Raw genomic sequence first — 71,683 nt, forward strand, 5'->3', positions numbered from 1 at the left:
CTAACCGTAAAACTCTGAATGTAATATCAACAATCCAAACCATTCATTTTCCTGCATCCTCTAATAGATCATGTTTTCAAAAAAGAAAATCTGAAAAAACAAAATTTGATGAGAACAATAAAGCGTAAATGTAAACAACAATCAACGGTTAAATTTTGATCTATGATTTATATGATTATAGTGGCGAATTTCGAAGTTAAATTCTTCATGAAAGTTGTAAGGCTTGTCATTATGAGTGTTTATATATTTTTTACACTTCTACATTAATTAAAAAACTACTAAAGATTTTACTTAAATAACAGTCGTAAGATAAATGAAAGTAAATCTGTACCGTTGGATTCTATTTCACTTATATTATTAGAACTTTTTTGGACAAAAAAAAAACCCTTCTCTATTCCAATATTTTCCAATTTTACCATTTGATCAATTTAGGTAAGTGAAAATATACTTAAAAGAAAAATGTGTTTTTATGTTTTGGATGTGACAATATGGTATGTATATATTTATTTAATATTATGTTTTTCATTTGATTATTTATTGTTTTAAAATATATTTTCCTTAACGGGTAACGGGTCAGGTCATATTACTTGTTAATATTGTCGGGTCGATTTCGGATTGGGTCATTTTACCCCTTTATTTTAAAGGGTATTACACGACACGACCAGTTAAGATATCGGGTATGACACGAAAACGACATGAACACAGAAAACACGACACGAATGCCAGGTCTACCAAGCATGCACAATATTACTTGTTTCATGGTAATTTTGTCATCTATACTATTAACTTTGTCATCCACACACCTTTTTAAATTTTTCACACATCCCTCTGAATTTCTGTTCATTAGACTGAATGATTTGAAGAAGATTAATGTAAAAAAATTAACGAAGGTGTGTGGGAGGTAAAAATAAGTGTGTAAATAGTACTACCCTTAAATTTAATAGTGCAAATCAATAAAAAATTCTAAACACTAACACAGTAACACTTAAATAAGAGGTAAGATAGAGGATAAACAATAAAAAGTTACAGACAATAAGATAGATTTTACAAATCTTATTGTTATTGAATTAGTTTGAGTTTGGTATGACCATATATATATATATATATATGAAATTTCAGAAAATGAGAAGAAGAATAATTTTGTAGATTTGGAATCCCGCTTCTAGGTTGCACCGTGAAAGAGAAAAATTAAAGTAGATTTTTTTTTTTATTTAGAAGTGGAGGTTTAGTGTTAAGGTTTTTTTTTTTTTTTTTAAGATCAAATGCTAAAGATTATTAATTCTATGTGATATATATATATATATATATATATATATATATAAAATAAAGTATTAGAGTTAGTGGTGGGATGTAATCAGACTTGGAAGTTGAAATTTGGAATGGGAAGAAAAGATTTGAATTGTTGTACCATTGACCAATAAGAGGAGGATTCTGAGTGAAAGAAGTACAATGCCAATTAGAGGAGGGTTGCAAAAAAAATCTCAGGATGAGCCTAGGGCCAATCCTTGTCTCAAGGTCCCTCCGCCACTTGTTCACGTGGTCCCCCACAACCCAGGTCCTGTCTGCAGAGTAATTAGGCTCTCAGAAGTCCAAAGTTTACAGCAAGCATGGTCTCTCTAAAAAAAAAAAAAAAAAAAAAAAAAAAGAGGGAGAGTCCAAATAATTTTAGAATGCGTTTGTTAAACCAGACTATCTCAGACTGGATTAGTTTCAGGGACTAAATTAGATTGACTTAAACTAGATTAAGCTGGACTAATTTAGTGAAGTGTTTGGTGCAACGTTGGACTAAGAAGCAGAATTATAATATAATATTATATTATATTAATTTAATATATATCAATTAATATTTTATTATTACTTTTTCTTTTTATTTCTAGAATCCTCTTCTTCATTTTGGAAAGATCTCGTCCATAAACCCACTTAAGCAAACTGACATTCCACTTTGAGAAAACAAAGCAGAAGTCCATCTCGCAAATCCTTCTCTCTCGCGGATAACTCCCAATTGTTCATCAATCTTTGATCTTCAATTCACAATCTCTCCTTATCAATTTTATTTTAGATTTTGTGCTTAACCTTCATGGGTTTTAATGGGTATTTCAAAATTTTGTTTTTTGTCCCTTTCCCTTTTTCCCCATTTTTCTCCCTCCGCCTCTCCCTCCCATGAGATCTGTTTTTGTCGTCGTTCAGGTCGACCCAGATGGAAAAAGACACCAAATCACCAACCCAGATGCCAAAAGGGCGCTGGGTTTACAAGATGATGGAGGCTTGATGCTGCTCATGCGGGTTTGAGCGACACTGCTTGCAGAAGAGGGAGACGGGACTAGCAATCCCGTGGTTTTTGGCGGGTCTCGCTAAGACCTTTTAGGCCATCTCCAACTGAGGGTTAGGCCAGAGGGCCAGAGGGCAGAAAATAGCCCGAAAACCTTCTCCAACTGAGGGTTAGGCCAGAGGGCTGTGGAAATTGAGAGGGCCCCACGGAATCGGAGAGGGCTAGAAGGCTGGAGGGCTGGCTACTAGCCTAGGGCTGGCCAAAAAATATAGTTTTCCTGTCGATTATAACCGACATGATTGCTTAAAAAAAAAAATTTGAATACAACGGCTAGTCAACTAGTTGTTGTATTCAAATTATTATTATTATTATTATTGTTTTGGTTTTTTGGGCCAATTTTTTTTTTAATTCTTAAAAATTCTAATTTTTTTTTTCCTTATAAATACCTAAACCATTCATTAAATTTAAATTCTAATTTTTTTGGTTTTTTGGGCCAATTTTTTTTTTAATTCTTAAAAATTCTAATTTTTTTTTCCTTATAAATACCTAAACCATTCATTAAATTTAAATTCTAATTTTTTTGGTTTTTTGGGCCAGTTATCATTGTAGTTTTTAAATTTAAGTTGTTGGATTTGAATTTAAATTGTCGTAGTTTTTAAATTTAAATAATAAATTATGTTTGGCCCAATGGCCTTCGGTTGGAGATGGTTTTTTGTGGCAGGGCTAAAATGAGCCCTCTGACCCTCTGGCCTCGGTTGGAGACGGAGGCAAATATGGCCCTGTACTGTTCATTAAAATATTAATATCTTGAAGAATCTTGGAGGGCCAGAAGGCTAAAACAAGCCATCTGGCCAGCCCTCAGTTGAAGATGGCCTTAGTGAAGCCTTTAGTGTAGGCGAGTCCAGGCTTGTCTCATTAAGACTAGTCCCGCATGATAACAAATTAGTCCAGTCCAGTCCAAGGACAGTTAGTGAGGGCAAACAAACACCCCCTTAGGGCTTTATGAGGGGTTTATTTGAAATCAAAATCTTTAGTTCTTCTGATACTTAGTACTATGGTATGGTAGTATTCATTTTCACTTTGAAGTGAGAAATCTTAGGTTCGAATCTCGTGGATGACGAATTCGATACCAAATTATTCTGCGTATTGTGTGGTCTATCCAAACTCCCTCTTTTCTTAGTGTAAAAACTATCTATGTACTCAGGAAAAGAAAAAAAATCTTTGGTTCCTCTTGGATGCCGTGGCAAGTATGCAAGGAAACAAAATTGCTTGTGGCAAAATAAAAGCATAGCAAGTAGGATTCAAAATGATCAAATAATACCTTTGCCGCATCTTCAAATTTATATCTATTAAAGCTCAGCAGAAAAGTACTATTCATCATGGCAGAGAAAGCACTGTTCACCAACAGTGAAAAGGCGGAAATAACCTTCAATTTTGTTATCTTAAATTTTTAGTTTTTGTTAAATTTCTTCGCAAGCTGTAGTTTTTCTTTGTTGCATTTGTCAGCCGCCCTCGACAATGAAGGACCTGCTAACGGTGATGTATTTGATTTCCCTTCATTTTGTTTGGGCATGTTTGCAGGTTTTGCTGCTTTGTTTATGTTGATCCGGCTGAGTTTGATGTTATTGGATCTGTTTTTTAATGAGTTTTTTCTGAGTTTTTTGTTTATGGGGTTTTGGTTTTCTTATGTGTGACATAGATTGGGCCTTGGATTATGTGAGAGAGATGGGAACCATGGGATGATTATTATCATTCAAAGCGTTCAGCTTTTCAATGCGTCAAATGTATTTGGTGTGTGTCCCGACTCTTATCATTCAAATTTTTAAAATTTTTTTACATTATGTTTGATATAGATTGGGGTCTTGGGTTATGTGAGAGAGGTGGGAACTGTGTGATGAATCTTTTGGTGTGGCTCCACAAATTTGAACCTTGGATGATATGAAGGAGGTTGGATGGTGGGATTTAAAAAAACATTAAATACTAATTTTATTGAAAATATCTTATTTTCATTCTTAAAAATTAAATTGTTTTGTTTTGGGCTCCACGGGTTGGAACTTGGAACCTTGGATGATGTGAAGGAGGTTGGGTGGAGGGATCTAAAAAAATATTAAATACTAATTTTATTCAAATATCTGATTTTATTATTATAGCATGAAAATCAATGGACAAAACCACCAGGAAAAAGATGAGGGAAAATGATGAAGGCCACGGCCGAAAGCAAATGGAAAAACATCAACAACCCTCAAACCCTCAAGCTTGGGAAAAAAAAAAAATGAAAGCTAATGATGACCAAACAACATCCCTGAAATTACCGAAAAAGTATGCACACTGGCAACATGACTGAGTGAAGCAGATTCTCTGCCCTCCGATTTTCCGTGCTCTTCTATTTGTGTGGTCACGGTTAAGTCACGTTAACGTTTTATATTATCATTTCTTTTTGTCTTATTATCTCTATAAAAAAACAATGTAAAATATTAACGTGGCTTAACCGTGACCACACAAAACAGAATGACACATGAGTAGGGTCGGCCCTGAGTGTGCAAGTGGTGCCACCGTACAGGGCCCCCAAAATGGAAGGGCCCTGATTTTTCAATTTTACAAGAATATACATATATATACCAATATGTGTAAAAAAAAAAAATTATAAAATCAACTGTTAGCACAAGTGGTACTTATGTTTCTTTGTATCCGTTTGGGAATGGGTTCGAGTCTTTTGCCAACATCATTTTTTTACTTTATTATTAGCAAATGCATAAACTTCCATGAAAATAATATAAAGATTCCACAAAACTAAATAAAAATTCTAACCCTGGACCTTTAAGTTTTTTTTTTTTTTTTTTTTTGAACCAATGATCTTATTTAGGCTAAGGAGAAGGGGTGGGGCTTAGCATCACAATAGGCTAGCAATGATGTGGTTCAAACTTATCTTTGGTGAGAATCGAACCTAAGACCTCTCACTTATAAGTAAAGAGGAATACCACTATATTGTAATACTAAGTGGCTGGACCTTTAAGTAATTAAGAAAAATAATAATTCACCTTTTTGTCAGTTGATTTGTTATATTTGTTTGTGCTATTAGAATTTATAGAAAGCAAAGCTGAAAATTAAAAATAAAAAAAATTAAATTCGCAATTTGGGGGCCTCTAATTCGCTTTCACACAAGGCTCCTAAAATCTCAGGACCGGCTTTGCACGTGAGGGCACAGGAAGTGGGAGGGCAGAGAATTTGCCTCCCTTTCATCATTCTGCCTTTTTTTCTTTTTCTTTTTCTTTTTCTTTTTCTATTTTATGCATAAAGTCCTTCTATATATCGGTAATAGTCAATTCTTATGCAGAAAAAAAGATGAAAATGATGACTATTTTTCCAAATGATAGAGGTAGCAAATTATATCTCGGTATTATACAGACTCCAAACCAGGAGTATTTGATCCATCTTTATACACCATTTTATTTCATTTTTACAATAGAAATGCGATGAAACTAACTGCTAATTGATGATGTTATCATTTAGATGATTTCAACTATTGCTCATATTGAAACTATTTAACTGATTTCTACTATGTAGACCAAAACATGTCAACAATGATATGAAACTTTGAGAAGGAATACCTAATCACGTTCCTGTGCTTTTTATTTTTTGATATCTAAGTGGTTGACATGGTTTTTGACCATTAGATCATGTGACTTTATGTTTACGATTATATTGTTTCTGATTATTTACTAAATGTAATTGGACAAATTGTTTCTTTAATCTACTCATACTGTGGGATTTCAAAGTTGAATCCGCTTGCTTTCGGCCTTTCAGAAGAAATTCTCTTTAGAAAGTAACAAAACAAAAATATTTCTTGATGAAATAAAGTTGTTTACTTTATTGAGATGATCGATTGGTCATGCCCTATTGGTTCTAAACATAAATATACAAAATGGGTTTTCAATTTTCCATTTTACATATTTATTGGTTCAAATTTAAATGTCATTCTAAACTTTAGATATCTGTTCATTACACTAAATTCGAGTTTACAGTTTTTTCAAACATATTTATTTATATAATTTCTAATCTCGCAGCAATGCGTGGGTGGAATTTCTAGTAAATAACTAAAAGATATTTATCTTGTCTGCCATGTGAAGTCAAGTCCACGTTCACAGAGAGGAAAAAAAAGCTTGCTGACAACTTCCCAAATTAATTGGGAAAGACACTCATGTGGCAACCTTAAAAAAAATGGTGTTTTAAAGAAACACTTCCGGTACTATTTATTTTTAACAAAAAAATCATGTTTTTATATTTTTCTGATACTATTTACTACATTTTTATTTATCATTTTTTATTAAAACTAAATTTTTTTTAAACTTTTCGTTAGCTTTTTCTTTTAAAAAAAAAGGCCATAGCCCTCCAATTTGAAATCATGTGGTTTCTTTTATAACTTTGGCCTACTCATGCCTAGAGGCTGTAAATTCCACAAGAAGAAAGAAGTCTGCAATAAAGTTCCCAATTTTACGGGAATGCTGCTCACGTGGGATATTGCCTCACGGAAAGAAATCCTCTCCAAATCTCTTCCATTAAGAGCATCAAATTAAGTGATACAGACCTTTAAAATTTCGTCAAATGGCCAAAAATTATTATAACTTTTAAATAATCAAAACAGGTGGGCCGTTAAGGAAAAAAACCTAAATAATGGGAGAACTTATGGAGAATAGATAGGATGGGAATTTGAAAAAAAATGATGAAACAACACCAACAAAAAACAAATTATCTTACCCGAATGAGAAGAGATGACGTTGAATTCGACTTTCTAGAAGCAAAAAGAAAGAACTGAGAGATGACGAAAAAATTAGGGATAGGGAAGTGGGAGATTTGAGAGAGGGAACAAGAACCATAAACCCTTACCTGTTTCAATTGCGGCTCAACATCAATGGTTATGGCGAGAGTGGCAGATAAGGTTTTAAGCTTTTGAAGATAGGGAGATAGGCGCAGAGCGAGGAGGAGAAAGGTGGAGAGCTAGAGGGAGACTCGAGCGTCTAATTGAGTCTCATTTTAATTCTTTTTTCTTTTTCTCTTTTAGCGCAGAACAAAGCGCCAAAGTTTAGCGCGCAGAAAATTTTAATGAAATTTAATATGAGAAATTTTATTTTGACCCAGCTATCCTATTTCTAAATCCAATTAAAAAATTTTCTCTACTAAACTTTTAAGTTTGCCCTTAAATAAATAAGAATAAGAAAATAAAATAAAATAAACATTGGTGTTTTTATCTCTGCACTCAATAACTAAAAAAATAATGGCACACATGTGACATCCCACATCGCCCAAGGGTGTGATCCTTAAATGTATTTTCCCATCCCTACCTAGCACGAGGCCTTTTGGGAGCTCACTGGCTTCGGGTTCCGTTGGAACTCCGAAGTTAAGCGAGAAGGGGGCTAGAGCAATCCCATGATGGGTGACCCACTGGGAAGTTACTTGTGAGTTCCCAAAAACAAAACCGTGAGGGCGTGGTCGGGGCCCAAAACGGACAATATCGTGCTACGGTGGTGGAGCGGGCTCGGGAAGTGGTCCCGCCCGGGTCGGGATGTGACAATTTGGTATTAGAGCCTAACCCTAGCCGTGGTGTGCTGACGAGGACGTCGGGCCCCTAAAGGGGGTGGATTGTGACATCCCACATCGCCCAAGGGTGTGATCCTTAAATGTATATTCCCATCCCTACCTAGCACGAGGCCTTTTGGGAGCTCACTGGCTTCGGGTTCCGTTGGAACTCCGAAGTTAAGCGAGAAGGGGGCTAGAGCAATCCAATGATGGGTGACCCACTGGGAAGTTGCTCGTGAGTTCCCAAAAACAAAACCGTGAGGGCGTGGTCGGGGCCCAAAACGGACAATATCGTGCTACGGTGGTGGAGCGGGCCCGGGAAGTGGTCCCGCCCGGGTCAGGATGTGACAACACATCTGCACTCCTCCCTTATTTCCCTCGAAACACACCCAAATGACAAATGACAACAAAATATTCTCCTGAGTTCATCAACAAGTAAGCTTGCTAGAAACCATTGTTGCATGAAACCTTTAGCGGCCCTCATTTATAATTTCAACGGAGAAAATTTCTTACCAATTCGTTGGACATGAAACAAATTCCTGCAATATGAGAAAAAAGCTTCCATGTCAGTGTCTATTATTAAAAGAGATAGCAACAAGGGTTTCTAGCAAGCTCACTTGTTAGTTTTAATAATTTATGCAAGTACCCAACTCCAAATAATGGTTCAAACAAGCAAACATATCAGCCAAAAACCTACATTGAAATTATAAATGAGGGCTAATAAGGGTTTCTAGCAAGTTGACTCGTTGATGAACTAGAGAGAATATTTTGCTGTTATTTGGGTGGGTTTTACCGGAAATAATGGAGGAGTTCACTGGTGTGCCAGTTTTGGAGTTATGTAGTGTAAAGATAAAAACACCAATGTTTATTTTCTTTTCTTTTCTATTTTTTATTTATTTAAGGGTAAACTTAGAAGTTTGGTAAATAAAACTTGTTAGTTGGGTGTAGAGATAAGATAACTAGGTTCAAAAAAAATTTCTCATTTAATATTTATTGTGAGGGCCGCTTTACGTATTGCACAAAAGATGTCGCAAATGCCATGTTTTCTTGTAGTGTTAAGGTCCTGTACAGACTTGGTAAGGCTTCCGGTCTCGATTGAGAAGCTCATTAAGTTGTGCAATCTTGACATGTATAATTGTTTCGCCATCAAGGAGTTGCCCGAAGGCATTGGTAATATGAGCGGTTAATAAAAATCAATATGGGACGATGCTCAAGATTGGAAAAGTTGCCTCTCTCTGTGTGGATCTTGACGAGCAGTTGGAGGAAGTGATTTGTGATGAAGGGAAGAAACATTTGTGGAAACCTTTCGTAGTCAAAGACGAATTTAAATTACATTATTGTTAATCTATTATAAAGTTAAACTTATCATTTTCTTTTTAATGTTAATAATATCGTTTGTTAGAAAAAAAAAAAAAAAAAAAAAAAAAAAAAAAAAAAAGAAGAGAAAATAAGGTGGAATTGGCTCGAAAAGCCTTCAGCTGTGAGACCTGTCTTTCCTCAATAAATGTTGAAGCAACGTCTTTCTGATTTGTGTTACATTGTTTCTTTAATTTTCATCTTCTTGTTTGATTTTGTACAATTTATAATTTTCATCACATCCATTTGTGGTGCTGTTTATATCAAACTCTTTTGAGTCTTAAGAAATTATTCGTTTTTATTTTCCTCTGTATGTTTTAAACAAAATAAATAATGTGTATTATATTTTTTTGTATTGCAGTTTTGTGGAGTGCAAAATGATACTTTTGAAGTGCCAATACCAATTTTGTATAATTAATATATATTATATTTTCTTTGAATATAAAAAAAATGTGTTTTTACTGAACCTAATATGTAAATTATGCATTATACCATTAAGTTTCTTTTGTCGCAGACTATTATAGGTGATAGATATTGAAATATTCTAAGTTACGGTTGAATGTATTTGTTGACCCTAAAAATTACAAAACCTACGTGGCGCGCAGGCCGAGTAACTAATAAGCTAACTACGTCCTTCGGTCGAATGCGGGGCGTGCCAACTCGTCGGCCGAGCCTGGCCGAGGAGTAAAATTTGTTGATGTAGCTTTGAGCGCGTTGCTGACTTCTTTAATTTGCGATTGCGACCGAGGAAGGAACACTCTCGGTCTCTGGGTTCTACAGCCTGAAGACAAGGCTGCTAATTCTGCGGAGTTCACAAATCGTCCGAGCCCGATTCGGTCACTGTGATTATATTCGTGAGAGTATAAGCACGTCGAATCGAGACCAAGGTGTATGGGCACAGGTACTCGAACGTGATGTATGTCTTGATGGTAAACGTAGTTCGGCCGTCGGAATGCCGAACCCTGAAACTCACTTGTGAGTATCCAATCATAAAACCACTCGGCGACCAGTACGCCGAGCAATGTAATTCGTAACACCTAACTATGCCGAGAAGGCTAGCAAGGTGACCTCTGCCAACAAAGGTTTGAAAACCTTTCTCGACCGAGACTTGGATAGATAATCGGTCGACCTCGACGCAGTGCTGTTTATCCAAACTGAAGATGCTTCTTGGGCGGCTGATTCTGCGGCAGCAGTGCTGTTTATCCAAACTGAAGGTGCTCGCCGGTTGCTTCCACAGTGCTGTTTATCCAAACTGAAGGTGTGTCGGCAGGAAAAGGAAAAGGAAAAAATCTCAAGGTGATTGAGAGGTTTTGCGCAGGGCAATTGTATGCTGAGTTGAAGGTCCTTTTCTGTTGCATGATTTCTTGTATTTATAGTGCCCCATTCCCTGAAACCGACTCCGATTTGGATTGGGAGTCCTTGTCCCAATTCGCCTCTTCCTCGAACAAACCTACTCCTACTGGGATTCTGAATTTTCCTTTTTTCGGGACTTCATTCCTTGCTGGTCGAGAATCCTAGTTGCACCAGGACTTCCTCGACCTTTCTATTTATCTGGACTACTTCTGATAGGATTTGGCCGACCCTGCCAGCTGGCCCGGGCCTTATTATTCGGCCCATATTACTTGTCATCACCTTGGGCCGAACGCATCCTGCTACTCGGCCCAGCAATAATAATTTGGGTCCAAACATTGCCCCCTCGCTTCTGAGGTCGCCGACCGTTAATTCTTGGTCGGGCCTCGACCTTGAAGAAGCGAAAACGTTTTTTCTCTTTTGGACTCTACTTCCTTAATGACCGTTATTCCTGCGCATTTATTAGACATGATTGCACTTTCCTCGTTGCCCCCAACGCGTGGCCACGTGTCGATTCTTCGCCGTTCTTAAAACTTTCAATCGTGGGCTTCGAGATCGTGTAATAACTGGAACATCTCATCCTCATTAATGCCTTAAAACTGGCGTCGCACGCAATCGTGCGTCCTGGATTTTCGACTCCTCGATCCCCTCTTCGCAGGTTCCCAACATATCCGAAATGATTGAACCCTTCCCGGTTAAATTTCCCCCCAATTTGAACCAGTGCTTTTTGAATCCCAGACGTTTGATATTCATCCTGAAAAGCCTATAAATACCCATATTTCTGCCATTCGCCTTTTACGCTTTCAGAAATCCTAAAATTTCAATTTCCTCATTCTTGTTCGTCCCAATCAAACTTCCCAGTTCTTCCTTCTGCGATTTCTTCCCAGTTTTCCTTTCTGCAATTTCTTCTTCTTCCAATGGCCTCCTTTATCTCAAAACTTTCCGACGAAATCAACAAGTGCAAAGACTTCATCGATCGGAGCGCAATCAAAACCCTACGCTTCGAAAATGACATGGCCACGACTCATCAGATTCTGGGCCCCCTTTTCAGAGATGCCGTGCCGATGTCCATCACCACCCTTCTCAAGGAGCAGTGCCTAGCACCCCTGCTTCAAGGGGTCGACTGGTCTAAATGGTGCTTGGCTCGGCCTCAAGGAGATTGGCCCTCGACCACCACAGCCTGGGCCGCCTGGGTGGATCGAATGAGATCATTCTTCGGCGAGGAGTGGAAAGCCCTTGGCATCTATGATGCCATCCTGCTCTCGACCATGGAGATTGCCATGGACAAAGAGCTACTTATGGCGGCCTTGACCCTATGGTGTTCGGCCACCAACACCATGGTCCTTCCATTTGGACCCCTCGGCCCTACGATCCTTGACATCTCGGCCATTCTTGGGACTCCACCATCCGACCTCCCAATCGATGCCGCTCTTTCTGGAAGCCCCTCCCTCCTCGACCTGAAGGCGCTTTTCGACGAGCGGGCTGTCGAAACGCTCAGCCGAGGCGGTCGGGAGCCTTCAAGAGAAGAAGTTCAGAAGCTTCACAAGAACTTCTTCAACTACAATACTCTGATTCTCCATTTCGCCGGCCGAGGCGAGGAGAGTCTCAGGAAGGGAGAACATGAAGCCTTCTTCTTCTATTGGTACAACAAATTTATTTGTTGTACCAGGTCGAACAAGTGCTTGGTCGAGAACATGCCAGTGGCCCAGGCCCTGGCTAGTGGTCACTCTCTGGCGCTTAGCCCGGCTATTCTCGCCAACCTTTTTCGTTGCTTGGTCGAGACGACCGTCAACAAGATTGACCCGCACCAGAATGGGCCCCTCTGGGTTTTCCAACTCTGGCTGCAGGTCTATTTTTCCACTCTTCGGCCTGAGGTCCCCGCCTTCCAGCGCTCGGCCGCCCTCGGCCCCCAACTTGCCTCTCGACCGGCTCCTCCTCACCGGGCTGACGAGGTCCTCAAGCACTTTTTCAGTCTCGAAGTTCTTTCGGACGACGAGTTTTTGGTGTGCCGGCGCCAGGAGTACCCTGCGTCAATCGGGCTTCCGATGGCAACTTGGGCCTCGGCCGAGGACGCGGGCCTTCGTCAGTCTTGGGGGTCAATCGTACTGGCTCGCGACCTTCCCCTTGGTTGCGACGCTCGCCGAGCCGGTTGGGAGGTCTACCAGCCCCACTTTGTCGCCCGACAGCTCGGCTACCTCCAAGGTTGCCCTGTGCCCCTGATCGTCTCTCGTTCCCTCCTGAGCCGGGGACGTCTTTCTGGTTCTTCCGAGAGGGAGTGCCGGACGATGGAGCAGGAGTTTCAGGAGCGGTGCAAGAAGTTCCGTCTTCGGCCAACCGTTCCGGAATCCTTGGGCACCGATACGTTTGGGGACTGGTGGGACGAGTACGCTGGCGACTTCTTCGGTGCTTCGGCCGAAGACGTGGTAAGCAAAGCGTTTGGTGACCGGCCCAGATCAGTGCCCTCGACTCAACCTAAGGAGTCGGTCCAAGGTATATTGTTGACTAATTGCTTTGCCAGTTCAGAAAAACTCACTTGTCTTTGTTTACTAATTGCTTTGCTATTTCAGGGGGTCGCGGGTCGAAAACTGTCGAGGTGGTCACCGCGGTGGCAAGGACGAAGAAGCTGGTGCCCAAGAAGGGGACCCTTGTCACCAAACGGTCGGTCCCTGCCAAACGCCCCCACCAAGAGACTGAGCCGGCAGAAAAGACTCCTCGCCCTTCTAAACGCGTCAAGAAGTTGGCGAAGAAGGGCGACCGGGAAATTCATGTCGTCCCCAGTGACACTACTGGGACGCCTGCTCCTGCCGGCTCTCCAACTGTGCCGGCTACCCCGGCATCTCCAACCCCGAATCCTACAGCCGTCTCCCCGGCCGATCCAATCGTCGCACCTACTCCAGCTTCGGAGCCGGTCGTGGTACCTGAGGTGGGGAAGTCGACTGCGCCTGTCGAAGCACCCTTGTCTCCAACGGTCGTTTTGGAGGTATAATTCTGCTTCCACTTGCTTCTTTAGGTTTCTAGTCGTAACGCTAAATATTCTCTTTTTGTTCAGGATGTCGAGAGTGAGAGCGACGAGGTCCCGCTGCAGCGCCGTCGTCGACCAGTTAGCTCTCCTCCCGTCCATCCTCCTCCGGTTGTCGAGGTGACTGTTCGACCGCGTTCTCCTGCGGCGGATCGTGGCAAGAGACCGATGGCCGATCCTGAGGCTACGGCCGAATCGCCGATCCATCCGCAGGATGAAGATCCCCCCATTCCTCCACAGGAAGTCTCTTCGGCCTTCGTGAGTCTCGCTTTTTATTGTGCTGATTTTTTTTTGTGTGGCACATGTTTTTAAAAGATTATTAAATGTCAGGTGCCCGAACATTCGTATCACCGGCAATTTTATGCGCCGAGGGGCGTTATCTATATTTCATGGCCGCCATCGTGGCCATCTAATGTAGATGACCTCCATCGGCCGCGTGAATTACGTAGCGGTCTAAGGCACTGGGCTCGGCCATTAAGTTCCCTGGGTTCGAGCAATGACCCAAAGGACATGGCCGAAGTCTCCTTTCGGCAGGTCTAAAACACTTTCCCTTTTTTTATGCATTATGTCACGACGTCTTCTTTCTTTCTCAAAGTTTTCTTTTACGTGCAGCCGTCGTGGGAAGTGGAGCTTGACGCTCTACTCCAGAGCACGACCGGTGAGGCCGGCTCCTCTGCTGCTCCGGCCGAATCGGTGGGAGCCACGCCCGCCGAAGTCTTCGTGAAGCTGCACGAAGTCTTGTCTCTGACTGCTTCTCAAGCTCTCCGGTGCAAGAGGCTTGACTCTGTTGGAGAATGTCTTAATGACCTCGCCAGCGGTGGTCACCTGAGCTCGGAGGGCATCTCTTTCCTAACCGACCTCCTGGAGCGGACTCGGCAACACTTTCTTATCTTCGAGCGTGCCCTACAGGCCGAGGACGATTTGAAGGTGGCCAAGGTCGCGCATGAGGCTGGCCAAGTAGAGATGGAGGCTTTCAAGGCAAAGAAAGCAAAGCTGACCGAGTTTGATCGCCAGATCTCTGACCTCCAGCGTCAGATTTCTGACCTTCGACGCCAAAGGTCGGCTGCTGCTTCCGAGCTTGAGAAGGATTTTGAGGCTAACAAGGCTCGGCTGACGGCCTTCGCTGCCGGCGCACGGCGTATCCAGCAACTGCAGTGCAACAAGAAGACGCGGCAGGCTGAGATAATTTTGAGCGAGGCGAAGTGGCTGGAGCTGAAAGCTGCCCTTGAGACTTTCCTCCCCTCGACCCCCTAGGAGTTTAAATCATTGTATTTGTTCTCTTGTAATGATTCTTTTTGTTATCAATACAATGGTTATTTTGCCATCAATACAATGGTCGTTTTGCTGTCAGTATAATGGTCTTACTCTTGCATTTCCCATGTAATTGGGTAGTACTTCTTTAAAAACTTTCCATTAATCGGCAATTTGTGAACTGAACCCGTCCGATCTCGTAAATGATATGCCTCCTTGCCGAGGACTTTGTGAACGATGAATGGCCCTTCCCAATTTGGCGACCACTTACCAAACCTGGGGTCTTTGATTCCAACAGGCAACACAGTTTGCCAAACCAATTCTCCTTCGCCGAACGTTTTTTGTCTTACACGCTGGTTATATGCTCGTTCGGCAATTTTCTTTTGCGCAATCAACAAGTTACCTGCGTCGATTCGACTTTCTTCTAAGTCTTCCAACTCTTGTCGCATCGCTTGACTGTATTCAATACTGCACAAATCATTCTGCTCGATTACTCGCAACGAGCTTATACTCAACTCGACCGGTAACATAGCATCGTGTCCATAAGTTAACGCATAAGGAGTGGTTCCAGTGGCCGTCCGGGGTGAAGTTCGGTATGCCCATAATGCTTCATATAACTTTAAATGCCACAAACCAGGTTTCTCTTTTACCATTTTTTCAAGGATGCCGATCAACACTTTGTTGCTTGCCTCGGCCTGTCCGTTTGCCAGTGGGTAGTACGGCGTAGATTGCTCGAGTCGGATATTCAAACTTGCCGCGTATTCCCTAAACCTATCGGCCGTGAATATAGTGCCATTATCAGTTATGATTGTTTCTGGCACGCCGAATCTGGTCACAATATTCTCCTCTACGAAGTTGCATACCTCTTTAGCAGTTAATTCGGCGTATGACCTTGCCTCGACCCACTTAGTGAAATAGTCGGTTGCTACAATTATCCATGCGTGCTTCGCTGCCCCTGATGACGGCGTGATTTTGCCAATTACATCCATTGCCCAACCCCTGAACGGCCATGGTTTAGTAACCGAGTGTAGCAATACGGCCGGGGCTCTTTGCACGGGTCCATGAATTTGGCATGATACGCATCTCCGTGCATATTCGATGCAATCCTTTAATATATTGGGCCAAAAATAACCGTGTCGTCGGAGCAACCAGCGCATCTTTTGTCCAGATTGGTGTGCTCCGCAAATTCCTTCATGTACCTCGGCCATTACTTGGGCAGCCTCGTGTGGGCCGAGGCACAATAGTAGTAAACCATCCTCGCCCTTGCGATATAATTCATTTTGATACGACACATAATTCGTGGCGAGCACCTTCGTTCTTCGGTCGTGTTTCCCATTGGGGTTATCGAGGTACCGTAACATCGTCTTTCTCCAATCATCTGGTTCTACTTCGACGGCACATACTTCTATGGGATCTCCTCGTTCTAGTAGGGATGGGAGCGACATTACCCTTGTACGTATTACGTGTGCGCGTTGGAGAGTTTGCTGATTGATCAAGGCGGGGTACGATCGTTGACCCATGGTCGCAATTCCCACAATTCGACCTAGTTTGCCCCCCATGAGTTGTGCTCCGGAGGCGATCTGGGCGAGTTCGTCGGCGTCAGTATTGTGAATACGTGAAATGTGTTCAAATGTGATTCGTTCGAATGACTCGGCCAGGTAGGTGGCGACCATGTGATAGGGAGCTAAAGTACAACTCATGCAGCGAAACACGCCGTTCAGCTGGTTAATCACAAGTTCAGAATCACCAAGGACGAGAATGCGGGGGGCCCGCTGATCGTGTAAAACATGGAGGCCGATAATGAGGGCTTCATACTCGGCCTGATTATTGGTGCAGCTGAAATCTAACTTGAGAGAAAAATACCATCGGCAGTGGTCCGGCGACTGAATTGCGATACCGACCCCGGCCGAGGTCGAAGTACTGGAACCATCAAAATGCATAGTCCAATGGTTATCGCGTGTGGTGACGAAACCGATGTCGACGTCGCCCCCCTCAAAACCATAAGGGGATGGGTGTTGTGCCAGGAAGTCGGCGAGGGCTTGTCCCTTGACGGCCTTTTGTGGTACATACTGAAGGCTGAACTCGGATAAGGCGAGTGTCCATTTCCCGATTCGGCCTTTGACCATAGGCCGAGTCAGCATGTAACGAATTACGTCGGTTTGGGCGATGACCTGCGTAACTGTGGGGAGCACGTAATGCCGAAGTTTGGATGTGGCAAAAAACAGCGCTAAGCAAAGTTTTTCGACAGGTGCATAATTAATCTCTGGGGAATTCAGGTTTCGGCTAAGGTAAAAGATAGCTTGTTCACGCCCGACATTATTATCTTGCGCGAGGAGGCAACCAATGGATTCATCGGTTGCCGAAATGTATAACTTAAGGGGTTTGTTGCGACAAGGTGGAACGAGCACTGGTGAAGTGGAAAGGGCCACCTTGATCTGCGTAAACGCAGTTTGATGCTCTTCGCGCCATTCAAATCGGTCGGTCTCCTTCAGTTTAAGGAGCGTAGAGAATGCCTTCATTTTACCGGCCGAATTGGCGATGAAACGCCGGAGGAAATTTATCTGCCCGAGTAACGACTGGAGCTGTTTCTTTGTCGTCGGAGGTGGGGCGCTGATGATGGCGCGGGCTTTATTTTCATCGACCTCGATGCCACGATGGTGTACCAAAAATCCTAGGAAATTACCGGCCGAAACACCGAAAGCACACTTGGCCGGGTTCATCTTGAGGTTGTTTTTGCGCATGCGATAGAACGCTTGCCTTAGGTCGTCCAAGTGTGTTTGACGGCGTTTGGATTTTACGACCACATCATCGATATAAACTTCGACGATTGTACCGATTAAGTCGTGGAAGATCATATTCATGGCTCGTTGGTATGTGGCGCCGGCATTCTTGAGGCCGAAAGGCATGACTACCCATTCGTAAGTACCAAGTGCCCCCGGGCAACGGAAAGCCGTCTTGTGGACGTCAGCTTCGGCGATGAAAATCTGGTTGTAACCCGCATGACCGTCCATAAAAGATAGCAGTTCATGATTAGCTGCGGCATCAATTAATAAATCTGAAATCGGCATCGTATATTCATCCTTGGGAGTAGCCAGATTTAGATTACGGAAATCGATGCAAATGCGAAGGGCACCGTTTTTCTTTAACACGGGGACGATATTGGCCAACCATTCGACATACCGAGCGGTCCTAATAAACCCGGCCTTCAGAAGCCGAACTAATTCTTCCTTAATGCCGAGTTGTACTTCGTTTGAAAATCGACGAGGAGGTTGTCGAAAAGGCTTACACCCCTCCTTGATGCGTAACTCATGTTCTACAAGGTTTCGGTCGAGGCCAGGCATTTCATGATAACTCCACGCAAAGCAATCTTTAAACTCATGGAGTAGCTTACGGAGTTCGACCTTCATGGACGGTGGGAGTAACGCACTAATAAATAATGTTCGAGGATCCTCGGCCGTGCCTACGTTAACTTCCTCTAACGGGTCCTTGACTTGAGGTCGATGGTCTTCGAGTTCGGCCTAAGCAGCCTGAACTTTATCGAACGATAGAACGGGGCCGTTATCTGCTTCGGCCAGAAATTCGATCAAATTGATGCCAGAATGTGGTTGCTTGGTAATGGCGTACCAATGGGCCAGCAGACGTTCCATTGTAGATGAAACCGCGGCCTGACGCCGTTCTTTCGTGGTGTGCTCAATCATCGGCATTGATGACCAAGTTCGCCAAGCCAAGTCTCGCCGAATCCTGTTGGACAGTCTCGGCGCCGACCTCAATCACTTTTTGTACCGAAATTCTCGTCGGCCGCCCATCCTCGTTAAGGCCTTGGAGGGTGATGTAGCCGACGTGATCATCATAATAGCGAGCCTGAATCATGTTGGTTTCAAATGGTTGGTTATCGGCTGGGTGGACTACGACCGATTTGCCATCCCAAAAGATGAGGACTTGGTATAGTGAGGAAGGAATGCAACTGGTTTGGTGGATCCAGTCGCGGCCAAGTAATGCGTTATAATCGGTCTTGGAATCAATGATAAAGAATGCCGTCATGTGTTGACGGCCGGCAATGCTAACTTCCAACGGGAGCACCCCTTTGGTCTGAGATTTGTCACCAACAAAGCTGCTCATAGTGATTCCTGATGGAATGAGTTCATTATCAGAACGACGTAAGGCCTTCATGACGGATATCGGCATAATGTTGACTGTGGCTCCACAGTCGACAAACACTTTAGAAATGGGAAATCCTTCGATGTGAGCCGTGACGTACAATGGCTTCAGGTGTTGGAGATTAACCGAGGGGGAGCGGGGAAACAGCTCGGCCAAAACGGCTTTAAGGTTGTCCCCACTCTGGTTTTCTCTATCGTCGTCGTTTACGACGAAGTCTACTTGTGTTGCTTCCTCGGCAACTACGTCCCCGTCCAAGAAACTTGACTGGTGGGTACTCGGTTGGAATTCAGCTGGTAGGACGTGGACCATACTGATCTCCATATGTTCGAGGACCGAGGGGCCCATGGGGTCATGGTCGTCGTCTTCCGGAGAACTATCCTCTGTAGCAGTCGTCGGAAAATCCTCGATCAAACTTTTGAGTTCCTCGGTAAAAGCCGGTATCCGAGACGTGGGAACTAAATCGAGTGCGGGTGAGCCATTTCCTTCGGCGATGTGTACTGCCGAAGATTTTCGTTGGTCCTTTGTTACACGGGCTCGTTCTTCATATGCAATACGGGCGTTTCTTGTGTCTAAATAGGTATCCAATCGTGCTATCCGTTTTTCCTCGTCGGCCGTGAGGCCGAAGAGCGATACAGCCGAGAAGACTTCGAAATGATATCGTAAATGCTGAAGGTCTTCGAGCGAAAAGGGTAATTCGGCGGCGTCGATATCTGTATAAGGATCGACCTCAAAACCAAGGACCCGAGCCTCCCGGATATGTTGAAACCTAGCTTTAATGGCTGGATCAGAAGTTTTCTGGATAATTTGCTCGGCATCAGGGCAAGTTAGCGCCAAGTCGAGGGCTTCCTGACATGCCTTGGGGAGTCCGTACAAGTCATTTGCGGAGTACTTCTTATGAAATTCTCGCATGTATTCCATGGATGCACCGAGGAACGGAGGGTGTAAGTTGCGCCGTATTTTGATAAGCGGCTCGCGCGGTGGTAACGGAGAAAGTTTCTTTTCGGCCTCTTTTGTAAAGTACTCTAGACGAGCTCTCGTTTCCCCAGGCCGGAGAAGGATCTTAATACGTTTCTCAGCCTCCTCAATGGTGGTTTCGATATCAGCCTCCGCTACTTTCTTCCCTTCGGCTAACTCGGTCATGATAGTCGGGGTTGGCCGTTCGCTACTATCTTCCACGGCCTGTTTTGGTTGCCATTGCTTGGCCGGGCTGGCCTGCGCTCCTCGTCGCCGAGCCATGCAATCTATCCGTTGACGACGACGTTTTTGGGATTTGGACAGTGCCGTATACAAACCAGTCGGAGAATTGTAACTGTACCAGCGTTGATCCGATGTCCTTGGTGGTTTGAAAGTTTTGCGATCGGCCGGTGAGGCCGAACTATTAGCATTGCGCGAGTAATAATCCTCATTGTAGAAAGGTGCGTCGAAATCCAGACGTCGCCTGACCGAGGTCTGGTCTTTCGGCCGTACTTGTGGGCCGAGTCGATCAAACACTTGATGTCGTGAACTTAAACCTGTCGACGATGTTGTAGGGGCCGCAGGTGGTGTTGAAGATGTCTTCCTTCCAGGCTCCACTGGTGTTTTACAATGGTCACATAACACCTTCGATCCACAAGTTCCGTCGGATTTTGACCTTGTCATCGGCTCATCGGTGGGTTGCGCCGATTGTTCCGTTGGTGGTGCATTTGAAAAGATATCAAGCTTTAGTCTTGTTTGACCATTTGGTCGACGGATATGCTGCACCGGGACATATTCGGCCTTCCCTTTGTTTTTGGGAAGGTGAGCATCCACCATACCAATCGTTGTTGAAGGGAAAGGATTAACGTCGACCGCCATCTTTTTCGGAAATTTCAACTTTCCTTTTTCAATCCAGCTTTGAATTGTGTCCCGGAACACAACACAATTATTGATTGCATGCTTATTAGAATTATGATATTTGCAGTATATCTTTCCTTTTAATTCATCGGCCTTAGGGATAGTATGCCCCGGCCGAAGCTTGATGATTTTTGCTGCCAATAATTGATCGAAAATTGCGTCAGCTTTGGTGATATCAAAAGTGTATACTTTTGATGACTTAGCCGTTTCCTCGGCGGTCAAACGTGTTTTGGCGTCTTTGGTATTTACTTGTGCCAAAGCCTTGCAAACATAGGGCTTGTCTATTATTATCTCGGCTGCATCCACACTAGCGTACTGAGGGTTTTCATTTTCGGCCGATGCATAGCTCACCGTGGGGTTCTTATACAACGTCCCCCGGGATGGTGACTTTGATATCTTCTCTTCTCGGAGCAGATACTCATATTGTTCGACGTGTTGAGCAAGTTCGTACATATCTCGAATATTTGCCCCCAGAAACTTCTTTTTGTATTCCACGTCTAATCCGTTGAGGGCGATCCTGACGAATTCTACTTCGGGGAGTGGCACTCGGCACCAATTCCTGGCCGATTTAAACCTTGTTAGGTATTCCATTGGAGATTCATCAGATGCTTGAGCCATCCTGGCCAAGGAGGATACGGACATCTCCATCCCTGGCCGATAAAATTGTTCATGGAACTTTTCGACCAACTCTTCCCAACTCTGCACGGAGTTGGGTGGAAGATTAATGTACCAGGCGAAAGCTGAGCCTGTCAGTGAAAAGTTAAACAGTCGTAGTTTGTAAAAATCACTATTGACGTCCCCACACTGCGCTGTGAACCGAGCCACATGTTCCAGTGAGGATAATGATGATTCCCCGGCGAAGAGGCTGAAATCGGGGATCTTAAATCCTCGTGGGTATTCAAACCTTTCCACATAAGCTGGGTACGGGTGAATGAATTTTGGAAACTTCGGCCCTTTTTTTAGGGCCGAATCAATCATTCTCTGGACTTCGGTCACGTTTATGGAGGCGACTTCTTCTCCCTGGCTTGGTCCCTCGGCTCTATTCCCTGGTCCTCTTCTTTCTAAGGGGACTGATTGTGGCCGAGCGGACCCTCTCTCGGCTGGTATGGGCACATTCGTCGGAAGCTGCCGCGGTTGGCCGACCTGGCCATCTTCGAAAGCTTTACTGACTAGTAGTTCAAGCATTCTGGTCTGTGTATCGCTATTACTACGTATTGCGTCTAGCAAATCATTCATCTTCTGACCAATCGACTGCTCGACCTGACGATATTGTTCATCCAGTCGTCTTCGAAGGAATGTCCTAGTTGGTGGATCGGAACCTTCTCCACCATCATCATCACAATCTTCTACAATCCCTTCCATGAACATTCCAGCTGTTTGATTCGGGACTGTGGGGTTGTAAGGTTGTCCGCCGAGACAGACTTTATTCTCCCGGCGTGTTATACTAGTGGCCTCGGGCGGCGCAATTATGATCGGATTTTTTGTAGAATGCAAATCCTGCCCAAGGCCTTGCACTGGCAAGTCAGTTGTTGACTTTCCCATGGTTGTTTTCTGCTTCGTAGACCGTGTCTCAATGGTCATGAACTCCGAAGGTTTAGCACAATAGTCCCACTGGGCGTGCCAAAATGTTGACCCTAAAAATTACAAAACCTACGTGGCGCGCAGGCCGAGTAACTAATAAGCTAACTACGTCCTTCGGTCGAATGCGGGGCGTGCCAACTCGTCGGCCGAGCCTGGCCGAGGAGTAAAATTTGTTGATGTAGCTTTGAGCGCGTTGCTGACTTCTTTAATTTGCGATTGCGACCGAGGAAGGAACACTCTCGGTCTCTGGGTTCTACAGCCTGAAGACAAGGCTGCTAATTCTGCGGAGTTCACAAATCGTCCGAGCCCGATTCGGTCACTGTGATTATATTCGTGAGAGTATAAGCACGTCGAATCGAGACCAAGGTGTATGGGCACAGGTACTCGAACGTGATGTATGTCTTGATGGTAAACGTAGTTCGGCCATCGGAATGCCGAACCCTGAAACTCACTTGTGAGTATCCAATCATAAAACCACTCGGCGACCAGTACGCCGAGCAATGTAATTCGTAACACCTAACTATGCCGAGAAGGCTAGCAAGGTGACCTCTGCCAACAAAGGTTTGAAAACCTTTCTCGACCGAGACTTGGATAGATAATCGGTCGACCTCGACGCAGTGCTGTTTATCCAAACTGAAGATGCTTCTTGGGCGGCTGATTCTGCGGCAGCAGTGCTGTTTATCCAAACTGAAGGTGCTCGCCGGTTGCTTCCACAGTGCTGTTTATCCAAACTGAAGGTGTGTCGGCAGGAAAAGGAAAAGGAAAAAATCTCAAGGTGATTGAGAGGTTTTGCGCAGGGCAATTGTATGCTGAGTTGAAGGTCCTTTTCTGTTGCATGATTTCTTGTATTTATAGTGCCCCATTCCCTGAAACCGACTCCGATTTGGATTGGGAGTCCTTGTCCCAATTCGCCTCTTCCTCGAACAAACCTACTCCTACTGGGATTCTGAATTTTCCTTTTTTCGGGACTTCATTCCTTGCTGGTCGAGAATCCTAGTTGCACCAGGACTTCCTCGACCTTTCTATTTATCTGGACTACTTCTGATAGGATTTGGCCGACCCTGCCAGCTGGCCCGGGCCTTATTATTCGGCCCATATTACTTGTCATCACCTTGGGCCGAACGCATCCTGCTACTCGGCCCAGCAATAATAATTTGGGTCCAAACAGTATTTTAGGTTAAATGAAACACGCAATCGATATGCCATTTATATGCTATTATTGTTGATATCGGCAATATTGCAAAATTAAAATTGTCAAAATGTGGTACGGAGAGCTTGATCATAAGTGCAATATAAAAAAAAAGATTTTCAGTTAAAATGGTCTTTGAAATTTGTATAACTCATCACTTTGGTCTTTGATATTTGAAATCAATAAAAGTGGTCCCTGAGTTTGTTCATCATCAATCATTTTGATCATTCCTTAAAAAATTAAGGATCAAATAATAAAAATATCCTCAATTTAATAAGCAACATGCAAAAATGATTTGACAAAATTGAGGGTGTTTTTGTTACTTTATATTTATTTAATAGAGATTTTTCAAAGAATAACTAAAATGATTTATGGTAGACAAGCTTAGGAATTACTTTTATTGATTTCAAATATCTAAAACTAAAATGAAAAGTTGTGCAAATCTCAACAATCATTTTATCTAAAAAAATGAGAAATGGTAAAGTAATCATTTAGTGCTCATTGGTTCAAACTTTGGTTTGAAGCTTTTTGATTTGAGTGCATTTTTGCTCATCGTCATTTAATGTAGTATATGCTTACCATCCAATTTATCATCATTAAATAAATTTGAACTTTTAAATTTGTACTTATTCATTACACGAATTTCAAAATTTAAATTTACCTAACAATAATGAATAAGATGGTGAGTAAAAATACTCCCTTTTCATTTAATGCATCCCATTTCATTTGGGCGAGAGGGAGGTTGTGAGTCACCTGGGCTACGGACTGCCTTTATGCTTTTCTCCTTTGGAAACTTGCCTTGACAATTTCTCCGTGAGAGATCCGTTCTCCTTGGTGAGAGTTCTTCTTCCCTTTGTGTGAAAGTTTCTCGGTTCCGTTCATCTCCTTGAGCTTCTGGTTTCCCCCCGTTCGCCACTTTCCTCCAACCCCTGTGCCCATGATTTCTCTGTCTGTAGCCCCTTCCTCCCCTTTTCCGTTTCCCCATCCTTCCACCCTCCTTACGCTTTTCTCCCCTATTTCCTTTCACCTTTTTCCCCTTTTTGTCGTTCCTTCCACCTTCCTCCACCTTCCTTCCACCCCACCCCCTTTCTGTCCCTCTCCTTCAACCTTCTTTCCACCTATTTCGCCCTTTTCCCCGTTTTCTTCCAGGTTAATTTCCAAGTGTCCCACCACAGCAATCAGCTACTGTTAAAAGTGAACGCGCTCCAACTCCGAAACTTCTTTCGAGCTTCAAGAGTAAGTGTTTCTATATTAAAACCAACCCAAACCGTATATTTGTTTATCCTATCTTGCTTGATCACCAACAACGTAAGAGAAAATCCAACTTTGTATTGCTTCTTTTCTGAATCTCTGTTATTTTGGGTTCCATATTTAAGAGTGTCAATTTCTAATTTTGGTGTTGGTTTTTGTCGTTAAGAATCAAGGAATGGATGGAGCAGACGACCTTTCCGGATCAGTATTCAATGCGCTGCATGAGGTCCTCATGGAGCTGATCGCCAAGAATGTAAAGATTAAGCCCCTCCTCAAAGACATCAATTCCAGGTTAGACTCTTTGGAACCATTGTTGAAATATATAGAAAAAGATATAGAAAAATACAAGAAATTGGATCTTCCGGTTGTGGAACTGGAAAACTTAAGAGTACATTTGGACAAAGGCATAGAGCTCGTTCAAAAGTGCGTAAAGATTCGACGGTGGAGCGCATACAAAAGCTACAAATACACCAAGAAGCTGAGTGGATGGGATAAATCTCTTCAACGACTTTTGGAAATGCTAAACGTTCAGGGAATAAGGGATATGAAGGACAGCCCGGTTTTGGTTAAGAATATAGAGAAGGCGGTCAGCAAAATTGAATCGAATCTGGGGATACCAAAACAACCCGACAGTGAAGCTTGGTGTGCAGCACCTGAACTTCCGCCGCTTGTGGTTGGCTTGGATTTTCCTCTAAAGGAATTGAAGAGGAAGCTTCTAAAGGACGAAAATGTATCAATGGTTGTGCTGACTGCTCTCGGAGGATGTGGGAAAACCACTTTGGCTACAAAGTTTTGTCGAGACAAGGATGTCAAAGGTATCATATATTTTAAGTTTGTTCTCGGAATTGTATTTTTTTTTGTGATGTCAAAGGTATCATATATTACAAATATGTCAGATTTAAATGACGCCTCAATGACAGATTTATTATGTTTTCTTTGGATAGATACATTCAAGGATAATATCTTCTTTGTCACGGTTTCAAAAAAGCCTAAATTGGAAAATATTGTTCAAGATCTATATCAACGAAAGGGTTTCCAGGTACCTACTTTCCAAAACGAAGTTAGTACAGTGACGTGGCTGCAACATTTTCTTAAGAAAGAAGGGCAGAATCCTATACTGATTGTCCTGGATGATGTTTGGTCTGGATCAGAATCCCTTGTGCAGAAGTTTGATCAATTCAAAACGGAAAATTACAAGTTTTTGGTGACATCTAGGTCTGAATTTCGGGGATATGGTTCCCCTTATTATTTGCAATCATTGGATCGTGACAATGCGATGAAACTTTTTCATCATTCAGCATCCCTTGGAGATAAGAGCTCTCATATTCCAAAAGATCTTCCAGAAAAGGTACTTTTTAGTTGCAATGCAGAGCATGTAAAGTAAAAAATTAGTTGACTTGGTTTTGGAAAATTGTCAAGAAATCATGTTCACTTTACACAAAGCATCCACAATCAAGTGAATGAACACGTCCATTTACCATATAAACTTGTGAGCAGTCATGCATCTAAGCATACTTGTGCACTAAAACTAAAATTAGAATACAGTATATAGTTATTTAGCCATTTTCACATCATCGTAACTTGAATTTTGGCTCTGCAACTTAAAAGGTAGTTGACTTTGTTTTGGAAAATTATCCTGCAGATAGTTGAACGTTGCAAGGGATTTCCGCTTGCTATTACAGTGGTGGGGAGATCGCTTTGCGGGGAGCCTATAGAGATATGGCAAAAAAGAGAACTTGAATGGTCTAAAGGTTTTTCTATTCTTGATTCAGAAACTGAATTGCTGCTCTGCCTTGAACGAAGCCTGGATGCCGTGGATAAAGAAATCATCAAGGAATGTTTCTTAGACTTGGGTTCATTTCCAGAAGACCAAAGAATCCCTGCTGCTGCCCTCATTGATATCTGGGCAGAGTTATATGATGTAGATACAGATATAGAGTGCATTGCAAACCTCTACGAGCTAACCAAACGTAGTCTAGCTAATCTTGTTGTTACAAGGTGTGCATGCTTTGTTTTTTCTTGTATGATATTTTCGCTTTATTTTCCCCTTTATACTCACGACTGGTTGATGCTGATAACTTGTTATTGCAATATGTTGGTTGAAGAAATCTCTTCTAAGAAACATAGTTTTGATCATCACCAGGAAGGACAGTATGGTGGGGGACGGGTACTACAGTGAGCACTTTGTTACCCAGCATGATGTTCTTAGGGAGCTGGCTATCTACAACACCAAAAAAGGACCGATAGAACATAGAAAAAAATTGATTATTGACATATGTGGAAACAATCTTCCAAAATGGTGGAGAGAAAAAAAGCATCAGCCAATGAAGGCCCGCTTATTATCCATAACAACTGGTTGTTCCATCGCTCCTTTTCTCTTTAGCAATTATGTAGACATGCACAAATAAATAGTTATTCTTGCTCACGCACGCTCACACATGCACATGAAGTCTTAATAGTACTTTCATTTTAGTTTCTCCTCCAGACACTCACAGTTGTTGCTTTGCAGATGAAGGGTTTTCAACAAAGTGGCACGACATGCAAATGCCAGAAGCTAAGGTTTTAGTATTGAATTTCCAGACAAAGAATTATGCCTTACCCGAATCTGTGGTGAACATGGATGAATTGAAGGCTGTGATAGTCACAAATTATGGTTTCTTACCTGCCAAATTGAGTAACTTTCAACTTTTGAGTTCGTTACCAAATCTTAAGAGAATCAGATTAGAACGCATCTCAATTCCTTCTATAACCAACAATCCCATACAATTGGCGGGTCTGAAGAAGATATCCTTGTTCATGTGTAACATCGGTCAAGCTTTCAACAACTGTTCCATCTCAATCTCATCAGCATTCCTGAATCTAGAGGAGATGAACATCGACTATTGCACTGATTTAATTGAATTGCCCGTCGAGGTTTGTGATCTTATTAAACTAAAGAAGCTCAGTGTCACTAGCTGTCATAAACTATCTGCCTTGCCCGAAAGGATTGGAAAGTTGGAAAATTTAGAAATGTTGAGGCTAAGATCCTGCACAGAATTGTCAAAGCTTCCACCCTCAATGAAGAACCTGGGAAAGGTAAACTTTCTTGACATATCTGATTGCTTCAGCATCAAGGTGTTGCCTGAAGACATTGGTGAAATGAGTAGTTTAAGAAAGATCAACATGAGACAATGTTCAAGGTTGCAAGAGCTGCCTCCATCAATCATGGATCTTGAGCAGTTAGAGGAAGTGGTTTGTGATGAAGAGACGAAATATTTGTGGGAATCTTTCTTGTCGTGTCTCAACAACGTGAAGATTATTGTGACCAAAGAGAATATCAACCTAAATTGGCTCCACAAGACTCAGTTCTGAGGTATTCTAAGTTGCAGTTTACTGTATTCTAGCCGATATGCCATTTATATGTTGTTATTGTTGTTATCATTGATATTGCATGAATTGTCAAAATATAATTTGTGATGCCCAACTGTAAGTGCAGTGTTAGGATCCACGATTCTCACACAAACTCCCCTAAGAGTGTGGTGAACTCTTGTTAGTACAAGATGCCTTAGTCAAGCCTTGAATAGGCTCTTCGGCTCTATTGTAAAGTGATGATTTCGTTTGGGTGTGCAACTGTTGGTTATGACCAACAGATTGTTTGTTTTATGTTATTAATAAGCCATTTGCTTGTGTTGCAAGAAACTGGCCTTCTCAATGGATTGTTATTTTGGAGGGGTTAAATCCATATTTAGGTTCTTTTTTTATGCCGTGAAGACAATGACTTAATAATTTTCTTGTGTTATGTTGGAACCAAATCGGGGGATCTCCGGGAGTGATGGTTGAGCACAAATTCGAGTAAACCTGAGCAACCTGCAAAACAGTAAAACAACTGTAAGCAAACCTTACGTCGGGATGAGGGTGTGCCGACCAAAGGTTCTTCGACGGTCAAGTTAGTGAATGATCTTTAGACTCAAGCAGTGGACAAGAGAATTCAGGTGTATAGATTGCGTTAATGTAAATGAACCCTAGACGGGTGTATTTATACCTTGGGAAAGTGATCTTTTTAGGACAAAATCCTCGTTCAAAGCCAGGAGAATCCTAAAAGATAACTAGTAAGTAGATATTGCATCCTCTTATGAGTTATGATTACTTGTGGTGCATGCTTATCCTTAGATTGTAGGGACTTCAAGACTAAAAAAAAAATCTGATTGTGTCCTTACCCGGATCAGATCACGTGTCTTGCAGAACAAGCACGATCATTTAGTGGAGTCGCTAGGACTCTATCTAGTGCCCCAGAGTTGAATGATGGTGGCACCTTACTCCCTCTAATACAGCTCCGCCCAGGGCTGGCGAGTTTATGACTGGACTTCTGAAGTAACAAGATTCGGATCAGCCTTGCTCTAGCCCTGAAAAATCATGGTCCCATAATTTTCCCTAACTATCTGTCTAAGAGGCAACATGTTGCCCTTGAGGATGGATTGTTATCAAAGGCAATGCTTTTAGGAAAAAGCTGGAATACATACCGTTTAATCTTCATAAGTGCAAGGTGACCTTTTAACAATAATGTGGTAGCGTTTCAGATTCAAACATGTATCTTTGTGTAGGTGCCATAAATGCAAGGTGACCTTTTAACAATAATGTGGCAGCGTTTCAAATTCAAACATGTATCTTCGTGTAGGTGACATAAAGTTCGCAATGATGAAATGTTACGTCTGACTCTTGCGCACAAGAAACGAGAAATCTTCTTTGATATCCCTTGTTTTTCCTAGCCGTCAAACGTTAGATCCTAATACAAGTTGGTCTAAATTCAACGGTTAGATGACTCCCCCAAATGATGCCTATATATCCTCGGATTTTGCTTCTCTCCACTACCATTAACTTTCATTGTCCAAAAAGGCTCCAACTTTTTATATGTACCTATTTCAAAATCCTCTCCCTTTTGAATCTTTTCTCATGGCGTCTTTAAGCAAGAAGTCCAAATTGGTCAAGGTTTCCCCTTATAATCTTTCTTTGAAGAGAGTTTGTAATCGAGAAGAGGGTGAGTCAATTGTTGAAGAGCACTGTGACATCTTTTAAGACTGCAACGTCTAATGGGAATTGACCACGATATCTACGCCGACTTGTTGCCATCGTATGACCCATGTCGTCCTTGCACTAGAATCTACCCCTGATTCTTGGACTTGGACCTTTGTTTTCTGCTTTCTACTTTTATGAAAAGCATTTTGTTGTGCTATGATATAGCAATTTGTAACCTTTTTCCTGCCACCTTCAGGCTTCTTACTTGCTTTGAGTTGCTGAATAAGTGGTTCGGGACTGAGTTGGATGTCCTCGAGTTTAGGTTGTTGTACTGCATCAGACCGCATTTGGATAACCATTATTATTTTGCGGTTGGAGCTAGCCTAGCTTAGAAGACATTCATTCAGGACATTCCCTTCCACGACAAGGAATGATTCAAAGATATACTAGTTATTAACAGAGTTTGTGAGAGAGATCTTAGCGAATTCCGAATCCGATCTCGTCCTCCAACTGACCCAGATTTCAAAGATGGTTTGTCTGATATTAGTATTGAAGTATCTATTATTATTGGTGGTAGGGTTTGTCTAGTTGTCATTGTTTAGTTGGTGATGGATAACAACTCATTGTCATCTTACTTTCGGCTAGGGTTAGCTGCTTGTTTGTTTACTTTAGGCTTATTTAAGAGCAATATTCCCTCATCATGTAAAGCTAGGTATTAGTTTAAGTTAGAGATAGTGGAGGTCAGGTCTTCACTCATGCTTGCTGAGCTGCCATCCCTATCCGCACCATTCCTCCACTTTCTTTCTTGTATTCCTCTCTTATTTATGGTTGATCTTGTAAACTATTTTATACATGATATATACATAAAATTGTCCATATGGTATCAGAGCAGTGATTCCTCTTGGACCTGCTTCTGTGTTCTTTCGAAAAAACCCACCAAATCCAAACCAGTTGAGCCATTATGGCCATACCAGCAGAAAAAACTTCAAAAAACGAAACCATGGATACCAATCCAATTCAACGTTTGAGCTATGTGCTTCTAAACGAATTCAACTACCTGCCCTGGTCACGAGCTATTTCTCTCGCTCTTGGAGGACATGGAAAGCTCTCATTCATTCAAAAGGATGACATCATCCCCGAAACAACTGCACCGGATTATGCAGCATGGGTATCCCAAGATCAACTTATCATGTCTTGGCTGTTAAACTCTATGGAACCAAAGATGGCTGAGATTTTCAGCTACTCAATATCATCTCACCAATTTTGGAATTCCGTACGAGACATGTATGGAGATCTAAACAATGCTGCGCGAGTCTTTCAGCTGAAGAAAGATCTTGGCAACTTGAAGGCCAAATGGAATGAATTGGATCTCTACAAACCTCATACCACGGACACAACCATTCTTTTAAAGCGTGCTGAAGAAGACAAAGTGTTCCAGTTGCTTGCCAGCATTGGACCAGATTATGAAGACCTTAGAAGCCATCTCTTAATGACACCTGAACTTCCCACTTTACAGATGGTCTGCAACGTTATTCAACGTGAAGAAGTAAGAAAGAAGGTCATGAACGCAGACATGGTCGTTGGAGAATCAAAATTTAGGCCATCAGAAGCAAGAGCCTTCACCTTCTCCAGACCATACAAGGGAAAACGACCAGACTTAAAGTGTTCTCACTGTGTGAAGATAGGTCGTACAGGTATTGGACACATAAAAGAGAAGTGCTGGATTCTTTATCCAGAACTTAAACCTAAGTTCAATGACGATGGAAGAGCACCAAGAAACCAAATGAAGCCTGCCTACACTCCTAGAGGAAATCTTGTTTGCGACAATGTCTCCAATAATGTGATAAACTCTTCCTCTAGTCCCATTGCTCTCATAAATGAATTCGCTAACTTCTTGCAACAGAAACAAGGAGTAACAAATCATGAAACTCCTTCAGCCATGCTCAGCAAGTTTGCTGGCTTCCTCGAACAATCAAACTCAGTGTCACAAAATGACATGCCAGGTATTATTGCAACTATCTCCACTGCTTTGGATCTTAGTAGTAGTTGTGATTTTTGGATAGTTGACTCAGGAGCTTCAGATCACATGACTAACGATGCATCTTTACTAAATGATTTTCAAAACTTTTCCACTCCTTCTTTTGTCTCCGTAGCTAATGGCACCAAAGTTCGTATAGTAGGCAGAGGGAAACTCAAAATCTTCTCGAGTCAAAAAGAATCCCTTGTCATGCATGTCCCTTCTTTTCCTTTCAAACTATTGTTAGTAGGAAAAATAACACATTTGCTAAATTGTCTTGCAATTTTTTCAACTCACTATGTGATTTTCCAGGACCAAGTTTCGAAGGAAACGATTGGTAAAGGGTTCTTCCTCAATGAACTGTACTATGTCAAATTCTCTTCAAGTTTCCCAAAAAGTTTCTACGTAAACTCAAGCACTGTAAACAAGGAGCAGCTGTGGCACATGAGATTAGCTCACCCTTCTTCACATGTTATGTCTTTTCTTTTTCCTAGTTTCTGTAAAGTGATTCCAGATTGTGAAGTTTGTCAAAAATCTAAGTTCACCAGGTTACCCTTTTCCCACTCTTTCTCTAGAGCTACCAAAGCCTTTGAAATAGTCCATTCTGACATTTGGGGACCTGCCACCTTAGAGTCCTTTGATGGTTACAGATTTTACATATCGTTCATTGATGATTTCTCTAGAACTACTTTTGTGTATTTACTTAAATTCAAGCATGAAGCTTTCTAGTGTTTCAAAAAAATTCATAAATTAATTCAAAATCATTTTAACTCTAAAATTGGCATTTTAAGGTCTGATAATGGGTCTGAGTACACTTCCAAAATCATGACAACTTACTTAAGTGAGCATGGAATTTTGCAACAAACAAGTTGTGTAGGAACGCCACAACAAAATGGCATTTCAGAAAGAAAGAACCGAGATTTGCTTGAAAAAACACGATCACTAATGTTACAAGCAAAAGTTCCAAAGAAGTTCTGGTCTCAAGCTATACAAACCGCTGCATACATCATCAATCGCCTTCCTAGTAGAATCTTGAAGTTCAAATCTCCTTACCAAATTCTCAAGGGGAGAGAAATTGACATAAGTCATCTCCGTGTGTTTGGATGTGTATGTTATGTGCACATTCAAACTATTCACCGAGATAAACTTGATCCAAGGGCTATCAAATGTGCATTCGTAGGTTACTTAACTTCCCAAAAGGGATACAAATGCTACGACTCTAAGAGCAGAAAGGTATGTGTATCCAGGGATGTGCGTTTTGATGAAACTCACTCCTTCTTTCAAATGCATGATGATGAACCTCAGGGGGAGCTCTCATATGAAGTGTTTCCTACCCCTCTCTTCCTTGATGATACAAGGTTGTCAACACCGCAAAATGAAGCTGTTGAGATAGAGCCAGCTCCTGAAAGTATGGAAGCAGATAATGAAGAAGTCATTCTCGAAAGGAGAGAGCCTCAACTTGAACAACCTCCTCCTCCACGAAGGAATCCTTCTCGAAACAGACAACCTCAGCCAGGCTTGATGATTTTGAAATCTACACGCCTAGACATCCTATTGGACAAATGGTTTTTCATAGCAAGAGCTCTCCATCTCATGCTGTATTTGTGACCAAGTTATCCCAAAATTCTGAGCCTTGATCCTTCGAAGAGGCACACTAATCTCCTGTATGGAGGCAAGCCATGCTTGAAGAACTGAAGGCACTTAATGAAAATCAAACTTGGAGCATTGTTTCTCTGCCAAAAGGTCAACGTGTGGTCGGGGCAAGATGGATTTATAAGACCAAATTTCACTCAGATGGAAACATAGAGCGGCACAAGGCAAGGTTAGTTGCAAGGGGCTTCACACAAACCTTCGAAGTAGATTACATAGAAACCTTTGCCCCTGTGGCAAAGATGAACACAGTTAGAGTGCTTCTTTCGGTGGCTATCAATTCAAACTGGTCTCTACATCAAATGGATATAAAAAATGCCTTCCTACATGGAGAGTTAGAAGAAGAGGTATACATGCGACTACCACCTGGTCATGAACGAGAGAAGGAACAAGGAATAGCCTGCAAGCTTCACAAGGCTATTTACGGTCTCAAGCAATCTCCAAGGGCTTGGTACTCAAAACTTAGTTCTGTCCTTATGTCATCCGGCTTTAAACGAAGCAATGCAGATTCTTCAATGTTCACTAGGATTGGTACGCATGGAAGATTGGTGGTACTTGTTTATGTTGATGATCTTATTGTCACGGGAGATAATCCAAAAGAAATAACTGCTCTCAAAGCCACATTACATTCAACCTTCAAAATCAAAGATCTTGGCAGACTTCGATACTTTCTTGGAATTGAAATGGATCAATCTCCAACTGGTTTGTTTCTAAATCAACAAAAGTATGTTCTAGATCTTTTAGAAGAAGCAAATATGATGCATTGCAAGCCTGCCAAAACACCACTACCAACAAATTTCAAGGATGAAACCTCAGGCATCCAGCTTGAAAATGCATCGGAGTATCAAAGGTTGGTAGGAAAACTTATCTATTTGACTATAACCCGACCTGACATTGCTTATGCTGTTAGCTTTGTCAGCCAGTTCATGCATTCTCCCTCATCTCATCATTTGCAACTAGTTAAAAGGATCATTCGATACTTGAAAAGCTCAATATCTACTGGGATTTTCATGCAAAACAACGGACACTTCACCATTGAAGGATACACAGACTCTGATTGGGCAGGCGATGTCCTTGATCGCAAATCCACAACTGGTTACTGCACTCTTGTTGGTGGTAACCTCGTTACGTGGAAGAGCAAAAAGCAATCTGTTGTAGCTCGGTCAAGCGCAGAAGCTGAGTACCGTGCAATGGCATCGACTGCATGCGAACTAATTTGGCTAAAGAGGTTGCTACGTGATCTTGAAATCATCTCCTCCAAACCAATTCTTCTTCACTGTGACAATCAAGCAGCAATGCATATTGCTGCCAACCCCGTCTTCCATGAACGCACAAAGCACATCGAGGTTGACTGTCATTTCGTTCTCAACCAAGTTCAGTCCAAGCTATTACAAACTGTATTTGTTCGTTCCAGTGATCAACTTGCCGATGTGTTCACCAAGCTTTTGGCTTCTGCACAACTTGATCGTCTTCTCTTCAAGCTTGGATCCAGAAGAACTCTCGATCCAGCTTGAGGGGGAGTATTGAAGTATCTATTATTATTGGTGGTAGGGTTTGTCTAGTTGTCATTGTTTAGTTGGTGATGGATAACAACTCATTGTCATCTTACTTTCGGCTAGGGTTAGTTGCTTGTTTGTTTACTTTAGGCTTATTTAAGAGCAATATTCCCTCATCATGTAAAGCTAGGTATTAGTTTAAGTTAGAGATAGTGGAGGTCAGGTCTTCACTCATGCTTGCTGAGCTGCCATCCCTGTCCGCACCATTCCTCCACTTTCTTTCTTGTATTCCTCTCCTATTTATGGTTGATCTTGTAAACTATTTTATACATGATATATACATAAAATTGTCCATAATTAGCATATGCCTTCTAGGCTTGATTCGCTGGGCAATGCAAATTCCAGCCGTTTCTCGCAATTAGAAGTGGTTGTTTTCCGCCAAGCACTTCAACAACTGTGGGAAAGATATAGACGCCTTTCACTGTTCTAGATTCCCTAAAAATAGTCAGAGTGGGTTGATGCTCGTAGCGCTCATAGAATGTCTCGTTCCTTTAAACCAACATCAACTCTGTCGCCTATCCCAAAGAAGCTAAAATATCCTGGTAGTTATTCTTCTCACTCATTGATTACGACTCCTCAGCTCCAGTTGGTGGTTAGGTACATCCACTGTAAGGGTGTTGGAGAAGAGAAAGAGACCCTTCTTCGAAGAAATCGATGTGTTGCTATTCCGACGCCACCAACTTTTAATGTACTTGCCCCTGCATCCGTAACAGATGAGCCACCTTTGCACTACCCTTGCATTCACCTAGTGATGGCAATTTGACCCGTTAAACCTTTTATCCGTAGGTAACCGATCCGAACGGTTCGGTTTCGGGGATTAGATTTCGAGTATTTTACGGGTATGGATAACCGTTGGCTAAATTTTTCAGTTTTAGGTTAGTTATGGTATTGAGGTATATGCAAGCCTATTTTCTAAAGTTCATGTTAAAAAAAAAAAAAAAAAAATCAACTTTTATAAAATAAAAAAAACCAAAACCAAACTGAAAAAAAAAAACCGAACAGAAAAAAATCAAAAAAGAATCGAACCAAAGTTTCGGTTTGGTTTCGGTTTTGGGCAAAAACCGAACCCACCCCTATTTGTCCTTATGCTTTGTCGCCTTTCAAAACTTACCTTTGGTTTGTAAAATTTATTTAGAAAATTTGGTCTTCCCAACATTTTTCACAAATTAATTGGATAAGAAACAATGTTTTCTGAGAAAAATACAAATCTGGTCCGCCTCTACCTGCAAGTTTCCTGGTTAATTTCCAAGTCTCCTTCCGCAGTCAATCAGTTATTGCTCAAGTCAATGTGCTTCAATAGTAACTAGTAAGTACTTATGCTAAAACCCAGACAATTTGGAGAAGAAAATCTATTTTTGTTAATCCCATCTTGCATGATCACCAACAACGTAGGACTTAACGTTATCCATTATACTTTAGAGCAAAGTACACAAATAGCATAATAGCATAACGGAAATAACACACATAAAAATCAATTAGAGTATGCGAATACTTAAAAAACCGAATTGCCTTTGTAAGATTATTTCTAACTCTTAGGTTAAAACCTAAAATTTTTACCCCAGAATATTTAGGTTTTAACCCAGAAACAATTTTTCTGCGCCAACTCTTATGGATTAAATTTTTAGCCTGAGATTAGTAAAAAATGAATTTTGGATTTTTTTTTCTTAAAGTAACTGATTTTAAAAAAAAATAAATTATGTAGACTATCCTAATTTAATTTTATAAACATTTTAACCTTAAATATTTAGATTCCGATAAATATTGAAAATCACTAAACTGACACCATGAAACTCATGGAACAAAAGAATATGAAACAAATAAAAGAATTTTTTTTTTTAAATACTTTAGCCATTGGATTTAAAGTTGGACTGTTAGATATTCTTCTTCTTTATTTATTTATTTATTTTTACTGTTGGATTTGATCATATTAGATTTTAGTGTTTGGATTCAATGAATATATAAGTATAAAACTAAAAAAAACAAATATATGGAATCCACTAATCCAAGGGGAATCCTGGCCTAAATTTGCTCTAGAAATGAGTTTGGGTTAAAACTCATATTTGCCCCAAGGGTTGGAGCAAGTTGGGGGAGATTTAGAACCTAAAATTTGAGTTTTACTCCAAGGGTTAGAATAGGTCTAATGAGTAGGGCACAAAGAAATTTCACAGCTAAAAATCAATAAAAGGGTGAAAATAGGTAAATGATGAGGTTCTTCTCTGCAATTGAGGGATAGCCGATATTTTCAATAAAAAAAAGAGAGTTGATTTTTAGTAAACAACAATGAATTTTTTGCGTTTATTCTATGGGAACATAAGGGAATTATACTATAGTCTTCTCATATAAAATTCTTAGCTCTATCATTTTTTCGTTAACCTATAATTCACGCAAACGAGATTAATTAGTTTTTCAGTGGATTTATGATGCATGTAAATGAGATAAATTCATATGTGCATTAAACATATAGAGCTCATTTAAGTAGGGAAGCATATAATTTCCTTATGTTTTCATAGCATATGCACACAAAAAATTTATATGTGTATAAGTATATTTTTCATCATCTAGTATACCGAAAAGAAATAAGAAAGTAGCATCTTCACAATAAATTCTCTTAAGTAACTTACATTATGCTAAAGAAAATCATGTTGCACTGCTCTCTAATAAAATAAAGGTAATGTTATCCATAGATCCATTTTTACTTTATAGTTCTTACTCTCTCAATTTTCAGCTATTGGATCAAATGAATTGAATAAAATCAATGACTAAAATTTGACAAGAGTGTGTGGAAGGAAACAACAAATGTGTGGATATCACTATTCTAAAATAACAAGGTCAAAAGGAAGACAAGGTGACTTTCTTTTAGAGCTAATACAATTCTTTTAGAAAGATACTTGATTGCATGAACAATAAAGTCCTTGTACAATTTAAATTAAAAACTCATGGAAAATTATTTTCTTAAGAAAAGATAATTATACTTACATGACATAAAAAGTTTATTAATCAACACTGAAGTTTTTATGCATATTCTACGAAAAAATAAAGAAATTATACTATAGTTTCCTCAAGAGAAATTTCAACTCTATCATTTTTCGTGAACTTGTGATACACGCTAAAATGAGATGAATTCTTTGATGATGAATATTTGATACACGTAAATGAGACATATTCCTAAGTTTATTGAAAAAGATGAAGCTCATGTGGTAGGCCAGAGTACAATTTCCTTGTGTTTTCATAGCAATTCTCCAAAAAAAATTGTTGATTTTTTTTAATGTATATAAATATAATATCTTCTCATCTTCTGGTTTTGTGCATATTCAACAAAACCAAAAATAAAAATAACTTGCATTAAGCCTATGAATTCTTTTCTTTTAAAAATGGGGAAAATTGGTGGTAAGCCACGGTTATCCACCTTTTCCGGGGGTTGGAAAGACTCATAGGGGCATTTCAGCCTCTCCCTAACCACAGTTAAGCAATTCATTCACAATAAAATAAAAAACACTTTGTGTGATAAATGTAGACGTATTCATATATTCTACAAAAATATAAGAAAATTATACTATGGTCTCCTAGCTCATAAGAAATTTCAAGTTCTGTCATTTCTAGTTAACTCGTTATTCACGCAAACATGTTTAATTTATCAATGGACATATGATGCACATAAATGAGATTAATTCATGAGTGCATAGACAGCGGCGAAACCAGAAATCCATGCTAAGAAGGGCCTTTAAGCTAATGAAAGAAATTAGAAAAAAAATTTAGTAATATCATGGAAAATGTTAATCAAACAAGAGTGATTGAGTCTTAATCAACATTGATAATAACGTTATAACTAACTCAAACTAAACTATTATTATGAGATTTTTCTTTTAATATTATTGATCTTCCTCTCGAATGTATATACCTTGTTTTATATAAGCTGAAAAGAAAAAAAAGAATTAGTTTAAAAGAAATCAAAATGTTGGCAGAAGAGTACTTATATACGTGGTTTTCCATCCTCATGTGTTGACCCCAGGACCTCATGATAGGTCTAAAATCTGATCTTACAATACACCACATTCTAGTTCTTGCAAAAATCAGTACACAATTAATATAAGTTTAAATTCCAGGACGGGCCCTGGACTACCCTAGTCTCCTTGTGGCTCCGCCCTGCATAGAGCATGACAACCCATGTGAGTAGAGAAGCATATAATTTCCTTATGTTGTCATAGCATGTGGTGAAAAAATTAATATGTATTCAAGTATAGTTTCTCATCGATGGCTAATATAACACCTAATCTAACAAATTGTTTGACAAAAAAAAAAAAAGGGTATAGTTTCTCATCTTCTAGCATACCAGCAAACCTATAGTAGCATCTTCAAAATAAACTCTCTAACTTACACTAGGCCTACGAACTCACTCACAACAAGATATTTTCTCCCTCAAACAGAGAGCAATTGTGTTAATTTTTGAAAATTTAACCATAACGTTTCTCCCTTAAAAATATAGATAATTTTTTGTTTTTTTTATCTTCTACTATAAATTTTGTGCATATTTCACCAAACCAAAAAGAAACCAAATAGTAATCTTCAAAAGTTTAACCATGCGTGTATATGTTTTCTCATGTATATTTTGATCCAGCACCCATATTTTTTTTTTTTTTTGGTTCTATAAAGTATACTTCCTCCCAAGTTTTGGTCTAGCAAAAAGAAAAATGATCAACTCTCAAAAACTAAAACACCGTACATAATAATTAACTGAAATATATTGAATTAGCTAAAGGTCGTTGCCTGTTCGTTCAACTTTTTGTTTTCTCTTTACCATTTCTTCGAAGTTAGGAAATATTCTTTTGTCAACTTTCTTGGCCCACTACCCCTTCAATACGCCTTCATAAATATAATTTGTTGTCGTCGTTGTCGTTGGAACCGCACCATCCAATAGACTTTCATTTACTTTACCCCACCGTCTGCGCTGGCTCAGATTCCAGGACGTTTCCAAGAAACGATATTGTAGAATGGTTGAATATTTTGTCAATGCACGATTTTTGTTTATGCATTTTAATTCATATACAAAAATAAAATTCTACCATTTAGTATTATGGTATAATAGTATTCATCTTCACTTGTTGGTGGAAGGTCTTAAGTTCGATTCTCATTAAAGACGAATTTGACCCACATTATTGCTAGCTCATTATGAGGCTCAACCCATCTTTTCCCATTTAGTGTAGAAAATATCATTTGTTCAAAAAAAAAAAAAAAAACAAAACCCACTGATAAAGGAGTAGGATCCTGTTCCTTCCTATTCTTATCCCCTTCCTCCCCATCCTCTCACATATTGTTTTTTATCGTATTGTCTTTATAAAAAAATGAATATAAGATATTGACATGACTTAATCATAACCGTGTAGAAAATATCATTTGTTCAAAAAAAAAAAAAAAACTCACTGATAAAAGAGTAGGATCCTGTTCCTTCATGTTCTTATCCCCTTCCTCCCCATCCTCTCACATATTGTTTTTTGTCGTATTGTCTTTATAAAAAAATGAATATAAGATATTGACATGACTTAATCATAACCGTTTAAGTAGGAGAGGGAGGAAATGAGAGAGAGATTAAAAGAGAAAAGAATCATCCTTCATGAATAAAAAAGGGAAGAAAGCATAAAACTTTTGGTCTAATCAAGATATGCCAATTTTGTAGATTCACAAATAAAAAACCCACAAATCTGATCCTACCACCCTAAATTCTGGGAAAATGATCATCGCCAAATTTTTTTCTGGATCCGAAAGATTTCATGATCATGTCCGTTTATTGTACATCGTAATCAATTTTCGTTATGTACTATTTATATTTAATTTTAAATTTTAAATTTTAAATAAATTATGACCGTACGATGTATGATGAAAGAATACGATCACGAGATCTTCTGGATTCCCAGGAAAATGATCCTTTTCCTAAACTCTCTACCAAAAGACATATATGTCACTTTATAATAGGGATGTTGATGTTGTTGAATCATTAAAAGAATGAAAAACATGGAGTCTTGCCTAATATGAAGCTTTCGAAATGTGAATTTCGTGTTTTATTTATCAAAGACAATTTTTTTCAGTTGACTTACTTGTATTAATTGTTTAGGATTTTTTCCTATAACAAAGGGTGAGAGGGATTTTAAGAATCGAATAAGATAAATAATACGATAAAATTGATTTAAAGTATATTTAAAAATCTTTTATTTTTAAAAGAAAAAACCTTATAAGATTGAAAATATCATTGCATAGTAAGGTATATAAGTATAAATCTATTTTTTTTTTCTTTTAAACCTTATAAGATAGAAATTGTCATTACTATGTACGTTGTTTAATATTATATTTTTAATGTGAGATGTATTCAATAGGGGTGTGCTATTCACACACCTCATTTCACTTCTTACACATCCCTTATTAATTTTTATCCATTGATTTTCTTTAATTCATCAGATCTGACGGCCAAAAATTAGAAGCGTGTGTCAAAAGTAAAATGAAGTGTGTGAATATCACATCCCTATTCAATATTACCCTAATTATAATAAAAGGAAAACTAATGAAAAAATCTTGAAAACTTTGACTTTTAACAATAAGAACAAAATAAAGGGTAAAATAAATAGTACCATAATTAATTTTTTAGTGTAAAAATATAATTTTTTATTAAAATAAGCAGTATCAAAAATTTTTCGTTAAAGTTGCTTTAATAAAAAAGCCCGGAAGGAATGGCTAATTCGTTAATTGCTCATTGGTTCAAAACTTTCGTTTGTCTTTATGCTTTTGGCTCTTTATGCTGTTGTCGCCGAAACTTACCTTCACAATTTAATTGGATATAAGAAAAGATGTTTTCTAAGAAAAGTAGAATTCTGGTTGGCCTCTACCTGCGATATGGTTGCAGGTTGTTCGATTACCTCATTCACTCTCACCGTGAAGTTTCCCAGACATGTTGATGCAGTTTCCTGGTTAATTTCCAAGACTCCCTCCACAGTCAATCAGTTATTGCTGAAGTTAACGCGCTTCAACTCCGAAATTTCTACCGAGCTTCAATAGTAAGTATTTCTATAAAAGCCAGAGAGTTTGGAGAAGAAAATATACTTTTGTTTATCCTACCTTGCATGATCACCAACAACATAAAAGAAAATCGACTTTGTGTTGCTTGTTTTCTAAATCTCTTTGTTTTGGGTTCCAAATGTAAGAGTGTCTCACTTTTCCACAGTTTCTAATCCGTTATTGTTTTGGGAAAGTAGCAAATGGTCTGAAATCAAATCTCATATTCCCAATTCTGAACTTGTCAAAATCAAATATCGACGATATACTGAAAAACTGATCATTTCAGCTATTGGGTGAAAAATGATCATTTCTGCCAATTTCCCTGTTATTTTTCTGTTGTCGTAAATTTTAGAATGAAACTTTTGTAAGTTTTTCTGATTTTGGTGTTGGTTTTTGTTGTTAAGAATCAAGGAATGGGTGGAGCAGATGACCTTTTCGGAGGGGCTGGTCTCGGAACACTATTCAATGCGCTGTATGAGGGCCTCGAGGAGGTGATCGCCAAGAATCTAGTGTTTAAGCCCCTACTCAAAAACATCAAATTCAGGTTAGACTCTTTGGAACCATTGTTGAAAGATATAGAAGAATCCAACAAGAAATTGGATCTTCCGGTTGTGGAACTGAAAAACTTAAAAGCGCATTTGGAGAAGGGCATAGAGCTCCTTCAAAAGTGCAAAAAGATTCGATGGTGGATCGTATACAAAAGGTACAAATACGCCACTAAGCTGATTGGATGGGATAAATCTCTTCGACGATTTCTGGAAATACTAAACGTTCAGGGAATAAGGGATGTGAAGGACAGCACAGTTTCGGTGAGGAATATAGAGAAGCTGGTCAGCAGAATTGAATCGAATATGGGGATACCAACACAAACCGACAGTGAAGCTTGGTGTGCAGTACCTGAACTTCCCCCGCTAGTGGTTGGATTGGATTCTCCTCTGAAGGAATTGAAGAGGAAGCTTCTGAAGGACGAAAATGTTTCAATGGTTGTGCTGACTGCTCCCGGAGGATGTGGAAAAACCACTTTGGCTACAAAGTTTTGTCAAGACAAGGATGTCAAAGGTATCATATATTATAAGTTAGCACTCGGAATTGTTTATATTTTTTTTTTTCTTTGTACAATTATGGCAGATTTAATTGACACCTCAATGACTGATTCATTATGTTTTCATTGGATAGATACATTCAAGGATAATATCTTCTTCGTCACGGTTTCAAAAAAGCCTAAATTGGAAAATATTGTTCAAGATTTATATCAACGCAAGGGTTTCCCGGCACCTACTTTCCAAAACGAAGGCAGTGTAGTGACGTTGCTGCAACGTTTTCTGAAGGAAGAAGGGCAGAATCCTTTACTGATTGTCCTGGATGATGTTTGGTCTGGATCAGAATCCCTTGTGGAGAAGTTTGATGAATTCAAAACGGAAAATTACAAGTTTTTGGTGACATCTAGGTCTGAATTTCGGGGATATGGTTCCCCTTATTATTTGCAATCATTGGATCATGACAATGCGATGAAACTTTTTCATCATTCAGCATCCCTTGGAGATAAGAGCTCTCATATTCCAAAAGATCTTCCAGAAAAGGTACTTTTTAGTTGAAATGCACAACATGTATAGTGAAAAATTAGTTGACTTGGTTTTGGAAAATTATGAACAAAATATGTTCACTTTACTCAAAGCATCCACAATCGAGTGAATGAACACATCCATTTACCATATAAACCTGTGAGTAGTCATGCATCTAAGCATACTGACTTGTGGACTAAAACTAAAATTAGAATACTGTATATAGTTATTTAACCATTTTCTCATCTTGGTAACTTGAATTTTGGCTCTGCAACCTAAAAGGTAGTTAACTTTGTTTTGGAAAATTATCCTGCAGATAGTTGAGCGTTGCAAGGGATTTCCACTTGCTATTACAGTGGTGGGGAGATCGCTTTGTGGGGAGCCTATTGAGATATGGCAAAAAAGAGAACTTGAATGGTCTAAAGGATTTTCTATTCTTGATTCAGAGACTGAATTGCTGCTCTGCCTTGAAAGAAGCTTGGATGCCGTTGATAAAGAAATCATCAAGGAATGTTTCTTAGACTTAGGTTCATTTCCTGAAGACCAAAGAATCCCTGCTGCTGCCCTCATTGATATCTGGGCAGAGTTATATGATGTGGATACAGATATAGAGTGCATTGCAAACCTCTACGAGCTAACCAAACGAAGTCTAGCTAATCTTGTTGTTACAAGGTATAGAGTGCATACTTTCTTTTCTCTTGTACGATATTTTCGCTCAATTTTCCCCTTTATATTCACAACTTGTTGATGTTGATAACTTGTTATTGCAATATATTGGTTGAAGAAATCTCTTCTAAGAAAATTAGTTTTGATCATCACCAGGAAGGACAAGACGGAGGGGGACTGGTACTATAGTGAGCACTTTGTTACCCAGCATGATGTTCTTAGGGAGCTGGCTATCTACAACACAAAAACAGGACCGGTAGAACATAGAAAAAGACTGATTATTGACATATGTGGAGACAATCTTCCAAAATGGTGGAGAGAACAGAAGCATCAGCCGATGAAGGCCCGCTTATTATCCATAACAACTGGTTGTTCCATCGCACCCTTTCTCTTTAGCAATTATGGGGATGCACACAAATAAATGGTCATTCTTACACATGCACGCCCGTGCGCATTTAGTCTTAATAGTACTTTCATTTTAGTTTCTCCTTCTGACACTCACAGTTGTTACTTTGCAGATGAAGGGTTTTCTACAAAATGGCACGACATGCAAATGCCAGAAGTTGAGGTTTTAGTTTTGAATTTCCAGACAAAGAACTATGCCTTACCTAACTCCGTGGTGAACATGGATGAATTGAAGGCTGTGATAGTCACAAATTATGGTTTCTTACCTGCTGAATTGAGTAACTTTCAACTTTTGAGTTCATTACCAAATCTTAAGAGAATCAGATTAGAACGCATCTCAATTCCTTCCATAACCAAGAATCCCATACATTTGGCGGATCTGAAGAAGATATCCTTGTTCATGTGTAACATCGGTCAAGCATTCAACAACTGTGCCATCTCAATCTCATCAGCATTCCCGAATCTAGAGGAAATGAACATCGACTATTGCAGTGATTTAATTGAATTGCCCTCTGAGGTTTGTGATCTTATTAAATTAAAGAAGCTCAGTGTCACTAACTGTCATAAGCTATCTGCCTTGCCTGAAGGGATTGGAAATTTGGAAAATTTAGAAATGTTGAGGCTAAGATCCTGCACAGAACTGTCGAAGCTTCCAACCTCGATGAAGTACCTTGGAAAGGTAAACTTTCTTGACATATCTGATTGCTTCAGCATCAAGGTGTTGCCCGAAGACATTGGTGAAATGAGTAGTTTAAGAAAGATCAACATGAGACAATGCTCAAGGTTGCAAGAGCTGCCTCCATCAGTCATGGATCTTGAGCAGTTAGAGGAAGTGGTCTGTGATGAAGAAACAAAATATTTATGGGAACCCTTCTTGTCGTATCTCAAGAACGTATGGATAATTGTGGCCAAAGAGAATATGAACCTAAATTGGCTCCACAAGACTCAGTTCTGATGTGTTTCCTCAGTGAACGTTGCTCTTCCACCTCTGTGTTGGTTTGTGTTTTTAATGAAACTTTTAAACTCTACTGTAACATGTAAGAATATGATCATGACCAAAGTCCTATGGCCTGCTGTTTGTTTCAGATTCGTATAGAAAGTCCCAATGTAAAGAGATGTACTTAATCCTTATTTGTGAAGGTTTGAATAAAGTATGAAAACTGGTTTTAACACTTTGTATACAATAAGGTAACTTATTCAGTATTAAATAAGGATTCTAATAGGAGAATTACATGGATTGATTGTGTATAAATAGTAGCCTTTGCTCTCACAAAACATACGCTCAATATTGAACTAAGACCTATTGTTAGTTTGAGTATTATTGGTTTTGACAGAGAGGATTCTTACTGGTATGTGTTTCGTTTTCGTCTAATTCAATCTTTGCTGATTCATGGGAAAGTGTAATTTTGTTTAGTGCACTTCTCCATGATTTTGAACCTGAAGTGCCTTATTCTAATAGATACTATATGAGATTCAGAAGCAATACAAACTCAACAGACTTGTACGAATTGGATTTAAAATGCATTTATGTTAATTATGATCCCCATGTTATCGTGTGATTCTTTATTTTTATAAGATATTGCTAAAAGTTGAAATCTTAATTATCTAGTTTTAATTAAGATGACTTAAATTATTGCATCCAGAAATCTCCAATAATTGATTGGTTTTGCTTGATGGGTCAAAAACTCTACAGTACAATGTCAAAAATGTATGCATGTTATATACTGCATTTTATTTATTTATTTATTTATTTTTGAAGATTGTATTATCTGTAGATCAAATGGAATTATGTGTGATGAGTATTGAACTATCTTTGTATTATCTGATCATGTTAGAGGAGGTATCAAACAACATGACCTTGCTGTTGATTACTTCCAAGGCTATTGAGGGGAAGTTCCAGAAACCACAAAAGGCTGAAATTGGGCACTACATGTCACTCTTGACAACTTACAAGTGTGAGGGTAATGGCTCAATTGGGGATCACATTCTGAAACTCTCAGATGCTGCCGAGAAACTCAACTCAATGGATGTACATATTTCAGAGACTCAATTGGTTTTTATGGTGCTTCAAGCACTCCCTGCTAAATATTGTCAGCTGAAAGTCTCATATAACACTCAAGGGAATCTCTGGACACTTGATGAGCTCATTGCTCAATGTGTCCAAGAAGAGAGAAGACTGAAGCAAGACAAGGGCAAGGAAATTGAAGCAGTGAACCTTGTACATGCATCCAAAGGAAAGAGCAAGAAGGGTGGCGGATTTAATCCAAGTAAGAACTCTTAAGTCTTGTGATAATGTCTCTAAATCTGGTATGCCTGCTAAAAATGCTGAAACCTCTAAGAAATCTGTCAATCTTAAAGTTAAAATTAAAGATATAACTAAGCTTAAATGTTTCTTTTGCAAAACCAAAGGTCATTATAGAAAATATTGTGAAGCTTTTAAGGATTGGCTGAGGAGTAAGGGTAATACCGATGTCTATGTCTGTGAGGAGTCTAATTTGGTTGAAATTCCAGCTAATTCTTGGTGGTTTGATATTGGTGCATCAGTTCATGTCACAAACTCATTGCATGGTTTTGAAAAACAAAAAGAAACAAATAAAATGAATCATAGTGTTTTTGTTGGGGAAGGGACTAAGGTTTCTGTAGAAACATGGCATCGTGGCACAATATACGATGCCTGGAACGCCACAGCAGAATGGAGTCTCAGAAAGAACAGAACTTTGATTGGGATGGTGAGGAGCATGGTGTCTAGAGCTAAACTTCCAGTATTCTTATGGGGAGAAGCACTCAAAATAGCAACTTATATACTCAACAGGGTGCCAACCAAAGCTGTTTCACAAATCCCTTTTGAAATTTGGACTGGAAGAAAACCAAATTTTATTATTTTCATGTTTGGGGCTGCAAGGCTGAAGCAAGGTTCTATAATCCACATGAGAAGAAATTAGATGCAAGAACTCAGTCTTGCTATTTTGTTGGCTACTGCGAAAAGTCCTAAGGGTTCAAGTTTTATGATCCACAAGCTCATTCGAGAATTCAAGAGTCACACAATGCTGTTTTTTTAGAAGACCAAGATGTGGCAGATTTGAATCAAGATGAATTTAATTTTAAGGAATAAATCTCGGATGAATACGTCTCTCCTGCAAAAAATTACAATATTCTTCCCATATTCCTTCCAAAGATTAGTCCAAATGAAGAAGAAGATCATCAAATGGCAGATTTTGAACTTGAAACAGAAACTACATCTGATCAGACTCGGTTGGAAGATCATGTTGTGCAAACACAACAGCAAATTGAAAGTGGGTTTATAAAACCAAACGAGACTCTCAAGGCAGAATTGAGAAATACAAGGCTCGATTAGTTGCAAAAGGGTTCACTCAAAGGGAAGGTATAGACTACAACGATACTTTTTCACCTGTTTCATCAAAAGATTCCATGAGGGTCATAATGGCTTTGACTGCACATTTCAATTCGGAGCTGCATCAGATGGATGTCAAGACGGCCTTCCTTAATGGAGAGCTACAAGAATATATTTATATGAGGCAGCCAATTGGATTTGTTGAAAGGGGGAAGGAAGATATGGTTTGTAAATTAAATAAGTCAATTTATGGTCTCAAAAAGCTTCAAGGCAATGGTATCTCAAATTTGATCAAGTGGTTACAGCTCATGGTTTCACTGAAAATAAGTTAGACGACTGCATCTATCTCAAGTTCAGTGGATCAAACTTCATAATTTTGGTGCTATATGTCGATGACATATTACTGGCCAGTTCTAGTTCTCAATTATTGCAGAACACTAAGTCCATGCTTAGTGTTAATTTTGATATGAAAGACCTTTGTGAAGCTCGCTATGTTCTTGGAATAGAGATTGTGAGAGACAGAAGGCGGAGACTTTTGGGTTTATCTCAGAATGGCTATATTGATACAGTGCTAGCTCAGTTCAACACGGAGCATTGCAATGGAGGCCACGTTTCTTGTCAACAAAGGTGATAAATTCACTAGAGCACAATGTCCCAAGAGTGAAATTGAAGTGAAAGATATGAGAGACAAACCTTATGCCTCGTTGGTGGGTAGTTTGATGTATGCAAATGTTTGTACGAGACCTGATATTGCCTTCATTGTTGGCATCTTGGGTAGGTTTCAATCAAATCCTGGTGAAGCTCATTGGACTGCGGCAAAGAAGGTATTGAGATATTTGCAACGGACCAAGTCTTTCATGCTCGTGTATGGCAGAGATCCACAACTAGAAGTCACTGGATATACTGATTCAGATTTGGCTGGAGACTTAGATAAAAGAAAATCCACTGGAGGCTATGTCTTTGTGCTTGGAGATGGAGCTATTTCATGGAAGAGTTCTAAGCAGTCTATTATAACAACATCTACCATGGAAGCAGAATTTGCAGCATGTTTTGAAGGCAGTAAGCAAGCTATTTGGCTCAGGAATTTCATAAGTGAGTTGAAGATAATGGATTCAATTCAAAAACCGATGAAGATGTTTTGGTGACAATATTTCGGCTGTGTTTTTCTCTAAAAACAATAAGAGGACTTCTGCTAGTAGACTGATGGATGTAAAATGTCTGAAAGTTCAAGAAATGGTGAAGGAAGGAGCTATAGAAGTACAACATCTGAATACAAATCTCATGGTTGCAGATCCTTTGACTAAAGCTTTACCATTTGGAGTTTTCAAAGCTCATGTTACTCGAATGGGAGTGCTGGAATCTTTTGATCAGTGAGAGTAGTTGCTGGTACAGAAGTATTGAAGGTGATGACATTTTTGTAGGTTTATAAGTTGAGTTATTAGTTAGTTTTGCTTCAATTATTTTGTTTCAACTAGTTTTATGTTTTAGCTAGTTTTGAATAATTGACTGTTTTCATTTGGGTTCAATTTTTCCAGATTATCTATGATTAATTGTTCTAGAAGACAAAATTTGTTTTATGGTTCTTATTATGCTTTAAAGTCAGTTTTTGATTTGATAAAGCAGTTGGTGGAATTATAAAGTGCTGTTCATAGTATTACTTATGATCTTTCGAGATTTTGGTTTAAGTAATTACTTGGATTATGAATCATGTTATTCAAGTGGTTTGAATATTGAGATGATTACGATTTAGTATCATGTGTTGATGTTAAATGTTTTGGCTTCAAAAGTGGGAGTAAACTTGTTTTGAGTGTCTTTAATCAGTTGGTTCACAATGTTGCAAAGGTGCAGATTGAGTATTTGTGATTTTGAAATTAGCTCTGTATTGTATCAATATAAGAATATGATCATGACCAAGAGTCCTAAGGCCTGCTATTTGTTTCAGATTCGTATAGAAAAGCCCCAATGTAAAGAGATATACGTAATCCTTATTTGTGAAGGATTGAATGAAAGTATGAAAACTGGTTTTAACACATTTTATACAATAAGGTAACTTATTGAGTAAGGATTCTAAAAGGAGAATTACATGGATTGATTGTGTATAAATAGCAGCCTCTGCTCTCACAAAACATACGCTGAATAGTGAACTAAGACTTATTGTTAATTTGAGTATTATTGGTTTTGACAGAGAGGAGGCTTTATTCATTCTTACATAACATAGTTTCAGATTCAATCTGTTTCTGTAATTCAACACCGCAATCCGTTTCATGCTCTCCCAAAATAAATTCAATACCACAAGGTTGAAGGGTCTCCGTAAGATAAGAACTTTCATGTTACGGGATCAGGTGTTAATCTTTTTGTGGGTAAGTTTATGTGGTATCTATACTAACGTCAACGGGTCATGTTTACAGAACAGTTCACATATAGTCTAGATGCATTGCCAAATCTAGAGGAATTGATTGGTTATCGACTTCTAATCAACATAGAAGTCATTGACAAGTAGTAGATAATGAATAACAATATACTTCAGAAGAAAATACTCAAATTCAATACTATAGAGAATTAATAACATCCATTATACATTAAAAAAAATACACAAATTTAATACTTTGTAACAGAAGAAGAAGGCACAACTGAAATGTCACAGCTAATAATCAATTAGAGTATGTCAATACTATTAAAAAAAAAAAAAAACGACTTGGCATTGTAAATTGTAATGGGAGGGACACTAAGAAATTTCATAGCTAAGAATCAATAGAGCATGACAATTAGGTAAATGAGGAGGTTCTTTTTGTATAAACTATAACAAATAATTGTACATTAGAAAGATAGTTGATATTTTCAATAAAAAGAGACATATTTGTCGATTTGCCATCTGAACTTGTATGAAGCTGCCAATTTCCCCATGAACTTTAATTTTAGCCACTTACGCTCTTGAACTTTTATAATTAGCCAATATTCCCTCTAGCGTTAGATTTTAAAAAATTTCATCCAATTTTCCATCCATCTTGATAATGGAAACAACACATAACAACTATATAAGGGTAAGAAGGATGAAAAATTGAATGTAAGTTTTTAACATCTAGCGCTAGGGCGAGAATTGGCTATTTATGAAAGTTCAGGGGGCATAATCAGCTAAAATTAAAGTTCAAGGAGGAAATTGGCTAATTAAAAAAGTTCAAGGGCGTAATCGGCTAAAATTAAAGTTCAGGCAGAAATTTGGTAGTTGCATACAAGTGCAAGGGCAAATCAACAAATACCTCTAAAGAGAGAGTTGATTTTTATTAATCAACATTGAAGTTTTTGTGTATAAACTATGAAGGCATAAGAGAATTATGCTATAGTCTCCTCACATAAAATTCTCAACTCTATCATTTTTCATGAACCTATAATTCATGCAAACGAGATCAGTTTATTAGGGGATATATGATTACACGTAAATGAGATCAATTCATATGTGCATTAAACGTGATAGAGTCATTGTACAATTTAAATTTAAGAAAAAAAAAACTATACTTTCAAGACAAAAAAAGTAATAAGTTTTTTTTAATGTATATAATTATAATATTTTCTCATCTTCTAGTACAAGTTTCGTGCCTATTCTACCCAAAAAAAAAAAAAACTTACATTAAGCCTATGAATTCACTCAGAATAATTAAAAAAAAAATTGCCTAATAAATATAGACTAATCATATTAGCTAAAACAAATATACTTTCCCATAACCCCCATTTTTGTGCATATTCTACCAAAATGATAGAAAATTATACTATGGTATTTTCACAAGAAATTTCCAACTTTGTCATTTATCGTTAACCCATTATTCATGCAGACGGGTTTAATTTATCAATGGACGTATGATACACATTAGTGAGATTTGACAATCCATGTGAGTAGAGAAATATATAATTTCCTTATGTTTTCGTAGCATGTTCACAAAAAAATTTAATGTTGTTGAATAAAGTTTAGGGAATTGTTATTAGCACTACAAAAATCTTATTCTATACTCTTCACAAGTGTATTTTTCTTTCTAATTATAGTAAATTTGGTGTGCAAAAAAAAAAAATTGAAGCGCCAATAACAATTCTCAAATTTTATATGTATATAATTATAATTTCTCATCTTCTAGTATACCAAAAGAAACCATATGGTAGCACCTTCACAATAAATTTTCTAACTTACACCAGGCCTATGAATTTATTCGCAACAAAATATTTTCTCCTTTAAAGAGAGGGCAATTTTGTTATATATTCTCCCATGCCATGCCATCAATACTAATTTCACAGGCTTGAGAAATACGAAAGAGAAATTTTCCAGACTTCGGTCTTAGACTTAGTTTTTAGCTACGCCCAGTGGAGTTTGATTTTAATTTTACTATGTTATTGTAACTCAAAAGTCACAACTTTACTCCTAAAATTCAAAATTCGCACAACTTTGCCCCTTGAACTCTATTTTGGATCTCATTTTGCTCCTTGAAACTTAAAATTGTCATTTTACTTTATAAACCTCAAAATTCACTCCATATTACCTTAATTTTGTTACGTGAGATGTTACTGCACAGTGGAGATTAATTTTATTTACTGTTGGTTTCATTATTTTACTCTATAAAACTCGATTTTAATATTTTTTTATTTGTTGTATGTTAACTTATAGTTGAGATTTATAATCAAATTCATTGATATATGTAGTGTAGGCTTATTCAGGGTGGATCTCACTCAAGAGACTATTGAATTTTAAGGAGAAAATAAAGTTTAATAATCAAAATGAATAAATTTTGAATTTTAAAGTACAAAATAGTGACTTTCAAAATTTCAGCTTGATAAAATAAGATCAAAATTAAGTTCTGAGGTGCTTTCGTGTTTGTCCAACATTTTGTTTTTTCTTCGCAATTTCATCGAAGTCGCTTTGGAATCATGAAAAGAAAAAACGCCAAATGGTAGTTGCTTGTTATTTCAACCTTTTGCGCCCTTTGCACCTTTCAACACGCTTTCATTTATTTTACTCCGCCATGCGTTGACTGGGATTGCAGGACGTTTCCAGGAATGAGGAGGTTCTCTACGTTCTCTCTTACAATTATTTTTTATCTTATTATTTTTATAAATAAATAAATATAAAATATTGACGTGATTCAATCATAATCGTTCAAATATAATAACATAAAAAGATAAAAAAAATTAAGAAAGTAAAGAATGATCCTCCTTCCAAGAAACGATGCGGTAGAATAATTGAAGGCCGTCAGCTTTTTCCCAACCCTTTTTTATGGATGTATTTTTTCTCAATATCTTCAAGTGATGTTACGGAGACTCGCTAAACTCCACCGATGCACTAAACACGCAAGGATTATTTTAGAATGTGTTGTGATGTATGGGTCCAACTAATAAAATATAAAAAAATGAAGGTTAGAATTGAAAAACTGTATCTTCTGCCGTTTCCTTCCTCTGTGTCTTCATCACCTCTCAAATCATAAATTTTATTAGATTAGATGATAAATTAGTTATTAGACTCATGCCGTCATTCCTTTCTCTAATTGAGCTTTTGAAGTATTTTTTGTTTAAAACTATAAGCATATTATACATTAGAATAGATAGTTGATAGGCCTAATTGGATTAATAATATTCGTCGTGATAGGGTAGTTGGAAAGTAGCCCATGTGGTGAAAAAAAACTAGAATTTAAGCCCATGTGGTAAAGTCTGTTAGGATTTATGCCCAAAATTAAAAATTCTGTCAACTTTCTGTTAATTATTAGCGCATGCCGCATATATTAGACTAAAACGGAACTCTCCATACACATATTAAGCTAAAACAGACGTGCTAATAATTAACAGAAGGTTGACGGAATTTTCAATTTTAGGCATAAATCGTAACAAACTTTACCACAAGGATTTAAATCTTAGTTTTTTTTTTACTACAGAAGCTATCTTCCAACTGCTATATCACCACGGAAACTATTAATCAAATTAAGCCTAGTTGATATTTCCAACAAAAAGAGAGATGATTTTATTAATCAACATCGAAGGTTTGCATATTCTATGCAGGCATAAGGGAATTATACTATAGTCTCCTCACAAAAAATTCTCAGCTCTATCATTTTTCGTTTACCTATAATTCACATGAATGAGATCAATTTATTAGGGGATACATGATACACGTAAATGAGATAAATTCATAAGTGCATTAAACATGACATAGCCATTGTACAATTTAAATTTAAGAAAAGAAAATTATACTTACAAGACATGAAAAGTTTATTAATTAACGTTGAAATTTTTGTGCATATTCTATGAAAAAAAAAATAAGGAAATTATACTATCATCCCATCATAAGAAATTCTCAACTCTGTCATTTTTTGTGAATTCGTGATACACTCTAAATGGGATGGATTCTTCAATAAACTTTTGATACACATAACCGAAACATATTAATAAGTTTATTAAAAATGATGAAGCTCACGTGAGTAGGCTAGAATACAATTTTCTTGTGTTTTCAATGCATATGCACAAAAAATTAATGTTGAAAAATAAGTTTTTATTTTTTTATTTTTTTTATGTATATAAGTATAATTTTTTTTTTTCATCTTCTAGTACAAGTTTTGTACATATTCTACAATTTCCAAAAAAAAAAAAAAAACTTGCATTAAGCGTATGAATTATTTTTTTCCCAACATTTAAGCCTCTGAATTCATTCACAATATAATAAAAAACATTGCCTGATAAATATAGATTAATATTAGCCAGAACAAATGTACTTTCTCTTAACACCCATTTTTTTGCATATTCTACAAAAATATAAGAAATTTATACTATGGTTTTCTCACAAGAAATTCTCAGTTTTGTAATTTATAGCTAACCCATTATTCATGCACAACGAGTTCAATTTATCAATGGACGTACGATACACATAAATGAGATTTGACAACCCATGTGAGTAGAGAAGCATATAGTTTTCTTTTGTTTTCATAGCATGTGCACAAAAAATTTAGTGTTGTTGAATAAATTATAAAAATTGTTATTAGCACTCCAAAAATCTCATTTTACACTTCAAATTTTCTATATTAGGAAAGAAAAATACACTTATAAAGTGTGTAGAATGAGATTTTTGGAGTGCTATTAATATTTCCCTAAATTATATGTATATAAGTATAGTTTCTCATTTTCTAGTATACTAAAAGGAAACTATATAGTAGCATCTTCATAATAAATTTTCTAACTAACTTACACTAGGCCTATGAATTTACTCGCAACAAAACATTTTCACCCTTAGACAGAGGCAATTTTGTTATTTTTTGAAAATTGAACCATAAGGGCTTCTTGCTTAATAATATTAGATGTATATAATATTTTTCATCTTCTAGTATAAATCCTGTGCATATTTTACGAAACCAAAAAGAAATCAAATAGTAATCTTCGAAAATTTGAACATATGTGTAAAAAGTATTTTGAATTACATTATTACTAGCCCATTGTGAAACTAAATTCACTTATTCCCCTTAACGTAGATAATATCGTTTGTTTAAAAAAATAAAAAATAAAAAGTATTGGTATAGGGAATGCTACCCCATCTCAAGGTCAAGGCATACTACAAGTTTATTTAAGGACTTAAAGAGGGGGTTTTAGTTTTTTTTTTATTTTTTTTTAAACAAATCATTCACCAAAAATGATTGCCAACAACGAAATTCAAACCAAACGCTTGATCTAGCAAAGAAAGCAATCACTATAAACCCCTCAAATTAGAACATTGCGACCATAAATAATTAATTGAAATTTAGAGAACGGAAAATGTCAAAGAGACTCACTCAAAAATTGAAATTTAAATAACAATTAAACTTAACATTTTCTCTGTCTTTCCTCTACCCATAGGAACCCAGAAGCAAAGTGCTTCTCAAAATTCCAGTCGTTCATGCCTCTCCGACCATGAAATTGGTAACCGTGGCTAAAAGTCGCAAACACACTATGAAAAACTTCCCTAAAGCCCAGATCTGAATCCTACAACCAGAAAGAAAAAGGAAATCTTAATGAAACACTTTCGATAATGTTCACTTTTATCGAAAATGACATTTTTACCTTGAAAAGTCACTCATAGTACTATTCACATGCACTTTTATTTTGTTATTTTAATTAAAACTAAAGTTTTTCAGAAATTTTCGTTAGTTTTCCTAAAGAAAAAAGTGAAATTTGAATCATAACGAAAAAGTTCAAAATTTGCTTCACCTTGTCTCTTAGAATTTGATTTTTTTTCTTTTATTGCATTGTGCTTCTTGAAATTTAAAAATAGTCATTTTACTCTATAAAACATAAAATCTGTCTTACATTGTCTTAATTCTGTTAATTCTATTACGTGAAATGTTAATGCATGGTGTAATTTATTTAATTTTTCTTTTGATTTCGTTATTTAACCCCTATGAAACTCGATTTTATTAAAAAGAATTATTTATTGAATATTAACACATAATAGAGATTTATAATCTAATTCAATAGTACATATAACATAATCTTATTGAGAGGTTGGTCCCTATATATTTCACGGGGTGACTATTGATTTTCAAGAAGAATGAAAATTTATAAGTCAAAATAGAACAAATTTTGAATTTTAAAGAGTAAGCGATGATTTTTAAGTTATACAGAACAAAACAAGATCACAATCTAAGCTAGTTGCGCGTTTGTTCAACATTTTGCTTTTTCTTTACCATTTCTTCGAAAGTCGTTTTGGAATCGTGAAAAGAAAAAAGGCCAAACGGCAGTTGCAGCGTTATTTCAACCTTTTGTATTCTCTGCACCTTTCAACACGCTTTCATTTACTTTACTCCGCCTTGCATTGACGCGGATTGCAGGACGTTTCCAAGAAACGATACGGTAGAATAATTGAAGGCCTTCAGCTTTTTGGCAACCCTTTTCTACGGATGTATCTTAGCTCAACATCTTCAAGTGATGCTACGGAGACTCGCTTATAAACCAGGTCTCCAAAAGGCACGGTGCTTTTCTCTCCAGAACTTCCTTCTTTCCTCTGTGTCTTGCTCACCCCACCCTTTCTCCTCCCCACTCTCTCCCCTCTCCGATGAAACCCAGAAGGCACTCTGCTTTTCGGCACAGGAGGATCGGTGAAGAAGATGGACAAGGAAGGATGAATTTTCGAGGGGCCCATCTGCAGATGGAAAGACGGAGAGAGGATTTTTAGTTTTTTAATGATTTTAATAGTGGGGAGGTTGAAACGGATTTTGAATTCCATCTGAATTTGTGAGGATTTCAAAAATCACATACATGGTCAGATATTATTTTAAATTTTTATTAAAATTAAATACAGACAAAAAGTCCTACCAAATGACACGACAACTCCAACAAACGCACTAGAACTATTAAATATGTTTGATTATTATTTTCAAATTCTTGATTTTTATTTAATTTAAAGTATGGAGAGGGAAGGCTATCCCATTCCAAGTAAATGGCATATTACAAGGATTTTTTGAAGATTTATAAAGGGGTATATTACACGTTTCTTTGGAATTTTACAGATCATTTACTAAAATGATTTTTATTTTTTTGTCAAACAATAAATTTATTAGATTAGGAAGTTAACGGAATTCGAATCCCTTTTGTTGTATATGAACAAAACTCATCTTCATCATTGTGGTGGACATCACTTGTTTCACCAAGTAAAGTTGACGGATGCGAAATTCAAACTTATATTTTGGTCTAATAAACGTAGACGAATATACTTTCCCTTAACACCCATTTTTATGCATATTCTATGAAAATGCAAGAAAATTCTACTATGGTCTTTTCACAAGAAATTCCTAACGTTGTCATTTATCGTTAACCCATTATTCACGCAATTGAGTTTAATTGAGTGTTTGTTCAACATTTTGTTTTTTCTTTACCATTTCTCCGAACCGCTCTGGAATCATGAAAAGAGAAAAGGCCAAATGGTGGTTGCGTGCTATTTCAACTTTTTGTATTCTCTGCACCTTTCAACATGTCTTTATTTATTACGATTTAGTAGTATTACTTTACATTTTAAATATTTATTTAATTTAAACTATAAAGAAGGGAGGCTACCGTATATTACAAGTCTTTTTTGGGAACTTGTAGATGGGGTTTTAGCATCTTTTTTGGATTTTACAAATCGTTCAACAAGAATAATTGCAAGTTGTAAAATTCGAACTTAGATATTGGTCTAGAGAAGAAAACGATCATTATCAACTTTCAAAATTAAAATAACGTGTCTATAATAGTTAATTGAAATTTATAAAATTATCTACATAAAATGAGTGTAACGAAGATGAGAATACTTTATTGGATGTGTGGGCACATGAAAAATGATAAGATTAATAATGAGGATATTCAAGGTAAAGTAGGAGTAGTCGAAATTGAAGAAAATATGAGAGAAAATCAGTTACGGTGATTTGGACATATGAAACGATGGTCTATTGATACTCCAGTTAGAAGATGCGATTATGAAACAAAGTTTCAGGGTTGAAGGGGTAGAGGAAAACTTTGGAAAAGACTCTAAGATTAGATTTAGAGCACTTGAGTCTAACGAAAGACGTAATACATAATCGAGCATAATTAAGTTTTAGAATTTATATAGTACATTATACTTAGTAAGAATTTATTTTTGTAGTTGCATGTTACATCAACTTTTTGTTCTTGTTGTAGTTGCATGTTACATCAACTTTTTGTTTTTTCCCTGCAATTTCTTGGAAGTTGGGAAATGGAATGGAATCATAAACAAAGGAAAAAGGCCAAGTCTTTGTTTACTTTGTTTAGGTAGCCCACGAGGGCCACTACCCCTTATTATTCTTATTATTGGTGTTGGTAGTTGTGGTTGTTGTCAGATCGCATTTCAAATGAATCTATACGTTTTCTTTTACTTTCTCCGGCGTGTGCGTGGGCTCAGATGTCAAGGAAGTCTTTGAGCCAGCGCATACGTAACGATTTCATGCAATTTACCGTAAATTCTGTCTCTTTTTATACAATTTACTGTACAATTGCCCCTGTCGCCTTCGTATCTCGTTCGTTTAGTTATATATAAACTTGTGCTAACAATATTATTTCATCAGCCAAGAAGAGACTCCGTAAGAGAAAATTAAGTTTTGAGTCGTTTTATTTTCTTAAATATGTCTGTGGCATCAGTCGGCATGGGTACCCTGAGAACGGCATTTCAAATGCTGTTTGATGCTGTAAAATCAGTGCAGGAGGAGACTACTATGTTCAAGCACCTCCTTGGAGACATCAAATCCACATTGGAATCTCTACAGCCACTCTTCCAAGAGATTGAAAAATATAACTCGAAAGAGCGACTGAAATATTTTGCAGTACAAATGGAGAAGGGAGCAGATCTTGTTCAAAAGTGCAGCAAAGTTGGCGTGTGGGGAAAATGCAAATACGCCAAGAAGCTCCGTCAACTGGAAAAATCTCTTCGAAGAGTGTTTGATGAGCTCAAACTGCAGGGCGTAAGGGATGCGAGGGAGGCGTTGATTTCTCTCAGGAATATCGAGACGGCGTTCTCTCGAATAGAAAAGAATTTGGTGATGAAAAGAAATCAACCTGAAACGGTTAAATGTTCGTTTGCGGTGCCTGAACCCCCATCCGTTACAGTCGGGTTGGATTTACCGTTGAAGGAGTTGAAGATGAAGCTCCTTAAGGATGAAAAGGTCTCGATGCTTGTGCTGACTGCTGCTGGGGGATGTGGGAAAACAACCTTGGCTAAAAAGTTTTGTCAAGATCAAGAAGTCAAAGGTATGCTATCAATGATTTCAAATTCTTTTGTTTTTGTGAAGTGTTAACTTCCTACATAGTTTTTTAACTATGTAGATAACGCAATTTAGTATTTCAGGTAATAGTATTTATTTTTATTGATAAATAAGAGGTTTTAAGTTTGATTCTTGTCACAAACAAATTTGAATTACATTATTGTTAGTTTATTATGAGGTTAAACCCACCCCTTAGTTTAGATAGATAAAAAAAAAAAAAAAAAACATATAGAGGATTAGACGAGCAAAAGTATGCACTATGACCAAGACCCCTCCCTATAAAACGCCCGCTAGTCCCTCCAAGTTTCCACACCAACCCAAATTTGTTAAAGAGAATACAATGTACAACGAAGGGAACATGAAACTAAACCGTGTGAAAGCGTAGACCCGGTCCTTAAGGTAGTCCGTGCAGGCGCAGCCTAGGGCCCCACTTTGGAAGGATCCCTAAAAATTTTATATTTCATGTAAATAACATATAAAGAAAAAGTAAAAAAATATCATAATTCATTTGTTAGTGTAGTGAAAATATCATAATTCATTTGTTAGTGTAGTAATTTTTTTTTTTTCAATTTCCCATCTCTCCATTTCTATAAAATGTTTAAATCAACTATCACATGGTCTTGAAGATTGTATTTTAAAGTAATAAAAACTTTGAATTTATATTTTGGTTTTCAATAATTTATTATTCAATGAAGTATTTCAATATCCGATTCATAAGTATGATGTTGTAGTAAAAACAAAAGAGAAACAATTGACGTTGTTGAATTTATTATACTCGTCAATCAAGTTTTATTGTTCTTTATTCTCCTGATCATCAAGTTTTATTATTCTTCACTCTCAATCTTAGACTCTTGACTGCAAACGTTTAGTATATTTGCGTCTAAAAACGAGAGACGGGTAATATTTAAATTACGTTTGTATATCTATCTTCTTTTGATATTAATTTTTAGGGGCTTTTAGATTCAGGTCCAAAAACATAGATGGTTGTTATGAGTGAAACAGTTATCTAATTACATGCTTTTATTTTTTTTATACTCATTTTATATTAATATCTTCTAACAAAAAAAACTAACATACTAACATAAATATATCTGATAAACATTGTACCTTAACTTAAGTAACAAATATATGCAGAGTGTTGATATTCTCCCCCAGTGTCTTATTTCCTTACCCACCATTTAATAAAAATGTTAATGACATGTTTAACCTTTTAAACGAAGACTTTTAAACCCTATTTACTTAATTACTAAAATATTAAAAAAAACATAATTTAAAATAGGGGCTTTTAGATCTAGGTCCAAAAACATAGATGGTTTTTAGGAGTGAGTCCAATTACCTAATTATATGTATTTATTTTCTTAGTGCTCATTTTATATTTTCTAAAAATATTAAAAATCAATTAAAATCTTCTAATATTATGCATTTTCAACCCCAAAAAATATAATTAATATCATATAACAAAAAAATAATATATTGACATAAATCTATCTGGAAATCATTCTACCTTAACTCAAGTAACAAATATATAAATGTATATCATACCTATAAGTAAGATATGAAACCTAACTAAAAGGTTTGGGCCACAACCAGCAGAAAGGTTGGAGGAAGGAATAGGTGTGTGCTAGATGGAGGTGAGAAACTTTAATAGAGTCTCTGCGGTGCGGTGATAGGTGTGAGTACTGGGGTTTGACGCCCGCCGGGGGGGGGGGGGGGGGTTACAGAATATCGATGAAAATTGAGGGTGGGGATCTAGAAAGAGATCCGGGTGGCATATTTGAGTTGGAAGAGATATTGCCAAAGCGATGTGATGATTTGAAGGAGATGATGAATGTCCAAGTCTTGCATTTTTTTTTATTCAGTTTTTCGTTTTTTTTTTATATTTAAATATTATTTAAAGATACATTAGAGTTATTTAAAACAAAACATATTAGGGTTATTTTGGGATTAATGGTGGGTGGGGAAATAACATTTTACATTTTTAACTTTTTATGATGGTAGGTGGGATTATCATGCGGGGTGGGAAAGTAGGACATTGGGGTGGGGCTAGTAGACACTGGTTGGGATTGTCCTTTTTTTGAATGTATATTATACTTATAAGCTAGATACGAAACCTAACTAAAAGGTTTTTTTTCAAAAAAAAAATATACATACAAGTAAGACACATTAGTCTGTGATAGGTTGATTATAAAAAAGAATTTTTCATATAGGTAAATAAATATAATTAACCTGTGATATAGGTTGGTTATAAAATTAAAAATAAAATTTATAAATGGGGTTTAAAGTAGAAGGAAAAACAAGAAATAACAAAAAGAGAATAAAAAGAAATAATCAAAGAGATAATTGGAAAGAAATTTGGTTTTTATAATAAATCTTAAATTATTGATAATTAAATAATTAAATATAAGGAATTGGACTTATTTTAATAAATTGGACTAATCCTGCTATTGGCTAAAAAAATTGGATTTATATCAAGTTTCCCTGACTTTTAATGATATTTGATGTAGAAATATTTTTTTTATGTATTTAGCGAATTCTTTTTTGTACATATCAAGAATCGGGGGCCAAAGAACTTTAGGGTCCTACTTTGAAGGCTCATCTAAGGCTCCCAAAATCTCAGGGCCAGCCTGTGAAAACAAATTAAAAAAGTTCATAAATTCTTCTACATATAGCTTCATCTCAGGGCACAAATCTTGCAATGAGCTCTTGCTTGACTACTTGATTACTTGATCTGAGAATTGCAGACATATCTAGTCAACCTTTTTATTAACCTCAGACATTCTGTTTGGATAGATACATTCAAGAACAACATCTTCTTTGTCAATGTCTCGAAAAGGCCCAACTTGGACCTTATTGTACATGAACTGTATCAACTGAAGGGGTCCGAGCTGCCTGCTTTCCAAAACGAATTCATGGCAGTTAATTTGTTGCAACAATTTTTGAAGAAAGCAACAGACAATCCTCTGTTGTTTGTCCTGGATGACGTTTGGTCAGGCTCAGAGTCCCTTCTTGATAAGTTTGATCAATTCAAGTTTTCAAATTACAAGATTTTGGTCACATCAAGATTTGCATTTCCGAGATTTGGTTCTCCGTACCATTTGGCGTTATTGAATGATGAGGATGCAATGGCTCTTTTTCACCATTCAGCATCCTTGGAGGATGAGAGCTCTTATACCTCCGAAGATCTTTCGAGAAAGGTGATTTCTTAGTCTGCAATGCACATATGTTAACACTTCCATTTACCGTCTCACAATAACAATTTTATCATCTTTACTGAAACATTTAGATGATTTACAACAATTTAATCAGATAATAACTGAATTCATTCGGGATAATTAAATTGCAGATTATGAAGCGCTGTAAGGGATGGCCACTTGCCATTGCACTGGTCGGGAGGTCACTTCGTGGCCAGCCTAAAGAAATCTGGCAGAAAAAAATACTGGAATGGAGCAAAGGTTCTTCCATTCTTGATACTGAAAAGGATTTGCTTGCTTGCCTCCAGAGCAGCTTAGATGCCTTGGATAAAGAAAAGACTATGATCAAGGAGTGTTTCCTCGACCTAGGTTCATTTCCCGAGGACCAAAGAATCTCTGCTGCCACCCTCATTGACATGTGGGCGGAGTTATATGGTCTAGATGAAGAAATTCTGACCATTGCCAACCTTCACGGGCTCACCACCCGAAGTTTGGCGAATCTTGTTGTCACAAGGTATGCACGCTGCTCATAATTTTCTATTCCAATATGCATACCGAACAAATCATGAAAGAAATTAGTATTGATCATCCAGGCATGAGAAGGAGGCGGATGGCTATTACACCGAACACTTCGTCACCCAGCATGACATGCTTAGGGAGTTGGCGATCCATCAGGTGATTCAAGACCCAATAGAACAGAGGAAAAGGCTAGTTATAAACATATGTGGGGACAACCTTCCTAAGTGGTTGACAGAACAAAAGTATCAAGCGTCCAAGGCTCGACTATTATCTATCTCAACAGGTTCCATCAATCTCTATAGTAAATACGTCATCGTTATATATATAGTAAATACTTATACATGCACACAAGTATGTGCGCACGGACATGCTTGTGTGCACACACACTCGCTCATTCATACTAAGACCTCAATAGGACTTCGGTACATTTAATTTCAACCCACACTAACATCTTAAAGCTTATGGTTTGCAGATGGAGCCTTCTCAGCAAAATGGCCAAACATGCAAGTACCCGAAGCAGAGGTTCTAGTTCTGAATTTTCAAACAAAGAACTATGCCTTACCTCAGTTCGTGGAGAAAATGGATAAACTAAAGGTTCTAATAATAACAAATTACGGTCTGTCACCTGCTGGACTAGATAATTTTGAACTAATTGGTTCGTTATCAAATCTTAAGAGAATTAGATTAGAACGTATTTCAATTCCCTCCATAAGCAAGGTCCTCAAACCTTGGAAAAGTCTGCAAAAGATATCATTTTTCATGTGTGATATCGGTCAAGGTTTCAACGACTGTTCCATTTCAATCTCATCAGCATTCCCAAATCTAGAAGAAATGAACATCGACTATTGCAGTGATTTAATTGAATTGCCTGCCAGACTTTGTGATCTTAGTAAACTAAAGAAGCTAAGTATCACTAACTGTCATAAGCTATCTGCCTTGCCCGAAGGGATTGGAAAGTTGGAAAATTTAGAAATGCTGAGGCTAAGATCCTGCACAGAACTGTCGAAGCTTCCAACCTCAATGAAGAACCTTGGAAAGGTAAAATTTCTTGATATATCTGATTGCTTTGGCATAAAGGTGTTGCCCAAAGACATTGGTGAAATGAGTAGTTTAAGAAAGATCAATATGAGACAATGCTCAAGGTTGCAAGAGCTGCCTCCATCAGTCATGGATCTTGAGCAGTTAGAGGAAGTGGTCTGTGATGAACAGACAAAATATTTATGGGAATCTTTCTTGTCGTGTCTCAACAACGTAAGGATAATTGTGGCCAAAGAGAATATCAACCTAAATTGGCTCCAAAAGACTCAGTTCTGACACATGTTTCCTCAATGAACGTTGCTCTTAAACCTCTGTGTGGTTTGCGTTTTTTATGGGGCTTTTTAAACTATGATGTTTAGAGACCTTGGCTACTGTCCAGAAAAATGGTTTGGTAGGAAACAAAGAGAATGTTGTGATTCAAAATCAAGAAGGATTTCATGATTGGGGTCAGTTCCTGAACCTCCAATGTTACAGTTGGATTGGATGAGCCTTTGAGGGAGTTGAAGAAGACGGGAAAACCACATTGGCAATAAAATTATGTCAAGATGAGGAAGTCAAAGGTATGATAATACTTTCTAATTGCTTTTTATATTCTGAAATTCCTTATCCCCACTGAGGAAAGTGGCTAACCTAACCAGAAGAGTTATAGTAGAATTAATCTGCAATTTTGACATCTTTTACTCTCAATTAGTACTAGTAGTATGCTATAGATGTCGTTCTTTGAGTTGAAGCCTTTTGTACACTTAACAGCTTAGGTTATATATAACATCAAAGTTAATCCACAAATGTAATATTTCAAAGGCTCAAAAATCTTCTGAGAAAGGTTTATTTCTCACTATGCAATCCACAACATACATACTTATCAAGTCTTCACAACAAAGTGGGGAAAAGAAATTGTTTTGATCTTTTACAGTAAGTATGCACATACAGAAGTGAACACCCATTTTACCATAAGATTTTTCTTAAGAACTAAAACTGAAATAAGAATGAAGATGAGTAGGTAGTCATTAACAATTTTCACGAAACCCTTTAGATGTTAAAAGAAACTTGAAATTTCGGTATGCAACTCAGATGGTAAGCCTGCAGATACTAAACCTTTGTAAGGGAGTTCGGCTTGCCATTACAGTGACTGGGAAATCACTTCGTGGACAAGCTGCAGAATTCTAGCGTTCAAGGCTAGCAGACTGTTGTAAAGGTTCTGTTGTTGGTTCTAAGACTGAGTTGCTTCTTTGACTTCAAAGTAGCATAGATGCCTTGGATGGCAAAGAGGCTATCATGAGGGAATGTTTCAGACCTTGTTTCATTTCCTGAAGATCAAAGAATCTCTGCTGCTGCTTTCACAGAGTGAACCTAGACTTGATAGAAGATAGAAAAAGACTGATTGTCGTAAGTGGACACAATCAACCCAAGTGGTTGATGGAGCAGAAGTCTCAACCCATCAATGCACGCCTATTATCTATCTCTTCTGGTTGTCCCATCTTTCTCTTTGTAAAATGCATATAGGTGCACATATGCACATCTACCTATAACCAGCACACGTACACACACACACGTAGATACGCATTCATGCGTGCTCACACACACACACACCTACACACAGACGCACACTAAGATTTGAATAACACTCATTTATTTTCTCCATACACTTGAACACATACACAAGCACATGTATATGTACCCACGCAAGTGCACAGACACACACGCTAAGATTTGCACGTAAGTTTCATTTAATTTCTGTCCTACTCATATCTGGTAGCATATTGTTTGCAGATGGAATGTTCTCAACACAATGGCAGAGTGTTCATAGGCAGAGTGTTCATCTACCACAAGTTGAGGTTCTAGTTTTGAATTTTAAGACAAAGAACAATGCGTTACCTGCATTTGTGCAGAAAGTTGACAAACTGAAGGTTCTAATAGTCACAAACTATGGTTTAAATCGGATTAGAGCGCATTTCAATTCATTCCATAACCAAGAACTTCGTTGCATTGAATAGTAAAGAAGATATCTTTATTCATGTGTAACATGGGTCAAGCTTTCCGCAATTGTTCCATCAAAATTTCAGATGCCTGGCCAGGTATAGAGGAAATGAATATAGACTATTGCCATGATTTGGTGGAACTGCCTGCCGAGCTCTATGATCTTGTTGATATGAAGATGCACAGTATCACCAACTGTCATAAGCTATCAGCCTTGCCTGAAGAGATCGGACAGCTGGAGAATTTTGAAGTATTGAGACTAAGGTCCTGTACAGACTTGGTAAGGCTTCTGGTCTCTATTGAGAACCTCACTAAGTTGTGCTGTCTTGACATGTATAATTTTTTCGGCATTAAGAAATTGACTGAAGGCATTGGTAATATGAGCGGTTTAAGAAAGATCAACATGGGACAATGCTCAAGATTGGAAGAGTTTCCTCTGTCAGTGTGGGATCTTCACGAGCAGTTAGAGGAAGTGATTTGTGATGAAGAGAAGGAACATTTGTGGGAATCCTTCTTAGCCAGAGACAAAATCAAGGTGGCAAAAGAAAAAACCAATCTGAATTGGCTCGAAAAGCCTTAGCTGTTAGACCTGTCTTTCCTCGATAAATGTTGGAGCAACGTTTTTCTGATTTGTGTTGCATTGTTTTCTTTAATTTGTATTTTCTTGTTTGATTTCGTTCTTAGTTCTGTCTAATTTCGAAGTTTCATCACATCAATTTGTAATACTGTTTATATCAAATTCTCTTGAGTCTTAAGAAATTATGCGTTATTTTTCCTGTGTAATTATGATGTTATGGTTTTACCCAATATAAATAATGTGTATTATATTTTCTTGGATTATACAAAAAATGTTTTTTTACTGCACCTAATATGTAAATTATGCATTTAGTTATATTGACAAGTTTTCCTTTGTTGCTCACATAGATGATTATATATTGAGATATTCTAAGTTGAGGTATATAATATTTTAATTTAGTGACGTTGTTATTGTTGATATCGTCGTTAGACCATCTCCAATTCTTGGGTCAAAACCCAAAATTTTTAGCCCACAAAATTTAGGTTTTTAGCAAAAAACAATTTTTTTACTCCAACCCTTATGAGTTAAATTTTTAGCTTGAGATTAAGAATGAATTTTGGCTATTTTTTTTAAATAACTTTTGGAAAAAAAATTAAGTAGACTATCCTAATTTAATTTATGAACATTTTAACCTAAAAAGATTTAGATTTCGATAAGTATTAAAAAAATTACTAAATCAACACCATGAATGACACACCCCGACCCAGAAGGTCCACTAGGACCCCAATTCGAGCTGTGTTGGCCGACACCTGGAAGGTGACGAAGCCATAAAGTGTGATAGTGTATAAAAAGTGAATAAATTTGAATCTAAAAGTGTCTAAATACCAGAGTGCGCTACGAGTGGGAGCGAACCCATTTCACACGCGATGTCAGAGCATAAGTAAGGTACAGTAGTGTGGGTAAGAATCATACCCTTAAAAGTAGCCACCAATACTAAGATTAGCTATATATCCTCGTCGATACGAACTCAGCAGTTAAAACCTGAAGGGGTACAAAACAGAAAGTGTGAGTAAGCAGTAAAACCAAGCTTCCCAAAACTATTACCTTTCTAACAGTAATAACCCCTCACTGTAATTCCCTTATCGTTTTCTATAGGACAGTACAACATATATACATATATCCAAACCATACTCAGAAATGGCCAAAACCACAATTTGCCATCAACTCCATCGTACATTAATAAGTATGCCAAATGAACTTAATCAATACAAAATGATATATCAGTCAGAGTCATCTAAAATGACATGTACAACTTATCCATATCTCATCACTCATGGCTAGCATATAAGTCAGAGTCACTTATAGTGACCTGTACGACTTATTCATATCTCATCAATCATGGCTAGCATATAAGTCAGAGTCACCTCTTGTGACCTGTACGACTTATCCATATCTCATCAATCATGGCTAGCATATAAGTCGGAGTCACCTATAGTGACCTGTACGACTTATCCATATCTCATCAATCATGGCTAGCATATAAGTCGGAGTCACTTATAGTGACCTGTACGACTTATCCATATCTCATCAATCATGGCTAGCTAATAGCTCAATAAGTATACCTGCACACGAGTCGGAACCACCTAAAGTGGTCTGTACGACAAGACTGGGTGTAAATAAATACGCTCAAGTGCTACGATCACGTGAAGACTGTGCGAATAATCGCGGTTCACCTACGAGTCAGAACCACCTAAAGTGGTATGTACGACAAGACTGTGCACCTACCTTGGATCCAAGGTGAGCGTAAGGCGCGGGAGGTGAACATCACGTGAAGGACTGTGCCCTGGCCACGGGTTTAAATCCTAGTTTTTTTTTTACTACAGAAGCTATCTTCCAACTGCAATATCACCACAGAGACTATTAATCCAATTAAGCCTAGTTGATATTTCCAACAAAAAGAGAGATGATTTTATTGGATCAGGATCCTCTCCTGATCTTTGTATGGGGATCCTCATGACCAACAAGTGTGGGCCGTTAGATGAAAATCTAACAGCTATAATTATTATAACTTTAAAGGAACCCCCCTGTTTGTAGCCGTTGAATTTTCATCCAACGGCCCACACTTATTGGTCATGAGGATCCCCATACAAAGATCAGGAGAGGATCCTAATCCGATTTTATTAATCAACATTGAAGGTTTGCATATTCTATGCAGGCATAAGGGAATTATACTAGTCTTCTCACAAAAAATTCTCAGCTCTATCATTTTTCGTTTACCTATAATTCACATGAACGAGATCAATTTATTAGGGGATACATGATACACGTAAATGAGATAAATTCATAAGTGCATTAAACATGACATAGCCATTGTACAATTTAAATTTAAGAACAGAAAATTATACTTACAAGACATGAAAAGTTTATTAATTAACGTTGAAATTTTTGTGCATATTCTATGAAAAAAATAATAAGGAAATTATACTATCATCTCCTCATAAGAAATTCTCAACTCTGTCATTTTTTGTGAATTCGTGATACACTCTAAATGGGATGGATTCTTCAATAAACTTTTGATACACATAACTGAGACATATTAATAAGTTAATTAAAAATGATGAAGCTCACGTGAGTAGGCTAGAATACAATTTTCTTGTGTTTTCATAGCATATGCACAAAAAATTAATGTTGAAAAATAAGTTTTTATTTTTTTATTTTTTTTATGTATATAAGTATATTACTTTTTTTTTCATCTTCTAGTACAAGTTTTGTACATATTCTACAATTTCAAAAAAAAAAAAAAAAAAAAAAAAAAACTTGCATTAAGCGTATGAAATTTTTTTTTTCCCAACATTTAAGCCTATGAATTCATTCACAATATAATAAAAAACATTGCCTGATAAATATAGATAAATATTAGCCAGAACAAATGTACTTTCTCTTAACACCCATTTTTGTGCATATTCTACAAAAATATAAGAAATTTATACTATGGTTTTCTCATAAGAAATTCTCAGCTTTGTAATTTATAGCTAACCCATTATTCACGCACAACGAGTTCAATTTATCAATGGACGTACGATACACATAAATGAGATTTGACAACCCATGTGAGTAGAGAAGCATATAGTTTTCTTTTGTTTTCATAGCATGTGCACAAAAAATTTAGTGTTGTCGAATAAATTATAAAAATTGTTATTGGCATTCCAAAAATCTCATTCTACATTTCAAATTTTCTATATTAGGAAATAAAAATACACTTGTGAGGAGTGTAGAATGAGATATTTGGAGTGTCATTAATAATTCCCTAAATTATATGTATATAAGTATAGTTTCTCATTTTCTAGTATACTAAAAGGAAACTATATAGTAGCATCTTCATAATAAAATTTCTAACTAACTTACACTAGGCCTATGAATTTACTCGCAACAAAACATTTTCACCCTTAGACAGAGGCAATTTTTTTATTTTTTGAAAATTGAACCATAAGGGCTTCTTCCTCAATAATATTAGATGTATATAATATTTTTCATCTTCTAGTATAAATCCTGTGCATATTTTACGAAACCAAAAAGAAATCAAATAGTAATCTTCGAAAATTTGAACATACGTGTAAAAAGTATTTTGAACTACATTATTACTAGCTCATTGTGAAACTAAATTCACCCATTCCTCTTAATGTAGATAATATCGTTTGTTAAAAAAAAAAAAAAAAAAGTATTGGTATAGGGAATGCTACCCCATCTCAAGGTCAAGGCATACTACAAGTTTATTTAAGGACTTAAAGGAGTCTTAGTACTTTTTTTTTTTTTTGTTTTTCAACAAATCATTCATCAAAAATGATTGCCGACAACGAAATTCAAACCAAACGCTTGCTCTAGCAAAGAAAGCGATCACTATAAACCCCTCAAATTAGAACATTGCGACCATAAATAATTAATTGAAATTTGGAGAACGGAAAATGCCAAAGAGACTCACTCAAAAATTGAAAATTTAAATAACAATTAAACTTAACATTTTCTCTGTCTTTCCTCTACCCATAGGAACCCAGAAGCAAAGTGCTTCTCAAAATTCCAGTCGTTCATGCCTCTCCGACCATGAAATTGGTAACCGTGGCTAAAAGTCGCAAACACACTATGAAAAACTTCCCTAAAGCCCAGATCTGAATCCTATAACCAGAAAGAAAAAGGGAATCTTAATGAAACACTTTCGATAATGTTCACTTTTATCGAAAATGATATTTTTACCTTAAAAAGTCACTCATGGTACTATTCATTTGCATTTTTATTTTGTTATTTTAATTAAAACTAAAGTTTTTTAAGAACTTTCGTTAGTTTTCCTAAAGAAAAAAGTGAAGTTTGAATCGTAACAAAAAAGTTCAAAATTTGCTTCACCTTGTCTCTTAGAATTTGAGTTTTTTTAAATTTATTGCATTGTGCTTCTTGAAATTTAAAAATGGTCATTTTACTCTATAAAACACAAAATCTGCCTTACATTGTCTTAATTCTGTTAATTCTATTACATGAAATATTAATGCATGGTGTAATTTATTTAATTTTTCTTTTGATTTCATTATTTAACCCTATGA

General features: G+C 37.8%; 4 protein-coding genes across 9 annotated transcripts; all 4 read left to right on the top strand.

The window, feature by feature from the left end:
* Positions 1-24,459: 24,459 nt before the first annotated feature.
* Positions 24,460-28,575, top strand: LOC137747304 (probable disease resistance protein At5g66900). Of its 3 annotated transcripts, none has more exons than XM_068487393.1 (6): positions 24,460-24,855; positions 25,037-25,685; positions 25,815-26,218; positions 26,513-26,868; positions 27,014-27,225; positions 27,380-28,575. In XM_068487393.1, exons 2-6 carry the CDS (start codon positions 25,046-25,048, stop codon positions 28,219-28,221), a joined length of 2,454 nt encoding a protein of 817 aa, XP_068343494.1. In that variant the 5' UTR covers positions 24,460-24,855; positions 25,037-25,045; the 3' UTR covers positions 28,222-28,575. The 3 variants fall into 3 exon arrangements, with proteins under 3 accessions (XP_068343494.1, XP_068343495.1, XP_068343496.1); XM_068487395.1 differs by lacking the exon at positions 24,460-24,855 and having other exon boundaries at positions 25,064-25,161; positions 25,275-25,685; XM_068487394.1 differs by lacking the exon at positions 24,460-24,855 and having other exon boundaries at positions 24,918-25,685.
* Positions 28,576-42,169: 13,594 nt separating this feature from the next.
* LOC137749039 (probable disease resistance protein At5g66900) lies at positions 42,170-46,074 on the top strand. The gene is made up of 5 exons (XM_068489222.1): positions 42,170-43,185; positions 43,303-43,706; positions 44,005-44,360; positions 44,511-44,722; positions 44,873-46,074. The coding sequence occupies exons 1-5, from the start codon at positions 42,540-42,542 to the stop codon at positions 45,712-45,714; spliced, it is 2,460 nt and encodes an 819-aa protein (XP_068345323.1). The 5' UTR covers positions 42,170-42,539; the 3' UTR covers positions 45,715-46,074.
* A 12,840-nt stretch (positions 46,075-58,914) lies between these two features.
* LOC137749042 (probable disease resistance protein At5g66890) lies at positions 58,915-67,404 on the top strand. Of its 4 annotated transcripts, none has more exons than XM_068489226.1 (7): positions 58,915-59,838; positions 62,643-63,046; positions 63,196-63,557; positions 63,637-63,845; positions 64,035-65,160; positions 65,672-66,068; positions 66,371-67,404. In XM_068489226.1, exons 1-5 carry the CDS (start codon positions 59,217-59,219, stop codon positions 64,874-64,876), a joined length of 2,439 nt encoding a protein of 812 aa, XP_068345327.1. In that variant the 5' UTR covers positions 58,915-59,216; the 3' UTR covers positions 64,877-65,160; positions 65,672-66,068; positions 66,371-67,404. The 4 variants fall into 4 exon arrangements, with proteins under 4 accessions (XP_068345327.1, XP_068345328.1, XP_068345330.1 ...); XM_068489227.1 differs by having other exon boundaries at positions 65,687-66,068; XM_068489229.1 differs by lacking the exon at positions 65,672-66,068 and having other exon boundaries at positions 66,357-67,404.
* Positions 66,624-67,157, top strand: LOC137747836 (probable disease resistance protein At5g66900). Its single transcript, XM_068487977.1, has one exon. The coding sequence runs from the start codon at positions 66,624-66,626 to the stop codon at positions 67,155-67,157; it is 534 nt and encodes a 177-aa protein (XP_068344078.1).
* Positions 67,405-71,683: the final 4,279 nt, after the last annotated feature.

This window comes from Pyrus communis, chromosome 10, assembly GCF_963583255.1.
Source record: "Pyrus communis chromosome 10, drPyrComm1.1, whole genome shotgun sequence".
NCBI classification, from domain to species: domain Eukaryota; kingdom Viridiplantae; phylum Streptophyta; class Magnoliopsida; order Rosales; family Rosaceae; genus Pyrus; species Pyrus communis.

What these genes read in the sequence shown, in the direction of transcription:
- LOC137747836 (XM_068487977.1), top strand. Translation starts at nt 66,624, where the DNA reads ATGGGTCAAGCTTTCCGCAATTGTTCCATCAAAATTTCAGATGCCTGG.
- LOC137749042 (XM_068489226.1), top strand. Translation starts at nt 59,217, where the DNA reads ATGTCTGTGGCATCAGTCGGCATGGGTACCCTGAGAACGGCATTTCAA. An exon ending in TCAAGATCAAGAAGTCAAAG is followed by an intron (nt 59,839 to 62,642) that starts GTATGCTATCAA and finishes CTGTTTGGATAG; the next exon opens with ATACATTCAAGAACAACATC. An exon ending in ACTATTATCTATCTCAACAG is followed by an intron (nt 63,846 to 64,034) that starts GTTCCATCAATC and finishes TATGGTTTGCAG; the next exon opens with ATGGAGCCTTCTCAGCAAAA.
- LOC137749039 (XM_068489222.1), top strand. Translation starts at nt 42,540, where the DNA reads ATGGGTGGAGCAGATGACCTTTTCGGAGGGGCTGGTCTCGGAACACTA. An exon ending in CAAAAGATCTTCCAGAAAAG is followed by an intron (nt 43,707 to 44,004) that starts GTACTTTTTAGT and finishes ATTATCCTGCAG; the next exon opens with ATAGTTGAGCGTTGCAAGGG. An exon ending in GCTAATCTTGTTGTTACAAG is followed by an intron (nt 44,361 to 44,510) that starts GTATAGAGTGCA and finishes GATCATCACCAG; the next exon opens with GAAGGACAAGACGGAGGGGG.
- LOC137747304 (XM_068487393.1), top strand. Translation starts at nt 25,046, where the DNA reads ATGGATGGAGCAGACGACCTTTCCGGATCAGTATTCAATGCGCTGCAT. An exon ending in TCGAGACAAGGATGTCAAAG is followed by an intron (nt 25,686 to 25,814) that starts GTATCATATATT and finishes TTCTTTGGATAG; the next exon opens with ATACATTCAAGGATAATATC. An exon ending in CAAAAGATCTTCCAGAAAAG is followed by an intron (nt 26,219 to 26,512) that starts GTACTTTTTAGT and finishes ATTATCCTGCAG; the next exon opens with ATAGTTGAACGTTGCAAGGG.